The sequence below is a fragment of the Myotis yumanensis genome, unplaced genomic scaffold (assembly GCF_028538775.1).
Source record: "Myotis yumanensis isolate MYYU_CA2020_CCGP unplaced genomic scaffold, mMyoYum1.0.hap1 SCAF_15, whole genome shotgun sequence".
NCBI classification, from domain to species: Eukaryota; Metazoa; Chordata; class Mammalia; order Chiroptera; family Vespertilionidae; genus Myotis; species Myotis yumanensis.
The window spans coordinates 1,011,251-1,081,814 of NW_027223766.1; the positions used below are offsets into that span (position 1 = coordinate 1,011,251).

Here is a 70,564-nt window from a genome sequence, read left to right on the forward strand (position 1 = left end):
TGAGCCGCAGTTTGTCGAGCCACAGTTTGCCGACCACTGCCCTAGGAGCTGTATCATGAAGATATTGTTTCAGCATACGTCTGAGATTTTGCTGCCTGTGGATTCCTCTAAGATTTTTATGGTTTCCCATCTTACCTGTAAGTCCTTTAGCCATTTTGAGTTTACTTTTGTGTATGGTGTAAGTTGGTGGTCTAGTTTTGCATGTATCTGTCCAATTTTCCCATTTATTGAAGAGACTGTTTTGACTCCATTGCATGCTCTTCCCTCCTTTGTCAAATATTAATTGAGGGTAATGGCTTGGGTCTATTTCTGGGTTCTCTGTTCTGTTCCATTTATCTATGTCTGTTCTTGTGCCAGTATCAGGCAGTTTTGAGAACTGTGGCTTGGTAATAGAGCCTGATATCTGGCATTGAGATCCCACCTATTTTGTTCTCCTTTCTCAGGATTGCTCCAGCTATTCAGAGTCTTTTTTTTATTCCAGATGAATTTTTGGAGAGTTCATTCTAGGTCTGTGAAATATGCTGTTGGTATTTTAATGGGGAGTACATTGAATCTATAGATTGCTTTGGGTAGTATGGACATTTTAATGATGCTGATTCTACCAATCCATGAACATGCTATATTCATCCATCTGTTTATGTCTTCCTCTATATCTTTTTCAGTGTCCTATAGTTTTCTGAATACAGGTCTTTTACCTCCTTAGTTAAGTTTACTCCTAGGTACCTTAATTTTTTTTTGGTGCAATGGTAAATGGGATTGCTTTTTTAGTCTCTCTTTCTGTAAGTTCACTAGTGGTATATAGAAATGCCATAGATTTCTTTGCATTAATTTTGTATCCTGCTACATTGCTGAATTCATTTATTAAGTCAAATAATTTTTTGATGGAGTCTTTAGGATTTTCTATGTACAATATCATGTCATCTGTGAATAATGACAGTTGTACATCTTCTTTTCCAATTTGGATAGCTTTCATTTCTTCTTCTTCTTGTCTAATTGCTATGGCTAGCACTTCCAGTATTATGTCGAACAGGAGTGGTGAAAGTGGGCATCCCTGTCTTGCTCCTGTTCTTAGGTGAAATGGTTTTAGTTTTTTCCCATTGAGTATGATATTGGCTGTAGGTTTGTCATATAGGGCTTTTAAAATAAAAAGCTTCTGCACAGCAAAAGAAACCATCAACAAAACAACAAGAAAGCCCACTGCATGGGAGAACATATTTGCCAATGTTGTCTCCGATAAGGGTTTAATCTCCAACATTTACAGGGAACTCATACACCTTAACAAAAGGAAGATTAATAACCCAATAAAAAAATGGGCAAAGGACCTAAATAGTTACTTTTCAAAAGAGGACATACAGAAGGCCAAGAAAGATATAAAAACATGCTCAAAGTCACTAATCATCCGAGAGTTGCAAATCAAAATGACAATGAGGTACCATCTCACACCTGTCAGAATGGCTATCATCAACAAATCAACAAATGACAAGTGCTGGAGAGGATGTGGAGAAAAAGGAACACTCGTGCACTGCTAGTGGGAATGCAGACTGGTGCAACCACTGTGGAGAACAGTATAGAATTTCTTCAAAAAATTAAAACTGGAACTCCTATTTGACCCAGTAATCCCACTTCTAGAAATATATCCCAAGAAACTAGAAACACCAATCAGAAAAGATATATGCACCCCTATGTTCATAGCAGCACAATTTACAATAGCTAAGATTTGGAAACGCCTAAGTGCCCATCAGCAGATGAATGGATTAGAAAACTGTGGTACATCTACACAATGGAATACTATGCTGCTGTAAAAAGGAAGGAACTCCTACCATTCAAAACAGCATGGATGAAACTGGAGAGCATTATGCTAAACGAAATAAGTCAGTTGGAGAAAGATAAATATCACATGATCTCACTCATTTGTGGATTATAATGAACAACATGAACTGACAAACAAAAACAGATCCAGAGACAGAGAAGCATCGATCAGACCCTCAAACCTCAGAGGGAAGGCAGAGGAGGGTGAGGGGAAGGGGGAGAGATCAACCAAAGGACTTGTATGCATGGAGATAAGCATAACCAATGGACAGATACTAGGGGAGTAAGGCTATGAGTGGAGGGGGTGTTTGGGGGGGCAATGGGGTGATAAGGACACATACGTAATACTTTAATCAATAAAAAAATAAATAATTAAAAAAAAATAAAAATCAATAGAAACATACTTTAAAACAAGATGTCATCAGCTTGGCCAAGGGACCCAATGGTTGGAGCATTGTCCATGCACCAAAAGGTTTCGGGCTCAATTCCCGGTCAGGGTGCATACCTCGATTGAGGTTCGATCCTGGTCGGATGTGTAAGAGAGACAACCAATCAATATTTCTCTCTCACATGATGTTTCTCTCTCTCTCTCTCACCCTCCTTTCTCTCTAAAATCAATTAAAAACATACCCTAGGGCGAGGATGAAAAGATCGTGCTTGGAGCAGCCTAGGCGGAGCCCTGGAGCCGCCCTGCTCTCCTCCCATTAGCGGAAGCCCTGCTCCCAGGGCTCTGTGCTGGGAGCCGGAGGGCTGTGAAGAGGCCTATGCTTGACTTTCCCGTGGGCCCCCAGGGTGCAGAAGGTGCGACTTACTTCCCAGTGGCTTGGGGGTCCCCCAAAGCTCTTTCTATCAATTCACAAAGGCTTAAAGGAGACAAGCATTCACTCCATGGGACAGTCCAGGGCAGCCTTGCCTGGCCAGGTCTGCTCTCCCGGACATCTAGCAAAGACCTGTCTCACAGGAGACAAGAGAGGTGTTGCTCTGGAGGAAATGGACTCAAATACTTGAAGTGCTGGGCTGCTGCGTGGGTGTGGCACGCACTCCTCGCCTCAGGAGGAGGCTGATGTGCTGCGAGAGCAGAGGGTGTTGCTGATGCTGCTTTTTCAGGATCAGTTTCCAAAGGGCTGAGCTGACCACAAGCCTCTCCTTCGATTCCCATCGGCTCACAGCCGGATGGACCAGGCGTATGGGGCTGCCCTCTCCCTGAGTCAGGCAGGACGGCTGGCGGGCCCTCCAGCTCTCTCTCCGTGCCCTTGAGTGCCCACGCGGTCCCAGGCCTTTCCAGGGACCTGAAAGGGAGAGACTGCTCCAGCCCGAGGCTGATCAAGCCAACCGACTCAGGGACAAGGAGCCTTTTGTGTGTCCAGCTGCTGGCCAGGGCTTTGTGCTGGGGCTTGAAACCACATTCAAAACTAATGAAGTGCCCTTCCAGATTCCGCTTTGCAAGAACATGCCTGAGTATCAGGGCATCGTTACTTCCCTGAGGAAAGCCCAGGGACATCCATATCCAGGGACGCTCTGGCAAAACACCATTACATGGTGCCCCGATCTCACTCAAATTTCTAAACAAATGTGAGCACCAAAAAATGATTTAGAAGTAAAATCGATTGCAGGATTGATTTTACTGATATTATCAGTAATATCCTTCACAGTACAGAATTCAGAGCAATTAGATATTTCCAAACCAGCTCATAGGGCTCAACCAAATCTTGACAGTGAACTAAGATGCCCCCACGGAACGCACCCCACGCCACAGCCCCACTGCCCACAGCACTGCACCGGCCTCGCAAGTTTGGAGCTGGAGATCCAGTCAACATTGAGACAAGGGACATGAGTGCTGGTCCTGAGCCTGTGGAGTCCCGTCGTGCGGTGAGTGAGACATGCTAGGGCTCCAAAAGTGCTGCGGGTGCCCCGCCCACGGTTACAAGGGGTGCGATCTGTCTCCAGTGAGAGCGCCGTGTAAAACCTGACTTTTGTGCACCGAGTCTCCAAGATCTCCACCTCCTGGCTTCACATGCTGCTCCCGGCAGCCCTGGGAGGCAGGAGGGAGGCCACGCTGCTCTCAGCATCGGCAGTTTGCATGTAGAGTCTGAAAGTGCACAGTCACCTTGACAGTGATGTGAAATGAGGCAAACGCGCAATCTCTGTAACAGAGGCCCGCCCTACCGGCAGCGCAGTCGGCAAGCGCTGTCCTGATGGGCCCAAACTCTGTCGTTTACTCTTCTAACACATTTTCTCTATTTGTGACAAGTAATATGGATTGTTTTAAATTATAAGTTATTTTTCTTCTTTAAACCCCCCAAAAGTCAGTTAGATAGACACACCATTAGGCCACAGACAGGAGACTTTGGCTAAGCTCAGTGGCCTGGTGGGTCACTCCCCCTGGACAGCTGCCCTCCCACTGACAAAACGCCCAGACATCACCCAACCATGCACCGTTATCTCCTGTCGGACTGACAGTAACCGCTCAGAGTCGCTGAGAAGCGGGTCTACAGAACAACAGGGCGGCTGACAGTGTGCAAGTGAACCCATCAGGCCCTCTCAGGACACTCTCGCAAGCAGTCAGCAGAAAGCTAGACGCGACCGAGGACCTCCTGCGTCAAGTCACCAGGATGAGAGGGCGTACAGACCTCTCTGAGGCTCAGCCTCGCGGGAAACCTTATTCCAGCCAGAAATGTTTGCGTGCCCGACCCCTGCCGACCTCAAAGGACACCGTTGCATAAGTAGAGCTGAAATGTTTACATCCATGGAGGTGTTTTCCAATGTTATTTCTAAGCATAGTTGCACAATGAAGTTTTTCTTTAGTATTTGTCCACATTTGCCCTTATTTCTTATTTGATTGAACTATGTATCATATAATTACTTCAGCAAACATTATTTCAGCAGCAGGAACAGTTTTCTATTTGTCTGAGAAGACAAGTGTTTTTATAATTGAATGTTTCATGTTTTAAAAATACAGGGCAACTTTATTTTTTGTTCCTTTTTTTTTTTTTTTTGGCTGAAACTGAACACCTGAAAAGCAATACTACGGGTTTCATATTTCTCCTCTGATATATTTTATTTGAAAACATCCACATGAAAACTTGGCTAAAAGGATATTCACTCCAAGAAGCAAAATGGCTTTTACCCCAACAAAAATCTTAATCAGAGAGATTGGAAAACAGTAACACAGCGATTCTGTTGTTCCCATTACCTGAATGGTATTTGAAATAAAAAAAATTACTCCTGGCCACTTTGCTTTCATAGAACAGTGAACTTCATGTTATCCTTTCCAACAAGGTTACCAATTTATCAAACATTAATTTACCAAAAGCCAATACCACTGAGATAAGCTATTTATAGAATTTAGTGGCAAAAAAGGCAATTCATTAAAATGCCAAGTATCTACAAATATATACAAATACATTCCAAGTCTGTCCCCAATAAATTAATAACTACCATATGGCATTTTAAGATCATAGTAAACATCTAGGCACTTAAATAAAAATGTCATCACCTTTCTTTGTTTTTAAACTTAGATTAAAATTGAGTACACCAGTGATACCATTTGATTTTTCCCCATTGGGTCTATAGTTCTTCAACATTATCGCAAATATTTCTTAAAATGTATTTGGATTCAGTAAAAGTTAAAAAGTTGGTTTCTTCCTACCTGCTCTCCTCGTGTGCCGGGAGCCGGTCCATCCTTGCTGCTTGACACAGTCACTGCAGGAAAGAAACATCTGCACAGCATATGTTTCAAGGGACCTGGCATATATAGCATATTGTTCTTAATATGTTTGCTCTCTTTAGCGCCATGTGTTTTAACCAAGGTCACCTCTCCGAGAAAGGTTGTTTCCCCAGGTGGGGATCTTTCCCTGAGGTTAGGGAGGGGATACAACCCCTTAATTAAGTGCCAGGCGGGTAGTTAAGCTACATAATCTTTACTCCCTGGAATGGAGATAAGAAACGCCCTAACCTTTGTAATAGAAATTGACAGGATTAAAATCGGCTGGTATAAATATGGATGTAACAAGACAATAAACATCAGATCCTCATCAGTTCCTAACCAGAACTCCGACCAGAACTTTGGCTGGAGATCCTGGCTATAGGTCCTGACTAGGCTGCTGATCAACTGAAGGCTGTCTTCGTGTCATTCCTTCTTCGCCGACTCCGTCCACACCTTTGGGGACCCCTGGACCTGCTGGGATTGGACCCCAGCACTCGTGGGTTGGTGAGAATGAGGGCCCTTCGCAGACCTGCCTGTAGGCATCTCCAGGTGGAGCCGGGGAGGGAGTCCCTGGGTGCAGGCAGACCTGCCCGCCGTCCTCACGTCCTCACTGAGCTGGGTGACAGACCCTGACACTCTCCTCCCACCACTAATATTTGTGGATAAAGTCCTATTTAAAGTGCAAATAAATATCAACAGCAACTTAATTTTTATTATACAAAGTTGGAAAGGATAGGAAGCGCTAAGGAGATTTTAAAATCACTCATAAATCCAACTTCTACAGGAAAGCATCCTGGCGCATTTTCAGTGTCTGTCTCAGCAGTCAGTCCTTGTTCTGTGTGTCAAGATAACACTGCCCAGTATATGGGACTATCAGACAGGTTCACAGTGAGTAAAAGATTGTGAGTCAAAATAATTAAAAATCACAGACTAAACTACAGGGTGGGGGCAGGCGTGGGTCCGATTCCTCATCCCTGGGTCATAAGGACGCTGGGGACGGTAAGAAAGATGGCCTTTCCAACAGAAGAACCTGGGAAGTGTCTCAGGGTCCAAAAGGAAGTTCAGAGACTGCTGACCAATAGGTTCCATTGTTGCTGGTGAGCCTGTGACACCAAAAAGAAGCCATTCTTTAGCGAATTCTGCACTAACTAGGAACATAGGAGGGAGCTGGGGTTGCTCATACCGAGTCTGAATGCAGCCCAAGGAGTAAGGCTCAGTCATTCTATGTGATCACAGGACCCATTTTTGTTGTTTTAACCTGAGGAATGGCTCAGTAAAAATGTAATTTTGAAATAGATCCCCTACTTATGGATTTCCAAATATTTTATAAACTGGGATGTGAGGAGTAATTGTGAACAATTCTTTTTACTCCAAAAAAACTGTCTTTATTAAATAGTCTTTAAAAACTAATCCTAAATTGGTGATCTTCACTGGTTAGAGAGGAGTGTTATTTCATTTACATATAAGGTAATAAAAACACAAAAACAGGAGTCCAGGTTCATAATAATTTTAATTTCTATTCACATGTATTACATTTGAAAGAGTTAGGTCAAGATTTTTTGGTGTGTGCAGACCAAGGAAAAATATATAACCACTAGAGGCACGGTGCATGAAATTCGTGCACTTGGGGGGGATCCCTTAGCCTGGCCTGTGCCCTCTCACAGCCTGGGAGCCCTGGGGGGATGTCTGACTGATCACTTAATGGGCCTGAGCCGTCAGTCAGACATCCTTAGCATTGCCACGGAGGTGGGAGAGGCTCCCACCACTGCTGCTGTGCTCGCCAGCTGTGAGTCCAGCTTCAGGCTGAGCAGTGCTGCACACTGACCATCGGGGGCAGCTTCTGCATCGAGTGTCTGCCCCAGCGGAGAGGGCCCGGCAGTGGCGGAGTGCAGACCTGGGTGCCTCGGGCCGCTGAAGGGTGTTTGACTGCGTGCTATTGTTGTGGGCACCCCTGGTGGCGGTGACAGGGGAAGAGATCGGGAGTCGGAGGTGCGGGTTGCAGCTACCCTCGAGGCTGGATCTTCTCCCTGTCTGGTCAGCCTACCTGTCCCTTCAGGGGTGCGGGGGCTGGGGTAGGGTGTCCCCCTGTCCCCCTGGCGGTGCAGCGGCTAGGGTAGGGTGTCCGTCTGTCACCCTGGAGGTGCGGGGGCTGGGGTAGGGTTTCTGTCTGTGCCCCCGTTGGTGCGGGGGCTGAGGTAGGGTGTCTACCTGTCCCCTGGCAGTGCGGGGGCTGGGGTAGGGTATCCTTCCACCCCCCCTGGGAGTGTGGGGGCTGGGATAGGGTGTCTGTCTGTCTCCCTGGGGGTGCAGAGGCTGGGGTAGGGTGTCCATCTGTCCCCGCAGTGGTGCAGGGGCTGGGGTAGGGTTTCTGTCTATGCCCCCGTTGGTGTGGGGGCTGAGATAGGGTGTCTACCTGTCCCCCTGGCAGTGTGGGGGCTGGGGTAGGGTGTCTGTCTGTACCCCCGGTGGTGCGGGGGTTGGGGTAGGGTTTCTGTCTGTGCCCCCATTGGTTCGGGGGCTGAGGCAGGGTGTCTGGCTGTCCCCCTGGGGGTTTGGGGGCTGGGGTAGGGTGTCTGTCTGTCCCCCTGGCAGTGTGGGGGCTGGGTAGGGTGTCCGTCTGTTCCCCTGGGGGTTTGGGGGCTGGGGTAGGGTGTCTGTGTGTCCCCCTGGCAGTGTGGGGGCTGGGGTAGGGTGTCTGTCTGCCCCCTGGGGGTTTGGGGGCTGGGGTAGGGTGTCTGTCTGTCCCCCTGGCAGTGTGGGGGCTGGGGTAGGGTGTCTGTCTGTTCCCCTGGGGGTTTGGGGGCTGGGGTTGGGTGTCTGGCTGTCTCCCTGGGGGTGCGGGGGCTGGGGTAGGGTGTCTGTGCAGGGGAATTGGAAGAGCTCCCCATGGCCGCTTCCTCTTCCTTCTTTGCAGTCCGGGCTCCTGTCAGGCGCTCTCCTCAGACCTCCGGGAACTTGGCTCCTGCCGCCCACCTCCTGCTGGTCTGTCAATATGCAAATTGGTTGTTACTGGGACACCATAAGAGACAATTAGCATATTACCTCTTTATATGTACAGATAGTATTTCTTTTTAAATACTAAAGTAGTTTTGTTATAAACAGCAGTATTAATTCCTGTAATTATTGATATTTAAATAATTCAAGCCATATTCCCCTTTATTTTGCTAATTTTTATAGGAATGTTTTTCCAAAGAACACAAAGGAATGAGCAAAAATCACATTAAGAGTGTTCATATGATTCCCTGGTATTTTTAGTATAATAGATATTTCTAAAATATACATAAAATGTTTACCTCTTCAAGTCCTTTTCTCCTACACATTAAAATATTATTCCATTTTAATTGATCATTAGTGGTAATGTTTCCTAAGAATTCAGCTTTCAGCTTTTTTTCTTCCTGGCATATTTCTCAGATCATCAATTATTAACAAACATTTAACTAAATCAGTTGAATTTTATTTAAAGAAATTTTTTCATAAAGTGAGTTGCCTTAGAAATACAAGGAACCTTTTTTTTTTTTTAATATATTTTATTGGTTTTTTTACAGAGAGGAAGGGAGAGGGATAGAGAGTTAGAAACATCGATGAGAGAGAAACATCGATGAGCTGCCTCCTGCACACTCCCCACTGGGTATGTGCCTACAACCAAGGTACATGCCCTTGACCGGAATCGAACCCGGGACCCTTGAGTCCGCAGGCCAACGCTCTATCCACTGAGCCAAACCGGTCAGGGCAAGGAACCTTTTTTAATAACAGTTTTCACCATATTGCCCAGACAGAATTACCACAATGGGACAAATTATATACCTGATTTTCTTAGATGGTCAAATGTATTTGTCCCAACTCAGTGGGTGAATTTCTCATTGCCAAGTAGCCTATAATGCTGCAGCTTTTTAAATTTTAGTTCTTTATAAATGAGTCATGTGGTCTGTGTACATGGAGCCCTTCCCAGGAGACCGAGACGTCCTGAAGGCGGGCTGTGCCTAGTTTTCTCCGTGGCACCCACCGCAGCACGGGCACCGGGGTCTGAGGGGGGAGGCAAGGAGAGGTTTCCGTGAGCACTCTGTGCTCCTGTCAGCATTTCATACAAGACAAGAAACGATCCTTATTCTTCATGTCCAGCTTCTTTACCTTCATTATCCGATTTTGTCAGGCAGGTGCATTAGTTTCAGCTGCCATAGCCAATTGCCACAAACTGGGTGGCTTAAAAAATATAGAGGTTTCTTCTCAGACAGTTTTGGAGGCCAGAAGTCTGAACTCAGGATACAGGCTGGGCCATGCTCCCCGGGACTCCTGCCCAATCTCACAGTTCTCAAACTGTGGGTCGTGACCCCTTTGGGCGTCGAACGACCCTTTCAAAGGGGTCGCCCAAGACCATTGGAAAACACATATATAATTACATATTGTTTTTATGATTAATCACCATGCTTTAATTATGTTCAATTTGTAACAATGAAAATACATCCTGCATATCAGATATTTACATTACGATTCATAACAGTAGCAAAGTTACAGTTATGAAGTAGCAACGAAAATAATTTTATGGTTGGGGGTCCCCACAACATGAGGAGCTGTATGAAAGGGTCATGGCATTAGGAAGGTTGAGAATCACTGTCTTAGAGGAATAAATTATTTTTCTAATGTTTGGAAGTCACTGTTAAACACTGTTATTTTCTTCTATTGAAAACTCTATTATAAAACATATCCATCTGAGTGACTGATCCTCTGATTCCCATAAGTATTTGCCGTCCCTGCTTGTCCCCCATCCCCTACTCCTTTCCTCCTCCACATGGCAACAGAATAACCACGTGGCCAGGTGGGCGACCGCATGGCTGACCCTCCAGGCTCAAACCTCCCCTCTCGTGGGCTGTTGGGAGGGTGGGACAGCCAGCTTCTGACCCATCCCAAGCCCTTCTCCAGCAGCCCCATCAGGAAGGAAGTCGGACCTTCATCCTCCCACTCCTGTGTCTCCCTCAGCTGGTCAGGACTTAGGTGGTGAGGAGGAGGAGTTACTTAGTAACCGCCTCAGCGACCAAGTGTATTAGGAAGCTTTTATTTCCCACATGATTTGTGAGCATAAAACAGTGAATCGGAAAAGCTCCTAAAAGGCCGCAGCCAAAGATATGATCAATGTGTAGTTAAAGGAAAGGTAACACTCTGTCCCGGGGGGAGAGGGACTTATTTTTAGTTTAGACCCAAACTGCAAGTTACTCTTCTGGTCAAAAGGAGCAAAATACAATTAGGGACCTGACCCACCCCACGCCCTCCCTGCCCCCAGGGGCAGGACACACACCTGAGCTTTGTCATTCTGAAAAGCTACCCAGGCCTCCATGGCCTGTCAACTCCTCACGCACTTTAACTCCTCCTGGAAGGAGCAGGATATAAGTAAGTGCCTACTCACCTTCCAGCATCCAGCTCAAGTGTCGCCTTCGCTGCAGAACCGAGGGCGTCCCCGACTCCCAGACCTCGTCATGCCTTCCTCTGTGCCGTCGCGTGTAACACGCGTGCTGCGCAGTTTGCCTCTCACATGGGAAGACGGGCCCTCGGGGCAGGGTCTCGCCTCCAGTGTGTCCACTAAAATGCCAGTCCCAGATGCTCCTGTGAGTGTGGAGAAGTGAGGACCTGTCTCACTCGGCGGCTGAGCAGACACGCCTGCCTACTTCTGTGCTGCTCTTTTTTCACTCCTTTCTTTTAACTGGAGACGGAGCCTCCTCTTCTTCCTGTTCAGTGAGATCATGGGCTTGAGAGGGGGAAGCATGACGCTGTGAGGGGTGCCCAGCTGGATCCGCAGGCCCCAGTCAGCGGAGGATGCCTTTCTCCCTCACATGTACCCAAAGAACGAGTCTCGACAACAACCCAAATTTTAACAATGTTCTCTAATCACATATTTTCTTTCCGTCTTAATTTATGAGAAGAGTTGAAAAACTGAAAGTACTTGGTAATATTGAACATATGATTTTGTATATGGTACTTCAAAAAGAAGGGATTTTTTCTGTAGAAATAACATCAGTCCCTCATTGCAGTGGAATATTTGACTTTTTCTTTTTCTTACTTCATAAACAAACACATGAAGGGCACATTCAATCCTGGTTTTCTCCCTAATGTCCCAGATGGTGGTAACGTGGTGGGTAGTGAGCAGCTCTCCATTCACAGCACCTGTACGGTCACAGTGACAGAACTGCCAGGCATGGCGGGTCATCCGCTACCACTTTTCTAACTGAACCCCAAGGTTCTATTTTCTGTGAAATTGAAACTGGAAACAAATCTTTGGACAATTCTGACCTGGAAGTCCTGTCTGTAGGTCAGCCTCTAACTTTCCATAACCAGCTGAGCAAACAGCTGACACAGGGGTGCCCCTGACCTCTGGTCCTTCCCGTTAAGATCCACTTCTTCTGGTCAGAGATGCAAAGAGCAGCGAAGGCAGAGAGGAAGCCGGTGCAGGGAAGGGGTGGGACAGCGGCAGCAAGCAGTGAGGCAGACCAGGCTGGGCAGGTGAGCAATTCCCGCCATAGCTGACGCTGGAAGGAGCTGTGGAGAGTGGTCATGTTCGAAATTAGCAGGGGACTGAGAAGGACCGCAGGGCCGAGTGTCCAGTGCCACAGCCAGGAGCAGTGCTAGAGCTCCTGGATTCATCCCTCCCCGGTCCTGGCCATCCTCCTCTTGGCACCCTCGCACATGCCTTGTAGGGAGCTCATGTTCGCTCTTCACAAGGGACTGTAACTTCCTCTTGTGAAGTAGAACTTTCACAATTCTGTGAAAAATAAATTGTCCTGGGGCAAGGCTGAGGGCGTCCCATTAGGGTCCGTGTTGCCCTGCCCAGAGCTCCCAGTCCAGGGGAGGAGGTGGAGTTTGTGTGGGAATGGCCATTGGGTCAGGGGGAGCTCCTGGCACAAGAGGGAGCCAACCATAGGCTGGTGGGGAGCTAGACGGGGCGGGCTTAGAGCAAAAGGCTCTTGTAACTGGACTGTCTGTCCTCCTGCTAAATGTGGGTTAGACTTACCAGTCGGCAGCGAGAGAGCAGCCCACAAGAGGGAAAGAACAGAGACAAGATGGGGAGGGAATAGAATCGCTTGTTTTTGAGGGGCCCGGGTTCCTCACACGTCCACACACAGCCTCACCTTGCAATGAGGGGGCTCTGGCCTCTCCTTCTTGCATGTAAAATAGCCTGTCATTCACATCCCTCGGAAGTGACCCAGATCTGCTCTGGCGACAAATAAAACGCTCCGACCTCAGCTGCTTAAAACAGCTCAGGTTTCCTTCCCTTTAAATGCCCAGCGCGAGGCATCACCCACTCCAAGGTGCAGAAGCGAGGGCACGGGGGCCTTCTCGATGCCGCGGCAGAGAGCGTCCCGGGAGGTCGTGTGTAGCAACCTGAACAAGAACAGGGCACACGCGCACCCGGGCTTTCCCTGCTGCGCGCTCCCGCCCGGTGTCAAAGGCAATGATCGCGCGTGGAGTTGCGCGGACTCTCCAGTCTCAGGAACACGACTAAGTCTGCGTCTGCTCATCACCGCCCCAGCACTACCCCCGGAAGAAGCCCCGGTGTTACGGCTTTTTAATTGAATTTACTGGGGTGGCATTACAATTATGTAGGTTCAGGGGAACAATTCTATACACAGCGACTGTTTGTTGTACTGTGTCCTCCCCCCAAGTCAGCTCTCCTTCCGTCACCGTTTACCCCTTCACCCTCCCCCTTCCCTCGGCGACAGCCGCCTCGCTGTCCGAGTCCGAGCGCTGCTGCTGCTGCAGCCCCGCCTTCCCCGCCTCCCCCTTGGCCCCCAGCGGGGAATGTCTGACTCCTCGGCCGCCTCCCACGTCCAGTCTGGCGCCACCTGTAGACGCTCGTCTCTTGGCTCCGCCCGGACGGCCTCCGTCTCCCGTGGTCTCCCGCTCGGAGACCCCCATCGGCGGGGACCCTTATCACCCGCACCCAGTATTTTCGCCGACACCTGACCGCCCGTCCCCAGAGCGTCTGTCCCGCGCCGGCTGCCGGGAGGGGACAGGGGACCGGGGACAGGGCCCGGCCGCTGGTACGCGAGACCCAGCCGACTCCGCCCCCGGCCCGTGCGTCACGAGGGGCGGGCCGTACGTCCAGGGGGCGGAGCCAGAGGGCGGTTCGCGCAGACCACGCCCCGCGCCGTGGCCCCGCCCCCCGTACGGAAAGGGGCGGGCACACCGCTGAGGGCCCGAGTTTTTCACTCTTGGTGGGACCCGCCGCCCGCCGCCCGCCGCCCGCCGCCCGCCGCCCGCCGCCCGCCGCCCGCCGCCCGCCGCCCGCCGCCCGCCGCCCGCCGCCCGCCGCCCGCCGCCCGCCGCCCGCCGCCCGCCTCTGCGAGGCCTCCTGCCCCGAGCGGACGCGCCATGGAGGGCCGCCTGCCGGGCGCCGCGGCAGAGGGGCTGTCCGGCTGAGCTGCGGGCGACACCGAGCTGCCGGGCCCTGCGGCGGGCTGGCGGGCGGGCACGGGGACCCAGGTCTGGGCGCCCGGCCCCGCGGCCTCGGAGCTGCAGGCTGAGCGCGCGGCCCGGGGACGACCCGGGGGCGGCGTGGCCGCGGTGGGGCGCGCGCGCTGCGGCCGGGGCCTGGCGCTGGGCTGCGCGCTGGCGGCGCTGGGCCTGGCCTCGCTGGCGCTGGCCCGCCGCGCGCTGCGGCACCTGCTGCGCTGGGCCGAGGGCCTGCCGCCGCCGCTGGGCCCGCTGCTCTTCGCGCTGGGCTTCGTGGCCGTGTCCTTCCCCTGCGCCTGGGGCTACCTGGCGCTCAGCGTGGCCGCCGGCTACCTGTACGGCTTCGCGCCGGGCCTGGCGCTCGTGGCCGCGGGCGCGCTGCTCGGCACCGGCCTGGCGCACGGGGTCTGCCGGCGGCTGCTGGCGGCGCGCGTGGCGGCCCGTGTGCGAGGCAGCGAGCGGCTCAGCGCCGTCGTCCGCGTGGTGCAGGGCGCCGGCGGCCTCAAGGTGGTGGCGCTGGCCCGACTGACGCCCATCCCGTTCGGGCTGCAGAACGCGGTGTTCTCGGTGAGTGTCGGTCCCCGCGGGGAGGGCGCCCGTGTGGTCAGTGCCCGGGAGGTGACAGCGACAGGGGCCAGGACTCCCTGGGCGCTCGCGGTCAAGCCGATCGGCCAGGCCCCAGCGGGAGGTCTGGCGGAGCGGAATGCCCCCTTTTCGCATGTTTTGATCAAAACCGAACTTGCCGCTCTGAGTGCAGATAGAGGGAAATGTCCGTTTGCCACCTTACTTCTCTGGGAGCCAGGGCCGCACACAGCCTTCTCTGTCGCCTGCATCCTGACTCCAGGGTTCCATGACCCGCGAACAGGGGGCTGTAGCGGCAGACACACACTTTTAAGCTTCCTCACTGAATAGGCCTCCTGCGCCCGGTACTTGCTTTAATGCAGTGTGAAGAGGTAGGTCCTCCTGCCATCTTTCTTAGAAGGAACTTCACTCTGAAATCCCAGGTCCCCGTGCCCAGCGCGCACGTCCTTCTCGCGTCTCCAGACCTGCCCTGTGCGCTGCTGTCGGCTTCCAGCTGGTGGCGGGTGGGACTGCTGGCCCCTCTTCACGCTCCTGCTGAGTCGGGACACATTTCCAGCCACCTGCCCCTACTTCACCTTTGTGAGCGGAAGTGGTGGAACCAGTTCACAAGGCCCCAAATTAGGTGATTCGCAGAGTTTGCAGAGACTTTGGCACTCGGCCCTTCAGCCAGACTCAAACTGTGGCGGCAGAGAGACAGCGTTCGAAGCCACAGGAGGCCTGCGTGTTATAGTAGTGGTTCTGACACATGGTTTTGTTTAGAAAAGTCATTTTTAGTCTCTATAAACTTGTGTATTAAGAATAATTCTAAATAGCTTAACTTGGTGACAGAATTAATTTTTTCTTTTGAAATCCTTTTGCAAATCTTGTGTTTTCTCTAACAGCAGCATCAGTGGCTGTAGACGAGTTTTGGCGGAGGCCTGGTGTTGACCGTAGATGGTAGGGTCTCAGCCTCTACAGTATGAAGTGTGAACGCGAAGGCTCACCGCGCTCGGGCCACAGAGAGCGAAGGCTGGGACTAAGGAGCCGGGGTTCCATCGCTAGTTTGCCTAGTTCGCCGCTGTCCTGGTGAACTTTGCACCTTTTCTGTCCCTTGCAGTGCTTGCTATTCCGTTCCTTCTGTCTCTGGGTCAGATGCTCATTTGTAACACGGGGAACGCAGCGGTGCCTGTTCCATAGGATTGCTGGGAGGACCCATCAGTGAACGCATGCCGCAGAGCTGGCTTAGCAAGCCTGCGCCTCGGCCTGTGACCCTCCCTGCTGCTACTCAAGGTCACAGGTAGTAAATGAATGACAGAGTCAAACTTTGCACTGTAGTCTGCTGATAGGATTGCCACCATGGCTCTGCTTCTTCATGGTATCTTTAGTCCCTAGTGTAGTTCTGTGCCTGTAATAAGGAATAGGGGTCAGTTAATTTAAAAGGTATTTTTTAAATGTCTAACATATTAAATATGTGAGTAAGAAGTTGTACTTTGTACAGGGTTGCGTGGCCTCCCGCTGCTGCTCTCCTGTCCAGGCATATTTCTCGTTTTCTTCTTCCCTTCCTGTATTTTACTTATTGTTTGTTTGTTTTTTTAATCTTTTAAAAAAATATTATAATAAGTATTACAAAGCGTATTACATATGTGTCCTTCCCCCACCCCCCGCCCTTGACAATCCCCTGCCCTCCCTTACCCCCCAATGTCTTATGTCCATTAGTTATGCTTATATGCATGCATACAAGTTGGTTGATCTCTTACTCCCCTCCCTTCTGCCCCCCAACTCTCTCTGGCCTTCCCACTGCAGTTTGACAATCAGTTTGAGGCAGCTCTGCCTCTGTATCTATTATTGTTCAAAAGTTTGTAATGGTCTTTATTATCCATGAATGAGTGAGATCATGGGGTATTTTTCCTTCATTGACTGGCTTATTTCACTTAGCATAATGCTCTCCAGCTCGATCCATGCTGTTGCAAATGGTAAGAGTTCCTTCTTTTTTACAGCAGCATAGTATTCCATCGTGTAGATGTACCATAGTTTTCTAATCCATTCATCTACTGATGGGCACTTAGGCTGTTTCCAGATCTTAGCTATGGTGAATTGTGCTGCTATGAACATAGGGGTGTAAATATCCTTTCTGATTGGTGTTTCTGGTTTCTTGGGATATATTCCTAGAGTGGGATCACAGGGTCAAATGGGAGTTCCATTTCCAGCTTTTTGAGGAAACTCCATACTGTCTTCCATAGTGGCTGCACCACTCTGCATTCCCACCAGCAATGCACAACTATTCCTTTTCTCCACATCCTCTCCCGCACTTGTCATTTGTTGATTTGTTGATGATAGCCATTCTGACAGGTGTGAGATGATACCTCATTGTTGTTTTGATTTGCATCTCTCGGATGATTAGTGACTTTGAGCATGTTTTCATATGTCTCTTGGCTTTCTGAATGTCCTCTTTTGAAAGGTGTCTATTTAGATCCTTTGCCCATTTTTTGATTGGATTGTTTATCTTCTTTTTGTTAAGTTGTATGAGTTCCCTATAAATTTTGGAGATTAGGCCCTTATCAGATATGACGTTGGTAAATATGTTTTCCCACGCAGTGGGTTTTCTTGTTGTTTTGTTGATGGTTTCTTTTGCTGTGCAGAAGCTTTTTATTTTGATGTAGTCCCATTTGTTCATTTTCTCTTTAGTTTCAACTGCCCTAGGAGCTGTATCAGTGAAGAAATTGCTTTGGCATATGTCTGAGATTTTGTTGCCTTTGTATTCTTCTAGAATTTTTATGGTTTCCTGTCGTACATTTAAGTCCTTTATCCATTTTGAGTTTATTCTTGTGTATGGTGTAAGTTGGTGGTCTAGTTTCATTTTCTTGAATATATCTGTCCAATTTTCCCAACACCATTTATTGAAGAGACTATCTTGCCTCCATTGTTTGTTCTTGCCTCCTTTGTCAAATATTAATTGATCATATTGGTTCGGGCTAATTTCTGGACTCTCTATTCTATTCCACTGATCTATATGTCTGTTCTTGTGCCAGTACCAGGCAGTTTTGAGAACAGTGGCTTTGTAATACAGCTTGATATCTGGCATTGAGATCCCACCTACTTTGTTCTTTCTCAGGATCGCCACAGCTATTCGGGGTCTTTTTTTATTCCAGATGAATTTTTGGAGAGTTCGTTCTAGATCTTTGAAGTAGGCCATTGGTATTTTAATGGGAAGTGTGTTGAATTTATAGATTGCTTTGGGTAGTATGGACATTTTGATGATGTTGATTCTACCAATCCAAGAACATGGTATGTTCTTCCATTTCTTTATGTCTTCCTCTATCTCTTTTTTCAACGTCCTGTAGTTTTCTGAGTAGAGGTCTTTTACCTCTTTAGTTAAGTTTATTCCTAGGTATATTAATTTTTTTGGTGCGATGGTAAATGGGATTGTTTTTATAATCTCTCTTTCTGAAAGTTCACTATTGGTGTATAGAAATGCCTCAGATTTCTTGGGGTTAATTTTGTATCCTGCTACATTGCCAAATTCATGTATAAAGTCTAGTAGTTTTTTGATGGAGTCCCTAGGGTTTTGTATGTATAATATCATGTCGTCTGCAAATAAGGACAGTTTTACTTACTCTTTTCCAATTTGGATGCCTTTTATTTCTTCTTCTTGTCTAATTGCAATGGCTAATACTTCCAGGACTATGTTGAACAGGAGTGGTGAGAGTGGGCATCCCTGTCTTGTTCCTGTTCTTAGGAGAAATGGTGTTAGTTTTTGTCCATTGAGTATGATGTTGGCTGTGGGTTTGTCATATATGGCTTTTATTATGTTGAGGTATGATCCTTTTATTCCCGCCTTGCTGAGAGTTTTTATCAAAAATGGGTGTTGGATTTTGTTGAATGCTTTTTCTGCATCAATTGATATGACCATGTGGTTTTTTTCTTTCAATTTGTTTATGTGATGTATTACGTTTATTGATTTACGGATGTTGTACCATCCTTGCATTCCTGGGATAAATCCTACTTGGTCATGGTGTATGATTCTTCTGATGTACTGTTGGATCCAATTTGCTAAGATTTTGTTGAGGATTTTGGCATCTATGTTCATGAGGGATATTGGCCTGTAATTCTCTTTCATTGTGTTGTCTTTACCTGGTTTTGGTATTAGGATGATGCTGGCTTCATAGAATGAGCTTGGAAGTGTTCCTTCCTCTTGAATTTTTTGTAGTAGTCTGAGGAGGATAGGTTTTAGTTCTTCCTTGAATGTTTGGTAAAACTCCCCTGAGAAGCCATCTGGTCCTGGGCTTTTGTTTGCTGGGAGCTTTTTGATGACTGCTTCAACTTCTTCCATAGTTATTGGCCTATTGAGATTTTTAGATTCTTCCTGATTGAGTTTTGGAATGTTGTATTTTTCTAGGAATTTGTCCATTTCCTCCAGGTTGTCTAGTTTGTTGGAGTAGAGTTGTCCGTAGTATTGTTTAACAATCATTTGTATTTCTGTGGGGTCTGTTGTTATTTCACCTCTATCGTTTCTGATTTTGTTTATTTGGGACCTCTCTCTTTGCTTCTTGGTGAGCCTGACTAGAGGTTTGTCAATTTTGTTTTTCCTTTCAAAGAACCAGCTCTTGGTTTCATTGATTTTCTGTATTGTTTTTTTGGTCTCTATGTCATTTATTTCTGCTCTGATCTTTATTATCTCCTTCCTTCTGCTCACTCTGGGGTTTTCTTGTTGCTCTCTTTCTAATTCTTTGAGTTGAAGAGTTAGATGATTTACTACCATTTTTTCTTGTTTTTTGAGATAGGCCTGCAGAGCTATAAACTTCCCTCTCAGGACTGCTTTCATTGTGTCCCATAGGTTTTGGATTGTTGTGTTTTCATTGTCATTAATTTCCAGGATGTTTTTAATTTCTTCTTTGATGTCATTGGTAACCCAATCAATATTTAATAACATGCTATTCAGCTTCCAAGTGTTTGAGTATTTTGGGTTGTTTTTATTGTAGTTTATTTCTAACATTATGCCATCGTGGTCTGAGAAGAAGCTTTTTATGATTTCAATCTTCTTGAATTTGTGGAGACTTTGCTTGTGACCCAATATGTGGTCTATTTTTGAATATGTCCCATGAGCACCTGAGAGGAATGTATATTCCGCAGCTTTGGGGTGAAGTGTTCTGAAGATGTCAATTAAGTCCATTTGATCTAGTGAGTCATTTAGGATTGCTGTTTCTTTGCTGATTGTTTGTCTAGCGGATTTATCCAGTGATGTCAGTGGTGTATTAAAGTCCCCTACTATGATTATATTGTTGTCGATCTCTCCTTTGAGGAGTTTTTTTATGAATTTGGGTGCCCCTGCATTGGGTGCATATATGTTTACCAGGGTTATATCTTCTTGTTGTATTGATCCCTTTAGTATTATGAAGTGGCCTTCCTTATCTCTGGTTATAGCCTTCACTTTGAGATGTATTTTGTCCGATATAAGTATTGCTACCCAAGCTTTCTTTTCCTTTCCATTTGCGTGAAAGATATTTTTCCATCCCTTCACTTTCAGTCTGTGTGAGTCCCTTCTAATGAGGTGGGTCTCTTGTAGACAGCAGATGTATGGGTCATGTTTTTTTTATCCATTCAGCCACTCGACGTCTTTTGGTTGGAGCATTTAGTCCGTTTACATTTAAAGTTATTATTGAAAGGTACTTGTTTGTAGCCATTCCTTTTTTTGTGTGTGGCTGTTTTCTTTCTGAGCTTGTTATTTCTTCTTTTTACACCAGTCCCTTTAGTGTTTCTTGCATGGCTGGCTTGGTGCTGATAAACTCCCTTAGCCCTTTCTTGTCTGTGAAGCTTCTTATTTCCCCTTCAATTTTGAATGATAGCCTTGCTGGATAGAGTATTCTTGGATTCAGTCCTTTGCTTTGCATCACTTTGTAGATTTCCGTCCATTCTTTTCTGGCCTGATGTGTTTCTGTTGAGAAATCATTTGATAATCTAATGGGAGATCCCTTGTATGTAACTTTCCGTCTCTCTCTTGCAGCCTGTAAGAGTCTCTCTTTGTCCTGAACATTTGCCATGGTAATTATGATGTGTCTTGGTGTGGGTCTTTTTGGGTTCACCTTGTTTGGGACTCTCTGGGCTTGTGTGACTTTTTTCTTCCCCACCTCTGGGAAGTTTTCTGATATTATTTCTTCGAATAGGTTTTCTAATCCATGTTCATCTTTCTGTTGTTCTGGCACCCCTATTATTCGTATGTTGTTTCGTTTCATGTTGTCCCAAAGCTCCCTTAGGCTCTCCTCCTGTCTTTTAATTTTTTTCTCCATTTGCAGTACAGTTTGAGTGTGTTTTGCTTCCTTGTCTTCTAATTCACTAATTCGGTCCTCCGCTTCTCCCAGTCTACTGTTGATACTTTCAATGGTGTTTTTTATTGCAGCTATGTCACTCTTCATTTCTTCTTGAGACTTACTTAAGTTGTTGATTTTTTCATCTGTTTCTTCTAGCTTCTTGCATAAGTAGTTGATTTTTTCATCTGTTTCTTCTTGCTTCTTGCACATCCGGTGCATGTACTCTGGGACCCTTATTCTGAATTCTTTTTCCGTCATGTTGCATATCTCTGTCTCACTTAGTTGCTTTTCTGGCGAGTCCTCCTTTTCTTCCCTTTGGGGGTTTCTTTGTCTACCCATGTTTGATCTCACTGACATATCTAGTTGTTGAGTCGTTCAGTGGCTGCTCCCTGGATGGCAGTGGCTGCTCCCTGGGTGGCAGTGGCTCCTCGGGCTGTGGTTACTCCTTGGGCGGTTGTGGTAGCAGCGGCTCCTCCGTTGATAGCAGGGCCTCTGGTGGGTGCTGTTCACAGTTGTGGTGGCTCTTCTGGCTGGTGGAGGGAGGCTTCACACACAGCAACTGTTCCCCAGACAGAGCGTGTGGTAATCAGGAGGCCGCTGTTGCTTGAATCTGCTTTCCGTGGAGGGAAGCAGGTCTCCTCTGAGTTCATGTAGTCACGCTGCTTGAGAGCCGTTGCCTCTGGGTTAGTAGCCGATCTCTGGATGTGGATAACAGCTACTCAAGATGGCGCGGTCTCGCCTCGCCGCTGAGCTGGCGCCCAGGGGGAGGTTTCAGCCTCAATCTCTAACCATCCCCATTTTCTAGGAGTTCTCTGTCTTTCCTGGCTGCAGACTGTCTCTCAGCTGAATCTCCTCTGCTTGTTCGGGCTGTATGTTACCCATTTCAGCTGCTCGCCCTTATCTGCTCCGGGACAAAGCACCAACACGTCCGTCTAAGCCTCCGCCATTTTTCTTCTGTCTACTTATTGTTTATTATATATGTTTTTATTGATTGATTTTAGAGAGGAGTTATGTATAGTTGTTCTTCTGAGCTGTACTTTCTGTTGTAACGTGTGTAACATCTGCGGCATAGCTGTGATAAAATGTGGTTTGCTTATTATTTACTATTTCCTTCTCTCCATCCCATGCATTTCAAAATGAGAACATTGATACCTAGAGTTTTTTTTTAATTTAATAGCTATTTACAGTGCGCTTACTAAGTGAAGGCTCCGTTCTTCCACCCGGCACCTTATTTAATGCTCACATCAACCCTAACCCCCAACAACTAAAGCACAGGAGGCGGAGTGGGAAGTGACCCGCCCAGCATACGCCAGTGCATGGAGAGGCGTGGGCTCACCAGTCTGCTGGTCCGAGAAGAGCTGCGTTTCCCAGGAACCTGGTTCCTGGGCTTGCAGCTCACAAATCTCTCTCTCTAGCCTGTTGTGTCATAGTAACATGCACATGCATGTCTTATTATCTTTCCTCGATTAAAAAAACCTTTAAAAGCAGGCACCTTTTTAAAATTTATTTTAACAGGTTTTTGTTCTGTCTACAAAATAAGTTCATTGTAAAAACTTTGAAAAGTACAAATTATCTTTACTTGAAGAAGAAAACAATCATTAACATTTTAGTATGTTTTTCTAGTCACTGCATGTGGTAATGCACTGCTTTTCTTCTGTAACATGGTGAGTGAATGTTATAGATGGTTTTAGTGACCTTTTCCTGAACGTAATGGGCACTTGTTAAAGAAACTACAAAGTGACTCCCAGTGACCACCGGGCCGCTATGGTTTCCCATCTTTATATCTTTATCTCTGCTTAGGGTGGGGCCTCATGTGTAGAAGGCATTTGATAAATTTTTGTTGAATGAGTAAAAATTATAAACCTATACTTTGCCATACTCTATAAAGAAGATCTTTTTAACTATTCAGAGAAACTTCATTATATTTAGACTCTGGACTGATTCTTCGCATTCTGATATTTTATAACTTAAATATTTATTTTAGAGATAACTTCCAAAACATACAATGTTTTATTACTAGCTGCAATGTAAGATCATTTTGTCATATTTACTTATGTACTTGACAAGTTTATTCTAAAGAAAGTTCTCTTTTCCAGTGATTGCTCCAAACTAACAGGAACCTTCCTCAAATTGGGCCCCATTCACGTCATTCCTTAACTAGACCCCCAGTGTCCCCCCAGGGCCCTGCTGTGTCACCTAGTGTCCTGTCATGCTTCCCAGGGTCCCCAGCATGTGCCTGGACACACCCCCTGCTTTCCTGCCAGTGTCCTGTTCATTCTCTTCCTAGAGACGCCCACCTGCCTCCTCCCACCTGCCCCTTCCCACCTCTCACCTGCCCCTTCCCACCTCCCACCTGCCCCTTCCCACCTCCCACCTGCCTCCTCCCACCTGCCCCTTCTCGCCTCCCACCTGCCTCCTCCCACCTGCCCCTTCCTGCCTCCCACCTGCCTCCTCCCACCTGCCCCTTCCCACCTCCCACCTGCCTCCACCTGCCCCTTCCCACCTCTCACCTGCCCCTTCCCACCTTTCACCTGCCCCTTCCCACCTCCCACCTGCCCCCTCTCACCTGCCTGCCAGCCCAGATGCAGCTTGCAGAGTTGTCCCTGTGCCTCCTCCTCGGGCCACCCTTGCCCTGTCTCTGCAGCTGGTTGGTCCCGCTCACTCTAATGCTCTGCACTGGTGTTGCCTCTGCTTGGCCTCTGGGGCTGGCTGTGTTGTTCTGGTTCCTGGCAGGTAGCTGTGTCTACCTTGCTGTCTGTGGGCGCCACCAAGACCTTGGGGTGCAGATGTGAGTCTGTCGTTAAGGGAGTTGTGAGTGACCTTCCAAACCAGCAGAGCGGCCTCTAGTGGATCATCTGTGAACAGATGGACGCGGCTTAACCCAAAGCAGGAGTGGGTGAAGGGGAGCTCTAGGTTACACTGTTGGTACCAGGTCTCACTGTCATACCGAGGTGGGGACATGGAACAGTTATTCTCAGAATTAATGGCAGTAGCAGCAACATGAAGTACTTAGAAATAAGTGAATAACATGCATGATGTACATAAATAAAACTACTAAACGTTAATAAGGTGTAAAAATTCTGAGAAATTACAGAAACATTTTGGATAAGTGCTAAATATTCTGGAGGTTTCAGCTCTATCCAGTTTAATTTATAAATATACCTTAATCATATATATAATTGACTAATTTTTTTGAATGACATAGTAGTCCTCAAATTTATCTGTAAGACTAGTTATGGCAGTTTTTCAAAGGAGAGAAATGAAAGGGTTTACAATCCAAGATTTAGGGTGTCAGTGGGCCACATTAGAGCCCCAAATGGCTCCTTTCACATACAGTTACTTCATTTCTAATAAAGTCAGCATCACAAGTCACTGCAGAAGTTAATTCCACAAGTAATGCTGGGAAGATTGGCTCTGGGGGAAGGGCAGGGATAGGCTATTCCCTCTCCTTTATATTCTTACATTTAAGCCAAATAAATTTTAGAAGGAATAAGTGGTAAATGCTACAAAGGAAGACAATTACAAAAAAAATACGGGTAAAAACTAACATGGGGATCTGAAGAGTTTCTAAAGCTGAAAGCAATGGAGAAATCAGAGGGAAAGATAGGTAATACTTGATCACACACAGATGTAGAAACAATTATATGTCAAAACATAAGGGATACTATAGAGGAAAATATTTGCCACATATAGTAGTTAAAAGGTTCCCCTTACTACATAAACAGCTCTAATGAATACATAAGAAAAATACGTAGTGTTCCAATTAACAAATGGGCAAATGTGAACAAATAAAGCCATACTTTAAAACTAATATCAATTGTATTAAATAGTGCTGATGAGACATCATTTTACCCCTGTCAAACTCAGGAGGATTGAAACGTTATTGAGGTTGCTGTGATGGGAAGGACACGAATGCATTGCTTACTGACAGGCATACAGTCACTGGACTTTTTTGGGAAAGGTTTTTATAATTCGATCCAATGGGTCCACTCCTAGTGATTTATCCTAGAAAAATGGAAATACATTTATTGTGTAACAGATCATTCCAAAACTGAGCGGCTTAATAAGCATCGCCTCACAGTTCTGTGGTTGGGGGTCCCTGTGTAGGAGGCTGGCCTGGGGTGCAGCTCTCTCCACACCTGCAGTCAACTCCAAGCCTGACTGTGGAGAATTTGCCTCCAGGCAGGCCTCCCCAGGGAGCTACTTGCCTGCTGGAGGGAGAGCTGGAAGTCTGTTGGCAGAAGTGCCAGGAGCAGCCGTGCCCGGCACAGGCCGCACAGGGCACGAGCACTGAGGTTTGGCGGAGTAGTTTAGACTCTGCCTCCTATACTGGTTAGTGTGCAAACAACTGTCCCTTACAGCTGGATTTTCATCTGTAGTGGCAGAAAAAGAAGCACATGACCACATGTCCACAGTGAAACACACAAAGTGATGCCTGCAGCCGCAGACACAGCGGTAGCATGGCTGCCCGCGATCATGTCTGCCTTTGCTGCGTGCCAGTTGTGAGCTGGGCATTTGCTAGATATTGTTCACACCTTTCTGATCCTAACAATAGCCATGCAGGGAGGTGGTTTTACCCTCATTTCCCAGATGAAGAGGCTGATTGATGCTCAGAGACGGTAGCTGGTGGCGTGCTCATCCCCGGAAGGCCGCTGGGGTCTGTGGCTCCAGAGCCGGGACAGTGCTGCTCATGTGCTTGTGAAGGGGTGACAGGAGGAGGCTTGACAGAGCGACTGTGTGCACATTTCTTGTTCATGGAAGAAGAGAGAGTCACACATGTTACCTTTCAGTGGTAGAAAAATAGAATGTTAAAACATTTTAAACTTCATTTTATTCTAAATCTCCATACTGCATGTATTCCTTTTATAATCATTTTTAAAACTCTGATCCTTGTAAAGTATTTCAGCTCCCTCTGCTTCCAGGGGGAATCCACTCGCCAGACTTGTGCACAGTTCTGTGTGAGGTGAAGGCGTTCCTGATGAGTCACCCTTCCCTTTCCCTTGGACTTGCAGATGACCGAGCTTCCCTTACCCAGCTACCTGCTGGCGTCCTCGGCGGGGCTGCTGCCCACCCAGCTCCTGAACTCATACCTGGGCACCACTCTGCGGACCATGGAAGATGTTATTGCGGAGCAGACTGTTAGTGGATATGTTGTTTTTTGTTTACAGGTGAGTTTAAGGCCAAGCGTTGCCTTTTTTTCCTTCTTGTAAAACATTGCTGATTAAACCTAACAGATTTTATTGAAAATAATTTAAGATTTTTGCTTTTTGTGTATTTTCTTGTTCTTTCAATCATACGTAATATTTTGACAACATTTACATTTTAATTGTGTGGCTATAAGGAAGTGTATAGAACTGAATTGAAGATGATCTTAAAAAGGAATGACAACAACCGGGTTCTTTCTTCGGTGATTATTTTCACAGTCACCACTAAACCAAATACTCTATTTCGAGTTAGTGTGAAGTGTTAATACTCTGTTTCTGAAAGTCATTTTAGTGAGATTTGGTGGGGTTGGCTTTATCTTAGTTACTTTATCTTCAAATTATTGAACATCTTCTATTTCTTAGAATATTGTATTGGTTATATATTTCTTTTCTGGTGTAATTTGATGTAGAGCAAACCTTTTTTAGAAAGTATTGCTTTCTAAAGAGTAAAGATTTCTGCTACAAATCTAAATAAGATTTGTATAATGGATTATTATCATGCAAACTGTAATATAGTTTGGGGAACATGTGATACCATATACTAGATGTACCAGGTAATATGGATTTTTTTCAATAGATGGAGTTACACATGTGTTGATATATATGCAATTTGATATGTATGCTAGTTTGTTGTATTGACAGCAAGCTTCAAAATTTCATATGTCAAATTTGCTGAAGGTGTTAACATCATAGATATTTTTACACTTAAAAATGTCGAATTTTGTGCCAAATAAAGAGCGTTTGCGGGAAGTTTTAATTCATTACTTTCTTTTGAAGAAAAAGTTATCGTATACTTTGGAAAGCTTATGGTGAACATGCTCCATCTCAAGATACTTGTGAACGCTGGTTTAAACACTTCAAAAGTGATGATTTTGATGTGAAAGACAAAGAGCGTCCAGGTCAACCGAAAAAGTTTGAAGACCAACAATTACAAGCATTATTGGATGAAGATGCGTTTCAAACTCTAAAACAACTGCCGAAACCGGTTTGGCTCAGTGGATAGAGCGTCGGCCTGCGGACTGAAAGGTCCCAGGTTCGATTCCGGTCAAGGGCATGTACCTGGGTTGCGGGCACATCCCCAGTAGATGTGCAGGAGGCAGCTGATCGATGTTTCTCTCTCATCGATGTTTCTAACTCTCTATCCCTCTCCCTTCCTCTCTGTAAGAAATCAATAAAATATATATTTTTTTTAAAAAAAGAACAAACTCTAAAACAACTTGCAGAAAGATTAAACGTTGCTCAGCAAACAATTTCTGATCGTTTACAAGCAATGGGAAAGATTTTAAAGGAAGGAAAATGGGTGCCACATCAACTGAATGAAAGACAAATGGAAAACGGAAAAGACATCAGTAAAGTGTTGCTTCAATGGCACGAAAGAAAGTCTTTTTTGCATCGAATTGTGACTGGCAATGAAAAAGTGGATTTATTTTGAGAATCCCAAAAGCGCAAAATCATGGGTTGATCCAGGTCAACCATCAACATCAACTGCAAGGCCAAATCCCTTCGGAAAGAAGACAATGCTCTGTGTTTGGTGGGATCAGGAAGGTGGGGAGTATTATGAGCTTCTAAAACCAGGTGAAACCGTTAATGCTGATTGCTACCAACAACAAATAATCAGTTTGAACCACACTTTGATCATGAAACGATCAGAATGTCCCAAAAGATACGGCAAAGTAATTTTGCTTCATGATAACGCACCATCACACACTTCAACACCAGTTAAAGACATGTTAAAAGATCTTGCCTGAGAAGTATGAACCCACCCACTATATTCACCAGACCTTGCTCCTTCAGATTACCACTTGTTCCGATTGATGGCACACGCACTTTCTGAGCAGCACTTTAAAACGTATGAAGAAGTGGGAAATTGGGTCTCTGAATGGTTTGCCTCAAAACAAGAAAAGTTCTATTAGGACGGTATCCACAAATTACCTGAAAGATGGGGGAAATGTGTAGCTAGCGATGGACATTACTTTGAATAAAGCATCTTTGATGTTTCTCTTAAAATTATCATGTTTTCTTTGATTACAAAATCCGCCATTATTAACCGATACACCTAATAAGAGGTTGATAAAAGAGAAAAGTTCTGTATGTAGGCTCATTTATTTAGTGCATTTAAATTGCATACAGGAAGAGTTAATTTATTTCTTTAGTTATGATACATTTTATTCCTGAGATTTACCAAAATAGAAAATCATCATAAACTTTGACGATCTAGTAAGATGATGAAGGACAGCTAGCCTTTATTGAGTGCTTTACTTGCCATATAGTTGAGCTCATTTAATTCCCACCAAAACCCTAGGAAGTTTGTATTTTTATTATTTCCAGCCCACCTTGGACATAATCCTTCGCAGCGCTACCCTCAGTGATGCCACATGCCTGGCGTGAAACTAATCATGGCAGAAATATTTACACCACGGGAATGGCAGGTGCTCCAAATCAAGATTCCCACCTCCGGTCCTTGCGCACTAGTGTGTCAGCACACCAGCAGCTGGCATCTGTCTGCGGTGGCAGCTGCAGGCAGACGCGGAGCTGAGGGTGTTGTAGGGGCCGGCCACACTCGTGACCAGGGACAGTGGTCAGCTGACAGGTAGTGCTAGCAAGATGGTGACCCACTTGTTTTGATTCATGCTGTTATTGACATGTGGTGTCAGGTCACAGATGTTCTGTCAGTGGCGCTGTTCTCAGGTCTTGAGGTGCCATGTACTGTAGGGACAACGCACCTGTGCACACGAGCAGTGAGCAGTCGGCCTGTGAGCTCCACAGGAGGCGTGTCAGCGGAAGGACTCGGCAAGAAAACTTGGCAATGATTTTGCTGTTCGGGGGGGTCAGGTATTTTTATTTTATGCTTTGCCTTCAGAGCTATATATATTTTTTAGGTAACCTGAATCTAGGTTTAGAGTTATTATAGTTGGTTTATTTTTATGACTGCAAGTCACATGAAGCTTTCTATGCCTTCTGTCTGTGGAGTCATTTGTTTGAGGCCTATAAGATTCTGGTGTACTCTGCATTCTCAATATTTTTTCAGTATAAATTTAAGCACATTTTGCTTCTCCAGTTTCCTGAAAACGAGTAATCCATTCAAAACCTCTTTTCCTCTACGTTACGTGTGAGTAGTTAGAACTCCTCGTCCACAGGTCTTTCCCAAGACTCTCGGTGTTGCGTGCAGTCCTACGCCAGGACGGGACAGCGCGGAGTGGTCAGTGGAGCGTCTGAACGTGCAGGATCTTTTCCCACCATGTCTCACCCCCACGGGAGCTGGCAAACTTACCTCAGGATACAAATGGGGGGGAAGCAAATCTTTCTCAACTCGGCATTTCTGAAAAATCACCACCACAGCAAAAAGGGAAGGCGCCTCGCTCGGAGCCTGTTCCTGGAAGGACTGGCTCAGGCTGCAGATGTGGGATGTGAGAGGGGAGCAGCCGTCATCGGAAGGGCCCGCCGGAGGAGGAGAGGGGTGGCTCCGGCTAGGCCGCGTGGGGCCGGGACCTTCCTGGGCTGCTAGAAACGGCGCAGATCCGCCTCAGTTCTGGAGCTGCCGGCAGGGTCCGCGTGGCCGCAGAACTGAGCCGTGGCAGGTGGTGCTCGGAGCAGGCCGGCTAGTCCATGTCCTGAAACAGGCTGGGACCCGCGGCCTCATCCAGTCCCTCGTGTGTCTCCCCATGTTGGTGTGGCCACAGCCAGAGCCCCCTGGGGAGCCCGAGTCTCATCTTCACACCTGCACCTCCAGGGGTCGTGGGCCAGGCAGACGGGCCCTGGTGTCAGTGCGGCGTCAGCGGCTCCTCGGCACCTGACCGCCTCCCTCCTCCCGTCGACCACCCTCTCCCTCCCCCGTCTCCACCGCTCTTCCCGACTCAGGAGCATCAGGTCCTCAAACGGAAACCCGTTGCCATCTGCGAAGGCGCTGGCCTCCGGGCTTGCTGGTGCCTCCCCGGTGATGGTGAGTGTCCTCTTCTGGGCAAGAGTCCTTTCCCCGGTGCTTGGGCTTCTGTTTGATGGGAAGCCTTTTAAAACACGCGTGTGTCCTCACACGCCACGGGCTGAGCAGAGCGGGAGTCAGTACAAACCACAGGTCCTGGGTCCGCAAGGACATCTGAGGAGAAGCCCACGGGGACGGAGCCAGAGGTTTGCCTCTGGGCCTGAGCCTCTGTCCTGTGGCTTGTCACAGGCTCCCCAAAGCCACACACCACCTCGTCTCCATCGCGTGCAGACAGGGCACTGCCCCCCAAGCACCTCGGTTTCCTCGGTTTCCTCACGGCTTTTCCGCTGGCCTGGCCCAGGCCCTGCGATGTTTTCCTCCCAACCCCTAAGTCAGCGTTTCTCAAGACGGCAGCTGAGGTTCCTCGTCTCCCTCAGAAAAGTGTTCTTCTGGGCACATCTGTTGCTGGGAGGGGGCGGCTGCTGTACGGGTGATGGTGTGAGGACCCTGGTCCATTGTTGGGGGGCTGCTGTATGGGTGATGGTGTGAGGACCCTGGTCCATTGTTGGGGGGCTGCTGTACGGGTGATGGTGTGAGGACCCTGGTCTATTGTTGGGGGGCTGCTGTACGGGTGATGGTGTGAGGACCCTGGTCTATTGTAGGGGGGCTGCTGTACGGGTGATGGTGTGAGGACCCTGGTCTATTGTTGGGGGGCTGCTGTATGGGTGATGGTGTGACGACCCTGGTCCATTGTTGGGGGGGCTGCTGTACGGGTGATGGTATGAGGACCCTGGTCTATTGTTGGGGGGCTGCTGTACGGGTGATGGTGTGAGGACCCTGGTCTATTGTAGGGGGGCTGCTGTACGGGTGATGGTGTGAGGACCCTGGTCTATTGTTGGGGGGCTGCTGTACGGGTGATGGTGTGAGGACCCTGGTCTATTGTTGGGGGGGGCGGCTGCTGTACGGGTGATGGTGTGAGGACCCTGGTCCATTGTTGGGGGGGCGGCTGCTGTACGGGTGATGGTGTGAGGACCCTGGTCTATTGTTGGGGGGGCTGCTGTACGGGTGATGGTGTGAGGACCCTGGTCTATTGTTGGGGGGCTGCTGTACGGGTGATGGTGTGAGGACCCTGGTCCATTGTTGGGGGCTGCTGTACGGGTGATGGTGTGAGGACCCTGGTCCATTGTTGGGGGGCTGCTGTACGGGTGATGGTGTGAGGACCCTGGTCCATTGTTGGGGGGCTGCTGTACGGGTGATGGTGTGAGGACCCTGGTCCATTGTTGGGGGGCTGCTGTACGGGTGATGGTGTGAGGACTAGTCATGTTGGGTTCAGCCTCCGTTCCACATCTCAGACTGTTCGCTGCCCCTCCAGCCTGTCTCACATGGGACTGGGCACCTTGTCCCCACTCAGCCTCTCCCTTTCGCTCTAATGGTGTTTCCATCTCCGCATGTGTCACTTTGCACTGCTCAGTATCAAAGTTGGGGTTTTCAATCAGTGTCTTGTCTTTTTAAGAACTAAGATGTTAGAGAACAAACATAGACGCAAAAGCCCACCTTTAAAATCTGACTTGCTTAGAATTGCACTGAGTGATGGTCCTCACTTCATGGGGCCCCTGACTGAGTCCCAAGCCCTGCCCCCCCCCCCCCCCGTGCCCGCTGCCCCCCCCCTCCCACCCCCTCACGCTTGGAGTTGGGACATGCCCATGAGCTGCTAACATGACGGGGAGGCCTCACGTGCAGGGCTAAGCTCAGGGTCACCTCGGGCTCGGCAGCCTCTGGACACGTGTGGGCCATCACACAGCACCTGCTCCACCTCGCTTCTCTGAGGGCTGCTCCGAGAACCATGGACAGACGGCCTTTGAGTGCCGCATGCAGAAGAGGCGGCTGCGAGACGTTCTGTGGCCAAGCACAGGAACCACGCGCCCTGGTGGTGGGGTCTGAAGACCCGGCCTGGGCTGGCATCACCACCCCAGCAGCGGCCGGGCCTGGCCTGGCTGTTCGTGACGCCTCCTCTAGACTCCCTTTGACCAGCATTTCTACCATCATCATGGTTTCCTTTGGTTTTGTTCCTAAGGACACATGTTTTCGCATTCATGTCGTGTGTTAATCTTTGAAGCTTATTGGCATTTCATTTCTCAAGTGGTTGTTCATGGTTCCAAGTGTGGCCACACCAGGTATTTCGTTTGCAAGTGGTGGTGCTGCTCAGAGGCCCGGGCGCCTGTGGGCAGGGCCAGGTGTGCAGAGACGGGCCAGTCAGGCAAGTTACGAGCTCAGCCCGCATTCCCTCTGCTGCACACATTTCAATCCTTGGGGAAGCTTTTTAGTTAAAGGGACGGGCTTGACATGATGTCGTGTGTGGGCTGGTGGGGCGCTTTCCTGCGTGACCGAGTCCTGGTCACCTGTAGCTGTCGGCCCCACCCCAGCAGACGGCTGAGGGGAGAGTAGATGACAGACGTGTGAACGGCTGAAAGTCCTCCCTGCGCGTGTTTGAGAAGCGTCCTGTTGGAAACATTCCTAAGCCAAGTCTCAATGGGCGCTCTCTCCCCTTCCTTCCAGGGTGAGATGCTCACTGGCTCTGTTTGATTCGCAGGTTATCATCAGCATCGGCCTCATGGTCTATGTGGTCCATCGAGCGCAAGTGGAGCTGAAGGCGGCTCTTGTCACCTGTGAATTGGAACTGGAAGCCCCGCTGGTGAGCGGCGGGCAGCCAGACAGCGGCATCGACATCGTGTGACCCCCTACGCGGGAACCCCTGAGCGCATGCTTGTGGGCAGCCTGGTGCTGTCCGGGTGTCGTCCCCCCGATGTTCTGTGGCACAAATAGGACTGGTTTAAACGGCTCTGCTTTTCTGAGGCGAGAACTGCTGTCTGTGGGCAAGTGCCTGGGTTTGGGCTGCACGGTGACCCGGTCACCCCGCAGAGGCCTTCGGTCTGCACTGCTGTGGTGTCTTCTCTCTGGGGACTTGTGAGCAGAGCAATCACCCAAGGTGTGCTGGTCAGTCCTATTACAGAGTCTGGGAGCCGCCTGCATCCGTCCTGCTCACAAAGTGTGTGCCCTTTGCCCGGCCGCTTTCCAGAAGGGTGAGCAGAGGGGTTCGGTTGGTTGCTTCCCTGTTTATTCCCGGTTAGAAGCAGACGCTGACTTTGGGCTGACCGTGGCCTGCCAGCAGGCGTCGTGGCATGTGTGCCGGTCACGCCCAGGGTCCCCGTCGAGGCTGAAGTGCTCTTACCACCCTTCCTCCCCGGGCAGTGGCGCCGGAGCCACGAGGCTGACAGGTCAGCACAGACCTCGGGCCGCTGTGCGCTCACTGCTCCTCCTCAAAGGCCGTTGCACGCAGTTTACCCAGTCATTTCATTAAACACTTTCTTTTTATAGTCATCGTTAGGTTTTGAAATAAAAATGTTTTCCCTTTAAAATGGTGGGCTTGCTGTCATTGAAGGTGTCACTCAGGTGGCCTTATTGGATCCAAACACCCTTTTTTAAAAACAAGCTTTAAAATCATGTTTGTGATTCCACTGAAGTTCTTATGTCCTCTTCCCCATTGTCTGCAGCTTTAAACTGTAAATATGATGTGAGCCTCGTGCTCGCCGTGTGTCAGTGACCTGCTGTGGAGCAGGCTCGCTGTTTGCTTCCCAGTTGCTTTTCTCTGATAAGACTCAGGACCCTGAACTGTGAGCGGTGCTGGGAGCCCTCGTGGGGGTGCACGGGGACTCACCTGGGCTCAGAGGGCATGTGCACTCACGCACCACCTGACATCTGTGAATTTAAAGATTGTGAATTTAAAGATTCGGTGGGTTTTTTTTGTTTTTTTTTTACAACTAAGATTATAGATGGGATCCAGGTTTTCTGGTTCATATCTCAGTTTGGCAAGAAGATTCCAACCTAGAGACTCCCACTTGCCTGGCCATTGGTGGAGCCTTTGCCTGGTTCGCTCCCAGGGGAAGCGCCATCAGAAGCAGCGTCATCCTGTCCTGCGCTGAGCGTGCTCAGTGGGTAAGTTCTCTGTGCCAGGGCAAGCGCAGTGTTCTCCCTTGCAGCACACCGCGCTCTCGCCTGCCAGGAACCGGGGCTCGGCCAGCATCTGCCCAGGGCCTCAGCGCAGGCAGTAGGCCTGCAGCACGCGGGCAGCCTCCACATTGTCTTTATTGATAGAAAAACGCATAGATTGGAATATTCTTATTCTTTTTTGAATCCTAATTACTTCTTTAGTTCCTTGTTTCATTTGTTTTTTAATGATTTTATAATGAGCAATACATTTGGTCCATGTCTAACTTGACTTTTCTTGTGCTCTTCGTTGGTTAGTTTATTGAAGGAATCATTCATCTAAGGTTATTACTCTCAAACTTGTGTGCACTTTATGTATTTGAAGTGCATTTATTTACTTAGCATTTCATAACTTGAATAATTTCCCCAAACATAAACCTTTTGGTAGTTCATAACCTGCTCTTCCAACTGTTGCCTGGCACTTCAAATAAACATGTCAAGGTGAACGAGAAGTGATTGTTCTGTATGCTGCCAATCATTTTATATAATAAATCACCCATTTTTATTTAAGATCGTGTGGATGTGCTGTTTCTAAGACATTAGCGTGAAGCCACCCTCCCTTTCTCTCCAGCCCCGAGTGGACAGTGCCACGCCTGGTGCCCTGGGCGCGGGCCACTCTGCTCCCCATCGGGCAGCACCACGCTGCCACAGGATTTCTCATGTTGATCAAATCCTGCCTCCAGTCATTGAGAATCCTGTGTAATAAAGAACTAATATGCAAATGGTCATCACACCATCACACTGTAAGGGCTCAGACACTCAACACTGGGGAGAGAGGAATGGGGACCAGCCAGGCACAAATGAACTCGCGAGAGAGGAATGGAGACCAGCCAGGCTGCGGCCCGGGAGAGGGACAAGCCACCTACCTTATGGTCCCAGGCGCCTGTAGCTGCAGCCCAGGCAAAGCCGCCCGCCCACGGTCCCCTGCGGCTGCGGCCAGCCCAGGCGAAGCTGGCCCAGCTCCTGGGTGCCTGCATCTGGCCAGGGGGAGGGAAGCCCGGGTCTTGGGTGCCTGCAACTGGCTGGTGGAGGGAATCCAGGTGTGGGGCGAGGCAGAGGCAGCTAGGGGCGATCAGGCCAGTAGGGGAGCAGTTAGGGGCAATCAGACAGGCAGAGGTGGTTAGGGATGATCAGGCAGGCAGGCTAGCAGTTAAGGGTGATCAGGCAGGTGAGCAGTTAGGAGCCAGTGGTCCCAGATTGTGAGAGGCAGTCGGACATGCCCTGAGGGGTCCCGGATTAGAAAGGGTGCAGGCCTGGCTGAGGGGACCCTCCCCATGTGCATGAATTTTGTGCACTGGGCCTCTAGTATATTTATAAAATAAAATGTTTTAGACTTCTCACCTGTTTAAGTGCAGTTAAAAGTTGCTTTATGAATATTTTTAAAAGCATACAATATACCTAGTTTCTAATTCTGATAACCAATAAGTTCTAATTTTAATTCTCTGGGCCTTCTCATGAGTTTTCCACACATTCTGGTTTATTATCACTCATTTTGTTTTGGTTTTTGAAAATAGCAGAGCTAGTCTCTGTCATTGGATGTGGTTTGAGTTTGTGTTCAGAGGTGACGGGGTTCTCAGAGCTGTCCCCCCTGTCCTGCCTGTGTGACCGCCTATACCTCTCTCTGCAATGACCATCCCCTGAGGGTCCGTGTGGCCTTGGGTCACTCGCTCCATCAGAGATGCCACTGTATCACTGTTGCTGCTTTAGTTAGACGTTGTTGATTTCCGTAAACCATTTAGGACATACTTTTTTTCCATAAATATATTTTTATTGATTTCAGAGAGGGAGAGGGAGATAGAAACATCAATGATGAGAGAGAATCATTGATTGCTGCCTCCTGTATGCCCCCTACTGGGAATCGAGCCCGCAACCTGGGCATGTACCCTGACCAAAATTGAACCTGGGCCCCTTCAGTCCGCAGGCCAACACTCTATCAAGGCAAGGACCATCCATCAGCAGAAAGATCGGGACTCACTGAAGGCTATGGTCAGCATTATTTAGCAATAAAGTATTTTTAAATTGAGGCATGTACATTGTTTATTAGACATAACACTATTGTGCACTTCATACCTGTAGCACAGCAGGAACTTGACTTCTGTGCCCTGGGAAGACATTTGTGTGACTCACCTGATTGCAGCAGGCACTTCGTTGTGGGGGCCTGGACCAAGCCCGCAATCTCGGAGGCCTGTTTCCCACTGCGATTACCCCTGGGAAACAGTAACCACAATCCAGTTCATGGGGGCTCTCCCAGGAGCAGAGCGGGAGGTTTCCATGGTAACAGTGGCAAGGTCTCCAGGGCGCACTTCTGTCTCCTGGGGCTCCTTCTCCCATGTCCTCTCACCTGAGCAGCCCCGTGTCAGGCAGGCCTAGCAAACCTGCGGGGTAGCATTTACCAACAGAGTGCGGACTGGAGCGGGCATGGTCAGTGCTGAGCGAGGAGCAGGCCTGATACCGCCTTCCTGCCCTCCTGCCCTCCTGCCCTCCTGCCCTCCTGCCCTCCTGCCTTCCTGCCTTCCTGCCCTCCTGCCTTCCTGCCCTCCTGCCCTCCTGCCCTCCTGCCTTCCTGCCTTCCTGCCCTCCTGCCTTCCTGCCCTCCTGCCCTCCTGCCCTCCTGCCTTCCTGCCCTCCTGCCCTCCTGCCTTCCTTCCCTCCTGCCCTCCTGCCTTCTGGTCGCAAGGATGCTCAACCTCCCTTCCCCCCCTCCCCCACCTAGGTCTCTCTCTGTTCGGGCACCTCCTGTAAGGGGAAGACTACGTGTGTTACATGGATCTTGCTAAGATGTTTTTTAATCGCAAAAGCTAAGTCCAGTTTCTAGTCACTGATTCCTGGGGTTCCTCCTACCTGAACCCATCAGGAGCTTAGGAGCTCCCCCCCATCTTTTTGGTAGAAGCTGCTAATTCCAGGCAGCACCTCGGGGGGCATCCACCCCCCACGGCCCTGAGCCGCAGACATGGGGGCGGGGGCGGGGCGGAGATGGGGACACGTTCTGCAAGTGGTCGGGGTTGAGGTTGTCACCCCACAGCCGCCCTGAAGGGAGCAGATGAGGAGGAGGCAGGTGTGCAGGGCGGGCAGAAGCGGGTACTGCCGTGAGTAGGAGACAGTATTTCCCGTACCGTTTATGATATTATTGTGTTCATTATTATTTACCTACTTTTCCGCCCTGTAATTGCCGTTAGAAACCCCAAAGGCCTTGCGTCAGGAAAGGCTCCGTTTTTAACTTTTCTCTCACAGGTGTGTCCTGAGGGGCCGGACAGGAAGCAGGAATCGGACGCTGTGGCCATCCACGCCAAGATGCGTTTCTGCAGCAACAGATCACCCTCAGTCCCTCAACAAATTAAAAGTAGAGCTGCCGCAGGACCCAGCAGTTCACTTCTGGGACTATATCCCAAGAACCCCAAACACAGACCCAAAGCAGTGTCTGTACCCGGCTCACAGGTGCCCGCGGCAGGAGAGGTGCGGGCGCAGCCTGGGTGCCCACAGCAGGCGCTGGATGGAGCTGCAGGGCGTGGACCCAGCGGAATGCGGCTCAGCGGGAGGGGACGGAGCCCTCCCCACTCACGCAGAGGGCGGGCCTGACGGTGTTCGCTGAGCGATGAGCCAGTCAGAGAGAGCGAGCACCTCTGGTCTCACTCACATGTGGAATCTAATGAACAAAATGAACTGGCAGAAGAGGAAGGAAGCTCATGGGTACGGGAAACAGGCTGCTGGCTGCCAGACGGGAGGGTGAGCGGGTGGTGGGAACAGTGTGAGTAACACGCCTGCGCCTGGAACAGAAGGGACAGCAGCCACCGAGGGTGGTGCCTGGCCAGCGCCGCCTCATCTGCAAACAGGCAGCTGGGGGCGTGGGAACGCGCAGGGGAGAAGCAGGGAGGCAGCTGCAGGCTGCCACTTCCTGCCGCCTCTCCCTGTGGACGGTTCCTGTTTCTCCAGCGTCAGTGTTTGAGGACGGAATGTCCAGCTCGAGGCCCCTCTGGGAGCAGGACTCTGGCAGGCACAGCTGCAGCTGGAGACCTTGCCCTTGGCCAGGCCCCCCTCCTCTCGGGCCCGGTGCCCCCTCTTCCCGGGCCTGGCCCCCCCTCCTCCCAGGCCCGGCCCTCCTGCTTCCCGGGCCCGGCCCTGCTGTGCCACAGCCCGTCTGCCTGTGCCCTGAGGACAGGCACTGATTCACACTCACAGCGGGAAGGACCCTGTTACCACGAGAGCCGAGAGCCGGGAATTCTGTCAGGACAAAAGCCAGGCGTGTTGCCATCGATGTTACTAGGTGTGCACGCCTGTTCTCTGAGTAGCCTGGCTGGTGTGTGCTGGGTTCTGGGGCACTCACCCCCACGAGTCCTGTCAGTGGGTCTGCTGGCAACCCCAGCAGGAAGGTGCCCACACACACAGCGGCACACGCAGCGGCACACACAGTGGCACACGCAGCAGCACACGCAGGGGCACACGCAGGGGTACACACAGCGGTTCACGCAGCGGCACACGCAGTGGCACACACAGCGCCACACACAGCAGTTCATACAGGGACACACGCAGCGGCACACACAGTGCCACACACAGCAGTTCATACAGGGACACACGCAGCAGCACACACAGCGCCACACACAGCAGTTCATACAGCAACACACGCAGCGGCACACACAGAAGTTCATGCAGCGGCACATGCAGGTGCACACGCAGCGGTTCACACAGCGGCACATGCAGGTGCACACGCAGCGAAACAACCAGGGACACACAGCGGTTCACGCAGCGGCACACACAGCAGCACACACAGCGGTTCACGCAGGGGCACATGCAGCGGTTCATGCAGCGGCACATGCAGGGGCACACGCAGCGGCACAACCAGGGGCACACACAGCGGTTCACGCAGCAGCACACACAGCGGCACACACAGCGGTTCACGCAGGGGCACATGCAGCGGTTCACGCAGCGGCACACACAGGGGCACACGCAGCGGCACATGCAGCGGCACACACAGTGGTTCACGCAGCGGCACATGCAAGGGCACACGCAGCGGCACACGCAGGGGCACATACAGCGGTTCACGCAGGGGCACATGCAGCGGTTCACGCAGCGGCACACGCAGGGGCACATGCAGCGGTTCACACAGGGGCACATGCAGGTGCACACGCAGCGGCACAACCAGGGGCACACACAGAGGTTCACGCAGCGACACACACAGCAGCACACACAGCGGTTCACGCAGGGGCACATGCAGCGGTTCACGCAGCGGCACACGCAGGGGCACACGCAGCGGCACAACCAGAGGCACACACAGAGGTTCACGCAGCGGCACACACAACGGCACACACAGGGGCACACACAGCGGCACATGCAGCGGCACACACAGTGGTTCACGCAGCGGCACACGCAGGGGCACACGCAGCGGCACACGCAGGGGCACATACAGCGGCACACGCAGGGGCACATACAGCGGTTCATGCAGGGGCACATGCAGCAGTTCACGCAGCGGCACACGCAGGGGCACACGCAGCGGTTCACGCAGCGGCACACGCAGGGGCACACACAGTGGTTCACGCAGCAGCACATGCAGGGGCACACACAGCGGCACATGCAGCGGCACACACAGCGGTTCACACAGCGGCACACGCAGGGGCACACACAGCGGTTCACGCAGCGGCACACGCAGGGGCACACGCAGTGGTTCACGCAGCGGCACATGCAGGTGCACACGCAGTGGCACTCACAGCAGCACACATAGTGGTTCACGCAGCAGCACATGCAGGGGCACACACAGCGGCACACACAGTGGTTCACGCAGCGGCACACACAGGGGCACACACAGCGGTTCACGCAGCAGCACATGCAGGGGCACACACAGCGGCACACACAGTGGTTCACGCAGCGGCACACACAGCGGTTCATGCAGCGGCACACACAGTGGTTCATGCACCGGCACACACAGCGGCACACACAGCGGTTCACACAGGGGCACACGCAGCAGCACACGCAGCGGCACATGCAGCGGTACACGCAGCAGCACACGCAGGGCACACACAGCGGTTCACGCAGCGGCACACACAGTGGTTCACACAGGGGCACATGCAGCGGCACACACAGCGGTTCACGCAGGGGCACATGCAGTGGCACACACAGCAGTTCACGCAACGGCACACACAGCGGTTCACGCAGGGGCACACGCAGCGGCACACACAGCGGTTCACGCAGCAGCACACACAGCGGTTCATGCAGCGGCACATGCAGCGGCACACGCAGTGGTTCATGCATTGGCACATGCAGCGGTTCACGCAGGGGCACACGCAGGGGCACACAACACGCAGGCGGGAAAGGCAGCCACGGGCGTTCAGGGCTGTGTCCAGGACAGACCGCCGTTCTGCCATCAGAGCCCTCTGAACGCCGCACCCTCTTTATTGTTCTTGAATTGAAGTCCTTGAGTTTAACCTTTTAACACTAGCATCCACCTGTTCTGTGGCCCTGGCAGGAAGAGAGGTGAGGCTCAGGGCGGCCACACAGCCGTGCAGGTGACCCCAGCCGGGACACAGCGATGGGGCAGGTGCGGCCGTTCAGGAGGGAGCGGCCACCCCGTGCCGCTGGGGCTGGGGTTACTTTCATAATCAAAATAGTGAGGACATGTGATCGCTTTTCTCTGCCTGGAAGTTGGAAATCAGAAATGCTCCCTGCAAAATGCTTTCCCTGTAGCCCCAGTGGGGGTGTTGATTCCATGAAAAGAATGGATGAGGGCCTGTTGCTAGTCAGGCCAGGCCTCGAGTCAGGCTGGGCTCCCGCCTCCCCAGGTTCTCTTCTCGCCAGGACCATCTGGCCTGTGGGGGAGCGAGTGATAATGTTCCATGTAAGCACATTGCAAATCTGGTGCAGTAACATAGGCTGTACCTACATACACATGTCTATGCCATGTATTCCCCTATTGGATTTAGATATTTCATCACAGGATACTTATTTTTCTAAGTGATGGGGGTAGGAACCTACCTGTTTTCTCTCAGATGGTTCAGTTGTTCAGATAAATAAACTGGACCACAGTTGTGTGTCTCCTTTGCTGCATGTGACTTCGTTAGTCTGGCCTCTGTTCTTGCTCCTGACATTTTTCCGCTCCCGCCCCAGATGCTGCAGGCGTCCCAGATGCATCTCAGCCAGTGGGAAGCTCCTCCCTGTTCTCTTTATTGATTGTAGGGGGAGGGAGCGGGGGAGAGAGGTGAAGCATCAATGATGAGAAGGAATCATCTCACGTCCCCTCCTGGAGATGGAGCCCGCAACTGGGGCCTGTGTCCTGATCGGGAATGAACTGTCCTCCTGGCTCATAGGTCGACGCTCAGCCACTGAGCCACCCCGGCCAGTTACTCCTTTTCTTATTATTTTTCACAACATCTTGACTATTCTGGACTATTTAATCTCTAGCTAAACTTTTAAATCACTTTGATACCATTGGACATAGTAAGTTTTCTGTTTCAGTAATATAGTATATATCACTGTTAATCCAAGATTTCTACAATGTTACTTGAAAAAATTGTAGAATTTATTCCTAGATGTTTATAACGGAGCTAGCTGGTGAGTGAGATGTTGGTGGCAACTCATTTTGTTACCTGGGTAGGGCTATCACATGGGGGCTTTGTTATTGCAGCATCTCGGAGGCTGTTTCCCGATGCGATTTCCCACAGGCAGCACCTGTCCTGGGGGCACAGCGCCTGCCCGGCCCCATGTGGCCTGGGGGTGCAGTGCCCAGCCTGGGGCATGGGGCTTCCTTCCTGCTGGGGGAGTGAGTATATGTGGAAAGACTCCTGGCCAGGCAGTTGGATAACATCCACTTTAAAGCAAAGTAGCCACTAATTGAAAATAAATTAGGACGTTGGCATTGCATCCCCACAGGGGCGGCGCTCACGCGAGGTTCTGAGAAAACGGTTTCCCGGGGTCCCGAGAGGCGCTGGCGGAGCTGTCCCTGTGGCTCGCACCCGGCGAGGTGGGTCTTATGAACCCAGGTGACACCAATGCGAGTGGTACACGCGGTGTCTCCTCCCTGTGGGGGCGCGGGAGTGAGGCGTCCAGCTCATCCGTGGGGGGTGGTAACCATGCTCCTTGTCGCCACAGTAAGTAGCTGTGAAGTCTTCGAAGGCTCACATTGTTCTTTCCTGTGTGAGGCCATTTCATCTCATAAACCCTGTGAGATGGGGAGGTGCTGGGCGGCCCTCCCTTCGGTGAGGACACTGAGGTCACCGAGGTCAGGTGCGACGCAGAGGTCAGGGCCCGGCCGGTCCCCGAGGCTGTCCACTGTGCACGTGCCCCAAGCCCAGGGCCCCCTCCTGCGAGGGGACATCCCGCCCCCCACGCCTCTGGGGCCTCCCCTGCTGGGCGTGGGCATGGCTGGCGCCTCTCATGCCTGAGGCTGCAACCCCAGGCCCGGGCAGAAGTCACCCGTCCTCTCAGCGTGCCTGCCCACGCCAGCCAGGACTGTCCGGTGTCAGAACCAAGAGCTTTTAAAAACTTATGCTCTACATTCGGCATCGCACATACTACAGGAATACCTTACAATCCTCAAGGCCAAGCAATAGTAGAAAGGGCTCACCAAACTTTAAAAACACAAATTAAAAAATTACAAGAAAATGAGTTTAAATATTCCTCTCCTCATCATGTTCTACAACATACTCTATTTGTAATTAATATACTAAATGTAGATTCTGAGGGAAATTCCCCGATGTACAGGCATTGGAACCCTGATCTAACTAAACCTAAAGTCCTCGTCAAATGGAGAGACTTGCTTACAGGAGCCTGGAAGGGACCTGATGTACTTTTAACCCGGGGGAGAGGATATGCTTGTATATTTCCACAGGACGCAGACTCACCTGTGTGGATTCCAGACCGTCTAGTCCGACCTTATGTCTCACCGCCCTCTGTTTCCACCTCACCCTAGCACACCTGACCAGTGCCCGTCTGCAGCAGATGTGCAGCCCTGAGCTGGAACAATCTGTCCATTGGGAGGATCACATGTGCCTCCATATGTCCCAGCTTTGCCCCACATCTTCTTTCCTTTTTCCTTTTTTTTTTTTTTTTTAAATCTAACTACTTGTTTGCTGGTTTTTTGGCCTTTCTCCTTCTCTCCTGAACACAGCCTTTTCTAGAATCTCCCTACTCTACTGTTCCAGGAAGGACACCTCCCTTTTATGCCGTGACTAGGGGTGTCTGGTATATGTCCCATACATGGAGTTGTCTTGTGCCAAGAGCCTGACATCCTGGGCTGAGAAAGCCCTGTCCCGGGACTCTCCTTTGTCCTGTATTGGCCCCTCTTACCCTCATGTCAAGAGGGACCCTCTTCTTACAATCCAATTGACTATAGCTATTGCCTGAGCTCTCTGTTCATGCTGAGGTTGAAGCCTCATGGTGGCTGGTACCATGGATCTGTCTCTAGCCCAATGGCGTGAGCTGGGCCCTCCCTGGAGAAGAAACCTGGGTTCCCCAAGATATGTGATTAATGTCAGGGCCCCGCCAGCAGGTGAGGGGATCCCAAGGCAGTTGCGGGGCATGGAGGCCACGGGGGCGTAGGCTACCAAGGAGACAGAACTGAACCTCACATCACCCTGCTTGGCCCCGGAGGATGGCTGGTTAGTCAAAGACGGGTAAGATTCCTCAGGGAGGAACAACCTAAGACAAGCACAGTCGCAGAGGGGCTGGCAGGAGAGAACTTGGGGGTCAACAAAGGTGGGGCACAGATCCTCACCCCCCCAACTATGCAAGGGCTTGAACACTCGCCCCTTCTGAGGGAGGTCTCCTGCCCCCATGGCTACTTCCCGCTTCCCACGCCCAGCTCAGATCAGGACCCAGGTAAAGACAGAGACTGGCTGACAGCAGCTGCCCTCTCACTGCAACAGGACTTGTTTCCCATTTCTACCTTGGACCACAGGGAAAGGGGCAGCTGAAGGAAAGGGCTGTGTCAGGATGCTGCCTTCTTCCCTTTCTTCTCCTTCTTTTTTCTAAACACTTCCATGCCTTGTAGTTCTTTTGCTTTCTTTTCTTTTTCTCTCTACTACCCTCCATCCTCCATAACAGCTGACCCAGAGGACACAGCTTACTCCTCCTTGGACATTGACACCACCATCAATCACGGCCCTGATGGACCCTTTGATGCAGCCCTTCAACTCGCTGACACGTCGGGAAGCCCGTCGCCAGTGATGCCGCCCGCTAGCCAGACCAACAAGGACAACCAAACCAACAACTTGAGGACAGCTGAAATCTCTTGACTGAAGAGGCCGGCAACCTCCTAAGGAACGGGGCTCCTTGTGCGCTCCATCCACTATGTTTATAGCTATGCTTGTTGTCATTGCTTGCCAGTCTTCTTCCGAGTCTTAAACAGCCCAATCTGAGAGGTGGCCACTGATTTGCATGCGCTATCATTTAAAAAATAAAAAAGGGGGAATTTGCCGGAAGCCGGTCCATCCTTGCTGCTTGACACAGTCGCTGCAGGAAAGAAACATCTGCACAGCATATGTTTCAATGGACCTGGCATATATAGCATATTGTTCTTAATATGTTTGCTCCCTTTAGCGCCATGTGTTTTATCCAAGGTCACCTCTCCGAGAAAGGTTGTTTCCCCAGGTGGGGATCTTTCCCTGAGGTTAGGGAGGGGATACAACCCCTTAACTAATTGCCAGGCAGGTAGTTAAGCTACATAATCTTTACTCCCTGGAATGGAGATAAGAAACACTTTAACCTTTATAATAGAAATTGACAGGATTAAAATCGGCTGGTATAAATACGGATGTAACAAGACAATAAACATCAGATCCTCATCAGTTCCTCATCAGTTCCTAACCAGAACTCCGACCAGAACTTTGGCTGGAGATCCTGGCTAGGCTGCTGATCAACTGATTGCTGCCTTCATGTCATTCCTTCTTCGCCGACTCCGTCCACACCTATGGGGAACCCCTGGACCTGCTGGGGCTGGACCCCAGCAGAAAGGGGGTTTGGTGTGTGCAACCAAAGCTCTTGCTCCCTGCTCTGTCGCTGTGACTACTGGATGCTCATAAAAATGTGCCCTTTTGTGTGAGTTTTAGGAAACTTTCCATAACAATCATATTTTTAATTGTGAGAACTCCTTGGATATTGTTTTCTTTCCCAAACACCCTTTTCTGCTGGCGAGGACAGGACCAGGGGCGGAGAAGGGACATCATTGCGGATATTAATGGACTACCTGGACCTAAAACAGTCTGGGGTTTGTTGTTGTTTTGATTTTTAAAGAATTCCATTGGATGTCCTATGATGTCAGGCCCAAAGAAATCAATATTTTTCTTCTAAATTCTTAAAATTAAACCCTCCTGAGTAGAACAGTTCAGTCTTTTCCTGTATGTGTTTATTCATTTAGTTATGTACTGAGTATTTCAGACTTTTTTGAGATCTTGTTCTAAAATCCTCATCCCCTCTCTTCTTTTCCACTCTTATCCTGACCCAACCTTGTCACGTGACTACTTATTCCCAAATTCATCATCAGGTCCATATCCAACCCATGCAGTCTAAGCCACTCCACATGGCAAGGCCCTGGGGTCAGGCCCAAGGAGTGCGTTCCTAGTTGAGGAATGAAAGCGAGGAGGAGGAGGATGGCTAGGAGGAGGATGGTGAGGAGGAGGACAGTGAGGAGGAGGAGGATGGTGAGGAGGAGGAGGATGGCGAGGAGGAGGAGGATGGCGAGGAGGAGGAGGATGGTGAGGAGGAGGAGGATGGCGAGGAGGAGGACAGTGAGGAGGAGGATGGTGGGGAGGAGGAGGAGGATGGTGAGGAGGAGGTGGATGGCGAGGAGGAGGACAGCGAGGAGGAGGACGGCGAGGAGGAGGAGGACGGCGAGGAGGAGGAGGAGGAGGAGGACGGTGAGGAGGAGGATGGCGAGGAGGAAGACGGTGAGGAGGAGGACGGGGAGGAGGAGGACGGGGAGGAGGAGGATGGCGAGGAGGAGGACGGCGAGGAGGAGGATGGCGAGGAGATGGACGGGGAGGAGGAGGACGGGGAGGAGGAGGATGACAAGGATGGGGCCTCCTCTTGGGGTTAATGAGGCTCTGATAAACTGTACTTGGAATAAAGAGAACGTCTGACCTAAATATCAGCGATCAAAGTGATGTGAGAAAATGCCTTTTCTGTGAAATCCCCGAAGTCCTCGTTAGACAAGGAGAAGCACCAGGTCCCACACCCACTTGTCCCTTTTCTCGGACCAAGTGCCAGGGTTTAACACAGCACCTTGTGCATCCAAACTGTCGCTGGATGGGACCCGGGATGGGACAATGTCACGTGAAAATGTTTCTGCGTCTCCCATCAAAGCCACTCTCTGAGCACTCACAGCGCCCGGGTCAGGACACGCCTCAAAGCCTGGAAGGCCTTCCTGACCAGCTTCCACATGCGCCTTTGGAGTTCAGCACAGGCAGGACTGCCCTCTTCTCCTTAATTGTCAAATAAAAAACGACAGCAGCTGCCCAGCCAGCATGGCTCAGAGGGTGAGCGTCGACCTATGAACCAGATCTTGGTTCGATTCCCAGTCAGGGCACAGGCCCGGGTCATGGGCTCGATCCCCAGGTGGGGCATGTAGGAGGCAGCTGGTCAATGATTCTCTCTCATCATTGATGTTTCTCTCTCTCCCTCTCTCTTCCTCTCTGAAATCAATAAAAATGTGTTTTTAAAAATTGCAGCAGCCAAAAGAACAATAGCCATCTGGTGTGAATGAATCAAAATCATACCTTTTTTTTTTAGGTCAGAATGGTGAAAACTATGATGTCTTTTTGGTGTCACAGAATTTCAGTAACTAGTCTGTGCGCCGTGGGATGGGAGAGGTTGACCGTCTGCCCCATGTGAGGAGCTGCCCACATGGAACACGGTCCAGCCCTCTGTGCCACGTTCACTTCTGTGTCCTTTTCCCACGGATTTCTGAGTTGCTGTGTATTTGGTTACAGAGTAAGATCTTATCATGAATCAGAACCGCATATTCCCTCGTCCCCGGTGGAATCCGGTTCCCTAGGGTCACTGTTGCCTGGTGACTCAGCTAGGACCTGGCCCGTGCTGGATGTGTGAGATGCTGGAAATGCAAATGCTTCATTCGGCTTTAATTCTGATGGGAACATGCACCCCTGTATCTCTCCACCAGTAAAACGTGGCAAAGAGACAATCAGCACAGAGTTACGAAGCTTTTCTTTATTTTAGGAAAGAGAAACACGTGCAAAACAGCCATTTCTGAACCAGAGTGGCATTTGCTGCGTAGAGGGATATTCATCGTCAAGGTCCAGCACTGACAATGGGAGGGGCTTAGCTCAGAGCCGGGAGGTTCCGCCAGGCACGCCGCTGCGGAGCGAAGGCAACGCGGCTCCCTGCGTGTCTTCTTCCAAAGGTTTTTTTCTAATCCTCACCTGAGGGTTTTTCCACTGATTTTCAGAGAGAGTGGGAGGGCAGGGGAGAGGGTAAGAGAGACACATCGATTGGTTGCCCCTGGAACACACCCTGACAGTGCCCGGGGAGCAAAACTGCAACCGAGGTACGCACCCTTGACCAGGAATCAAACCCGGACCCTTCAGTCCGTGGGCAGACACTCTATCCGCTGAGCCAAGCTGGCAAGGGCTACAGTTTGTCTTAGTATATACACGCGTCCACCTCAAAGCGTCCTAGTGCGTTCCTTTTCCTTACTGCAGCCAGAGTTAGAACCCAAGTGCATCGCTCAGAATCTGGGCTCTACCTGACAACCTGCTGCTTGGTTCCTGTAGGTGGTCTTGTTGTGTCTTCATTGTCCCATCTTGATTGAATACGCCTCCACTCAGCTGTAGCAGTTACATCAAGGAACCACATGGCCCCTCCCAGGGGCAGCCCAGCCCGAGTCACATCCACGGTGTCCCTCCCTCAGCCTTGGAACGTGAGTGACACCTGAGATGGCAAAAGGGACGTGGCACTTGTGGTTAAATTGGGATTCTGTGGTGGGAGATGATCCTGGGTCGTTGGGTGGGGCTGGGGTGTCATTGAGGTGTCCGTGGGTGAGGGTGTAGGGCTGATCGTTGGGTGGGGCTGGGGTGTCATTGAGGTGTCCGTGGGTGAGGGTGTAGGGCTGATCGTTGGGTGGTGCTGGGGTGTCATTGAGGTGTCCGTGGGTGAGGGTGTAGGGCTGATCGTTGGGTGGGGCTGGGGTGTCATTGAGGTGTCCGTGGGTGAGGGCATAGGGCTGATCGTTGGGTGGGGCTGGGGTGTCGTTGAGGTGTCCGTGGGTGAGGGTGTAGGGCTGATCGTTGGGTGGGGCTGGGGTGTCGTTGAGGTGTCTGTGGGTGAGGGCGTAGGGCTGATCGTTGGGTGGGGCTGGGGTGTCGTTGCGGTGTCTATGGGTGAGGGCGTAGGGCTGATCGTTGGGTGGGGCTGGGGTGTCGTTGCGGTGTCCGTGGGTGAGGGCAGAGGGCTGTGGAGGGAGAGTGATGTGAAGAGAGTCCGATCTGTGCCTGTGCTGTGGGCCACGGGCAGCCAGACATGCTCCAGGTGGGCCCGTGCCCCATCACACCTGGACTTGAGCCCTGGCTGCTGACCTGGGAGTGGAAACAGCAAAGGTTGCTCTGAGCACCAAGTTTCCGTTCATTGGTCACAGCTGCCATGGGACGCAGGCGCTGATATGAACTTTAAATACAATGGGCCCCAAATATTTGGAATGCCACCATTTTTTTTCTTTTTTAAAAATCAAGAGCCTTTTAGAAAATAACAAAAATATTGCTCCTTCAGAGTGTCCCACCAGTTTCCTAGCAAAGGGCTGGGAGCCGTCAGGGAACTGAAAGAGTGTTCGTCACGTGGTCGGAAAGCAGCCTCTCAGGGCTCTGCCGTCCTCTGCCATCAGCCCGTGGAGCTCGGCGCCTGCAGGGATGGTGGCGAGAGGGCTGTCCGCCCCCTCTCAGGGCGCCTGGCTGGTCCTCTGGGCCCCGCCTGTGCCGACGGCCCGTCTGGTGTTGGGCCTGCAGAGGGGCCGGCCAGTGCCCACAGGTGAGGCCACCAAGGACACGGCAGTGGCACACTTCCTGCGGCCATTTCTGTGCGCCCCGTGGGGCTGTCAGAACAAACTCCCTGCACTGCCCGGGGCTCATGGCGGTTTGTACTCAACATGCCCATTCCACTCGCTCAGCTCGTCCCTTCCCGAGTCCATGGAGAGCGGGGCTGACAGCGGAGGTCCTGACCCACCTCCGCGGCTGCTGGGACCCCCAGTGCTGCCAGGGGTGCGGCCAAAGCCCCTCAACGTCACTTCCCACTCCCTGGGGCAACTTTGGGGCTCAGGGCGCTGGTTCATCTCAGGAAGTCTGGTCCCTGGCTCAGGACTAGACTCAGAAAAAGGACAGGTGAGCTGCTTTACTTAAATGACTAGAGCAAGACACTACTTTGCTATTATTGTTCCTTTAATACGCTTTTCCTTTAATACTGTGCACTGTGCAAGGCCGGGCATCAGCCTTAACTGTTCCTTTCACCGGTTTGTTTTCTGACAGACGGACATTCTCCTGCTCAGAGGGCCAAAGGCAGGAGGAGCTGGCAGGCCTGGCCAGTCCCGTTGGAACCTGGTGCTTCCGAGAAGCAGGTCCAGGCGAGTGCAGGGCCCAAGCAGAGGACTAGACCCAGGCAGAGGACACGGGGCCCAGGCAGAGGACACGGGGCCCAGGCAGAGGACACGACCTAAGCAGCAGCACCGCAGGGGATACGGAGGGCGGGGGGCAAGGCAGCCGGTACTCCCACACCGGCCATGTGAGCCAGCCTGGCCGCAGGAGCCGCTGCCTGAGCAGCCGTCTATCTATCAGCATGACATGCAGTTTCAGCATTCCGGCTCCTGGTGACGCTTAGACAGTCAGGAGCGCAGTGTTTTACTTTTCGAGGAAAAGCCACAAGGAGCATTCTCTGTGATCAGCCTGTGAGCACCTGCTGATACGCATGGTGGGTGGCTCAGCCCCCCGACTTTCACTGCCCCTTTTGGGGTGGCCCTCAGGGCTTCAGGGAAAGAGAAGCGATGGAGGCATATGCTCCACCTCACGGTCCCGCCTGTGTCCTCTTGCAGCTCACGCCACATAAATGTCCCCTTGTCCTCGGAGGATCTGACTGTGAACTAACGTTCAGATGCAGACCTGGCGCCGTGTGCAGCGAGTGAGGGGGGCAAGGCATCCCTCCCCTGTGCTTGCCTTCACGGCTCCAAGGCCACCCCATGCCAGGGCCCTCTAACAGGGAAGGGGAGAGCTTGAGAGGAAGGCATTTCAATATTTATACTCAAAGAAAGAGTTTTATATGATGGCACGTGAGGCCGCTATTGGACAAGAAGAGCAGACACGGATGCGAGGGCTCTGACTCATGTCTTGAGGTTCACCGCCTGGTGTGAGTCCCGTGTTCATGCAGAGCCAGAGCCTGTGCACCAGGGCTTGGTCACTGTCGCAGTCATCTAACGGCAGCGGGCTCTGGACGCGCGGCCAACCTGCCTCGGCACTGTGTGTGAGTGTGTGTGTGTGTGTGTAAGAGTGTGTGTGTGAGTGTGTGTGTGTGTGAGTGTGAGTGTGAGTGTGAGTGTGTGTGTGTGAGTGTGTGTGTGAGTGTGTGTGTGTGTGTGTGTAAGAGTGTGTGTGTGAGTGTGTGAGTGAGAGTGTGTGTGAGTGTGAGTGTGTGTGTGAGTGTGTGTGTGAGTGTGTGTGTGAGTGTGTGAGTGTGTGTGTGAGTGTGTGAGAGTGTATGTGAGTGTGTGTGAGTGTGTGTGTGTGTGTGAGTGTGTGTGTGTGTGAGTGTGTGTGTGTGTGAGTGTGTGTGTGTGAGTGTGTGTGAGTGTGTGAGTGTGTGAGTGTGTGTGTGAGTGTGTGAGTGTGAGTGTGTGTGTGTGAATGTGTGAGTGTGTGTGTGAGTGTGTGTGAGTATGTGTGTGTGTGTGTGAGTGTGTGTGTGAGTGTGTGTGTGTGTGTGAGAGTGTGTGTGTGTGTGTAAGTGTGTGAGTGTGTGTGTGTATGTGTGTGAGTATGTGTGTGAGAGTGTGTGTGTGAGAGTGTGTGTGTGTGAGTGTGTGTGTGTGAGAGTGTGTGTGTGTGTGTGTGTGAGTGTGTGAGTGTGTGTGTGAGTGTGTGAGTGTGTGAGTGTATGTGAGTGTGTGTGTGTGTGAATGTGTGTGTGTGTGAGTGTGTGTGAGTGTGTGTGTGTGTGTGTGAGAGTGTGTGTGTGTGAGTGTGTGTGTGTGTGAGTATGAGTGTGTGTGAGTATGTGTGTGTGTGTGTGAGAGTGTATGTGAGTGTGAGAGAGTGTGAGAGTGTATGTGAGTGTGTGTGAGTGAGAGTGTATGAGTGTGTGTGTGAGTGTGTGAATGTGTGTGAGTGTGTGAGAGTCTAAGTGAGTGTGTGAGAGTGTGTGTGAGTGTGTGTGAGTGTATGAGGGGTGAACACATGGTGTTGAAGTAAGAGCGGGCAGGAAGAAAGGATAGAAAGAGGTCAGTGCTATTCTTAGACTATTAAACACATAATTTTGCTGCTTGATCTAACAAGATGTTTCTATTTATTAAAATGGAGAGTAATCAGCTTAGTAAGATGTTGCCCTGTCACTTAGAATCCAGTAATTGTTGAAGGAGCTATCCAAAAACTAAAAAATAGAACAGTGTATGTATAAGGACAACATTGTGTTTCGGGCCTAACTTGACCGGACGTTTTATTTGGGATGCGGTGAGTTTGTGAATTCTTTAGACCAGTGGTTCTCAACCTTCCTAGTGCCACGACCCTTTCATACAGCTCCTCATGTTGTGGTGACCCCCAACCATAAAATTATTTTCGTTGCTACTTCATAACTGTAATTTTGCTACTGTTATGAATCATAATGTAAATATCTGATATGCAGGATGTATTTTCATTGTTACAAATTGAACATAATTAAAGCACAGTGATTAATCACAAAAACAATATGTAATTATATATGTGTTTTCCGATGGTCTTAGGCGACCCCTGTGAAAGGGTCGTTTGACCACCAAAGGGGTCGCGACCCACAGGTAGGCGACCCACAGATTGAGAACCGCTGCTTTAGAGGCTGCCATGTATCCCGAGTCCTTTGAAAGCTCTTTCACTCTTGATCCTGGGACCCTCCTGTGCAAATTCCCAAGATGAAGCTGCAGTACTGCTCTTCACCACCGGGTGGCAGCAGGCTGATGCTTCTGAACCCTGCCTTCTCCCTTCTGTTGGCACATGGGTGGGGTGCTTAGCAGATTCTCTCTCCCCTCCCTCACCCCTCTCCCTCTCTCCCTCCCTCTGTACATATATATAATTTTACTTCTATACTATATATATATATATATATATATATATATATATATATATAACCCTAAGTGACTGGCTGATGGGGGGATGGGGGGGCAGTCTCTTGACTACCAGGGGGTAGACACTCAACGCACAGGTATGGAAACATGGAACAGACTGATGAATCTCAGAAGGAAGGGGGGAGGGGGAGGGCAGGAAGATATTAACCAAAGGTCTTATATGCATACTATGTGGGGTTCCTCGGCCTGGCCTGTGCCCTTTCGCAATCAGGGACCCCTCAGGGGATGTCAGAGAGCCAGTTTTAGCCCGATCCCTGCAGACCAGGCCGAAGCACCCCACTGGTGCTCAAATTCATGCATCAGGCCTCTAGTAATTGGATAAGTGTAATGTCAATAAAATATTTCATTTGCAGGAATACATTCTTAACAGGCAACGCAAATAATGATAACTGTTAATATATATTATAGTATTAATAATATTAATTCTATTAATAAAAATAGTAATTGTTATTTTAATACAAGATTTATGCAGGTCTGGACCTAACAGACTCTTACCCTAAACCCTAAGGCCTGGCACACTGCAAATCCTGTGTGAGAGAATGTGTGTGAGTGTGTGAGAGTGTAGTATGTGGGTGTGGGTTATGAGTGTGTGTGTGTGTGCGTGAGTATATGTGTGTGTGAGTGTAGTGTGTGTGTGTGAGCATATGTGTGTGAGTATGAGTGTAGTGTGTGTGGGTGTATGTGTGTGTGTGAGTGTATGAGTGTAGTGTGTCTGAGTGTGTGTGTGAGTAAGAGCGTGTGTAAGTGTGTCAGTTAATTAGTGGTGGGTGTGGTTGCGTCCCTCAGTTCAGGTAGGAGAAGTGATAAACCTGTTTGCTGATTGCAAATCTTAGTGCTGCTGCAAGGAAGAGAGTGAGACTGTGCACAGGTTCTGTCCACTGAGTTGATGGAGACTCAGAAAGTGAGGCATTTGAAAATCAAGAAGCATCTCAAATGGTCTTTCCAAAGCTCAGGATGTGATCTGAGAGACATTTTAATTTAAGGAGGTACCTTGGAAACCCTGGCTTAATGGGGCGCCAAATTTACCTCTCTCTTCAGATTGCAACTCCTCTATTTCAGGTTGGAGTTTTTGCATTTTTCTTGATTTTTATACTTAGCACCAATGAAGTACAGTGGGTCCTTGACTTACGAGTTTAATTCGTTCTGTGATGGAGCTCGTAACTCAAATTACTCATATGTCAAATCAAAAAGTGAACGAGTGAGACACGTGATGGTGGGCTGATGTTGTGGTGTTCACTGTGACGTTCACTGTGCCAACTAGTGGTGAGGTATCTGAAGCTGGCTCGTAACCCGAATTTTAGCTCGCAACTCAAAGCAAAAAATCAGCCGAGAGATGGCTCATATCTTGAAAAACTTGTTAGTCGGGACACTTGTAAGTCAAGGCCCCACTGTAATCACCAATTATGATTAAACTAGAGGCCCGGTGCACAAAAATTTGTGCACTCAGGGGTGGGGGGTTCCTCAGCCCGGCCTGTGCCCTCTCGCAGTCTGGAACCCCTCGGGGGATGACCACCTGCTAGCTTAGGCCTGCTCCCTGGGGGATTGGGCCTAAGCTGGCAATCAGACATCCCTCTGGCAGCCCAGCAGTCCTCGGGGGATGTCCACTTGCCAGCCGGGAGCAGACCTAAACTACAGTCGGATATCCTTAGCACTGCTGAGGAGGCAGGAGAGGCTCCCACCACCACCGCTGTACTGGCAGCCATCAGCCTGGCTTGTGGCTGAGCAGAGCTCCCCCTGTGGGAGCGCACTGACCACCAGAGGGCAGCTCCTGCATTGAGTGTCTGCCTGCTGGTGGTCAGTGTGTGTCATAGTGACCAGTCATTCCCAGTCGTTCTGCTGTTAGGATCAGTTTGCATATTTCCCTTTTACTATATAGGATAGAGGCCTGGTGCATGGGTGGGGGCTGGCTGGTTTTCCCTGAAGCGTGTCCCAGATCAGGGTGGGGGTCCCACTTGGGTGCCTGGCCAGCCTGGGTGAGGGGCTGATGGCTGTTTGCAGCTGGCCACACCCCCTTTAGGGTGGAGGTCCCCACTGGGGTGCCTGGCCAGTCTGGGTGAGGGGCTGAAGGCCGTTTTCAGGCTGGCAGGCGACCGAAGCTCCCAGCCTCTCCTTTTTTTCTTTTCTTTTTTATTCTGGGATTTATTTACCTTCTATAATTGAAACATTGTTGCCGTCACTGGCACTCCCAGCTCTGAGGCCACTGCCGGCTGAAAGCAGATATCTGGGGTTTGTTTAGCTTCTATAATTGAAACATTGTTGCTTTCAGGCTCAGAGCCAGGCTGCGGCAGGCGGGGAACCTTGGCTTCCTCCATCACTGGAGCAAGCAAGCCTCCTGCTCGCTTCAGCTGCGTGGCTGCCGGCCGCCATCTTGGTTGGCAGTTAATTTGCATATCGCCCTGATTAGCCAATGGGAAGTGTAGCAGAGATACAGTTAATTACCCTTTTTGTCTTTTATTAGATAGGATGCCTGAAAAGGAAAGCTCAGTTTAGAAAAAAACATTTGAATGAAATAATAAAGTATGAAACCTAAATTACGTAGATTTTATTGTTGTTATTGGATTTTCCTAATATGATACTTTGAAGTTTTATTTTGAATCTGATTGTTTCTATCTAGTGATCTTCAAGTACGAAATAAATGTCATTTTCAAAGATTTAAATAATTTGTTTTCTCTCTGAAAGCCACACATACACAAAACTAACATGTAAATAGTTTCTTTATTTGTAGGCTAAGTCGTTCTAGTCTGGAAGCGCCCACACAGGCCACGCAGGCCTCCAGGCAAGACTCCTCCCTCCCTCACCAGCTCCATGTTCCAGTCCTCGGGCCCTGACTGCACCCAGCTCCTCACTGTTCAGTCCTGAACACGCCTGATCAATCTCCCCCCATTCTGGTCAGTTCCCCTTTTTAACCGCCCACAGCCATCTGACAAACATCCACTTCAAGGCATTCATACCTGGATTCCTGGATTCCACTGGAGGTGTCACCCTCCATCTGAAAGGTGAGCTGGGGTCCGAGCTGTGACCAGGGCTGGGCGGGGGAGCGGGGGGAGGAGATGCTGGGGCCACAGAGCCAGCGGCTCAGCGGGTCCATTGACCCAAAACTTCTGATGAACAGACATGCCGTCCCTTCCTGCACCGGCAGGTCCACAGGAGCTTGTCCACGCAGAGGAAGCTTTTGTGAACTATGGGAACATCATGTTTTAAAGTTCCCTGGTGTCTTGGTTCCCTCACCACAGAAAATTCTTCAAAACATTTTAGAAAAAAGGTGAGTTATCAGTGAAGAAAGAATTTAAAAATGAAAGAACTACAAGGAAACCAGGTTTGAGGGCTGAGAGAAATGGGGAGATTTAACCTGGAAGCAAAGCGAGGAGCAGATGCGAACAGCAGGGAAAGGTGCGGACACGCTGAGGGCCTCGTGGAGCTGGAGCAAGCTCAAGCCGGATGCTGTGGAAGGATGCAGAGGAGAGGAGCTAGAAAAGTCTTCAGGGGAAAATCAACGTAATATGAACCTGTACATTTTCTGGATTTTTACTTTGTTTAAATTTTATTTTTTAAGATGTATGATGTCATCCTTGAGCTGTCACTGGACTTGCTGCATCATTTAAAATTTCTGTTGAAAATTCAAGCCAGTCCCCAATTCAGAAACTCTTCATGGAGAGAAAGCAGCCAGGAGAGACAGGAAGGAAGACAGAAAACAGGCAAGAAGGAGAGGAAAAGGACGCGACCCCCCACCTAGAGGCCGGCCCAGCGGAGGGAGCGCGAGGCAGCCCATGCTGTCGCTATTCGATGTGCATGTAAACCCATCGAGAGCCCAGTGGCCGGTTGTCGTCAAGCATCTGGTTCGATGTCAGCCCTTGGTGCCCAGAGCAGTGCCTGACTCACAAAGGGATGAACCAGTGTCTGCTGAGTGAGTGACAAGACGCCCGCAGGGTGACAGTTCTTAGTGGATGTGGCCTCAGAGAGGAGCAGGTCATCCGTGACCGACAGGCCTGAATTGGAAGGGGACGGTGCTGGGTTGTGTGGGATTCCCTGACAGGGGCCCACCTTTCACATGCTGCTGACACGAATCTAAGACCCAAAGTTGATGGCCTACCAGGTAGCTCAGTGGTTAGAGCATTGTCCTGGGCACCAAAGGGTCATAGGTTCTATTCCGGGTCAAGGGCGCATACCTGGGTTGCAGGTTCAATCCTCAGCCCCAGTTGGGGTGTGTGTGGGAGGCAACCAATCAATGTGTCTCTGGCACATAATGCTTTTCTCTCTCTCTTTCTGCCTCTTCCACTCCCTCCTCTCCTCCCTTCCACTCTCTATAAAAGAATACCTTCAGGTGAGGATTAACAGCAAGTAAATAAAAATAAGATTCTGATATCAGGGAGCCATCCCAGGCCCTGCCCTCCCATAAAGAAACACTGGATAAAATGCTACTATTAAATACTATATCAGATCAGCTGGAAAGACAGGAACTAGTCAGGAGTTGACACAAGAAGAAGTCACGTGGTCTTTGCCGGGTCCTTGGGCTGTTCTCTCAACTACGCAGGGTGGCGTGGGTGCTGGGTGCCTGCGGGAATCCCAGCAGACTGCCCCGTCCGCCAGCAGGGGTATGTGGGAATGGATGGACATGGGGGCATGGTGGGCATGGGGGCATGGGTGGGCATGGGGTCTCAGCATTGGCTGTAACAGCAGATACCACAATGAGCACAGCCACTGGGTCTGAAGCAGGGTAAGCCTGCCCGCTGCCTCAGGCAGAGGCTGTGGCCCTGTGTGAACAGGAATGGGACCAGTGGAACGTGGCTGCCACAGGAATGGAGAGGAGTGAGCGTGACTCACAGGCCGACAGGGCAGGGCCCATGGGAAACAGGGCAGACACGGCAGCCTGAGCAGCCTAATCACAGGAACCAACCAGACAGGGACCACAGAATGATTTCAGACTCAGAGCAGGAGGCCTGGGACCCGAGGGAGGGCCTGCAGCACCAAGGTGAACGGACGGACGCACAGGAGCAGGGAAGTTCAGGTCCGTTGCTGGGCAAGAACAATGAGGGGATCAATCAGGTGATGACACCGTAGACATAGAGTCGGCTTGCAGCACAGGTACAGCCCTAGACTACAAGGCTTCACCGGCAACCCATTATTGGGCCCCGTGCAGGGAGTCTGAATCTGCTTATAATAAACTAGAGGCCTGGTGCATGGCTTTGTGCACCAGTGGGGTCCCTCAGCCTGACCTGCAGGATCAGGCCGAAACTGGCTCTCTGGCATCCCCCAAAGGGTCCTGGATTGCGAGAGGGTGCAGGCCAGGCCGAGGGACCCCACCGGTGCATGATTGGAGCCAGGGAGGGATGCAGGAGGTTGGCCATCTGGGGAGGGACCTCGGGAGGGCTCTAGGGCATGTCCGGCCCATCTTGCCCAGTCCCGATCTGGCTGGACCCCAGCAGCAAGCTAGCCTACTGATCGAAGGGCCTGTCCCCTGGTGGTCAGTGCACATCATAGTGACTGGTTGAGGCTTTTATTATATAGGATGTTCCTCACCTTTGCTTAAATTTCTGGTCCACAGAGCTCATTCTTCAGCATCACGAGACCCCAGGGAAAACCTTTGGCTCATTGCTTCGGTTGTCAGAATGACCCGTCAAATATAGACCACAAGAAGCCTCGCCCACTAGGGCTCAGGGCTGCTGGCAGCTCAGAGCAGCAGCGACAGTAGGCACTGCCTCAGGGCAGGGGTTTCTGCCCCGTGCCACTATGGCCAGCCCAGGATCTGCCCATGGCGCTGCGGACCAGATGCTGTTATTTGGCAACAGCTGCATGTCCACCTCCTCCTGGGACTGAGCTGTGTCTGCTTAAAACTTACATTTTCCACCCCAGAGACTGCCTCTCAGCCATGGCCACTGAGATAAATGCTGATGCACAACTTTAGATTTACTTTTCTTTAAAACAATAACAATGTGGTGAAGTTATAAAGATCATGAGGAAATGTTGGGAAGGAACTTCAGAACCTGACCAGCCTGTTTCTCCTTGAAAATTCATTTTCACAGACGTCGTGACACATTCGGGCAGCGGGCTCTTCACACGTGTCCATCCCTCGATCCTCCCCGAGTCCCTGCGGAGACCCAGGGCCAAGGCCAGGGGCCCTGAGGATGTGGCGGCCACTGCAGGGAAAGGAGGTGAAGGAGACGAGGGAGCCTGGACCAGCCCGAGACTGGGACTAGAACCGTCCTCCAGGCTGCATTAGGCCCAGCACAGAAATTGGACATTATTTTATCATCCAATAAGGGTGGCACCCAAGGGGTAAACTGTTATAGACACGAAGGCAGGAATGAATCACTTGGTGTAAAATTCACCCTTATAGAGTGCAGAGACCCAGAGGGTCACGAGTTCACTGCATGGCTGGGGCAGCCTGAGCCGGAGTGAGCCTGTGGCCTGAGCCTGTGGCCTGGACCAGCCTTCAGCCACATCTGGGGCCACGTCCAGGCCTCCACTCAAGGAGCTCACTGGCTGTGCTCCCTGCACCAGCCCCTTCACTAGCCTCCCGCCCCCTGCCCCTCAGTCCTCCCAGAAAAACCCTCAGAGGACCCCTACAGGTGGCCGCCCTATTCTCCGCCCTCAGGGACACCCTCACTGGGCAGCTGGGCTGCCAGCTGTCTGTTCCCTCATCCTCCAAAATCTAGTGGCACAGGCCCAGCCCCTCGCTGACCAGTCCCAGGAGGCAGGTGTGCTCTGTGCCGGGCTGCGGTGAGTGTGAGCAACTGTGACCAGGTCAGCCTGCAGCTGGGCCTGGGAAGGAGGAGGGACGCCCGCTGCTGTGTGTGGCAGCCGCTGTTGGATCCCGTGGGGAATGCGCCAAGTCGCAGCTGGTGTTTCTTAGCTTCTGTGCTAACATTTCATGTGCGGTGACTGTTCGTTGCCTGTTCCTCCTTATTTATGCAAATCACACTGTTATTTATAAGTAAACTAGTGGCCCAGTGCACAGATTCATGCACATTGAAAGAAAATTAATTAGAAGGTGGCCGGCAGGGTGAGATGGGCTGGACACACCCTGGAGCCAACCTCCCGCGGCCCCTCCCTGCCCGGCTGCACCTGGGCAGTGCATGGGCTTAAAGGGTGTCTGCAGAGTGAGCAGTGTCCCTCCCGCAGGTGGGGGTCCCTCGGCCTGGCCTGTGGGGATTGGGCCGAAACCAGCAGTTGGACATCCCCCAAGGGGTCCCAGAGTGCGAGAGGGCACTCTGCAAAGTTGCTGTTGCTCGGCAGCTCCTACGTTGAGCATCTGCCCCCTCGTGGTCAGTGTGCATCATAGCTACCAGCCAGTCAGCCAGTCAGCTGGTTGCTTACCTTTTATATAGAGAGATAATCACTTCAAAGACATCTGCTCCCGGGTCTGACAGCAGGCACCTGGTCTGTGTCCTCCAGGTGGAGGCCGCACTGGCTGGAGTCGGACGGCAGTTCGAACCGCATTCCAACCACGTGGGCATTGATGGGTCAGGACCATACGTGGGACTGTATTTATTGGTGATTGGCTTTAGATGTGCCTTTTCTTTGTAGACATTTTTAGATTCCTCAAATATAAAAATTGATGGAGTAAGAATGAAGAAAGAGAGAGAAAGAGAAAGAAGAAAGAAAGAAAAAAAAAAAGTAAACTCAACGCTCACCAAGGACTGGCTGTAACACATGAGGGCTTCCTAGTCCCTCTCCTGTGTCTTGAGTGGGTCACAGCACCTCCTGTGGGGCATCAGGAGAAGCACCTGAGCATCATGTCCTGTAGGGTGCTTCCTGCCCTGCACGCCCTCCCCAAACGAAACTGCCTCCCTCAGTCACCAAATGTCAGTCAGGTGCACAGTGGCGAGGACATGGGAGGGAGGACAGAGGAGGGAGGACAGAGGAGGGAGGACACAGGAGGGAGGACACAGGAGGGAGGACAGAGGAGGGAGGAAAGAGGAGGGAGGACAGAGGAGGGAGGAAAGAGGAGGGAGGAAAGAGGAGGGAGGACACAGGAGGGAGGACAGGAGGGAGGACACAGGAGGGAGGACACAGGAGGGAGGACAGAGGAGGGAGGACAGGAGGGAGGACACAGGAGGGAGGACAGAGGAGGGAGGAAAGAGGAGGGAGGACACAGGAGGGAGGACACAGGAGGGAGGAAAGAGGAGGGAGGACACAGGAGGGAGGACACAGGAGGGAGGACACAGGAGGGAGGAAAGAGGAGGGCGGACAGAGGAGGGAGGACACAGGAGGGAGGACACAGGAGGGAGGACACAGGAGGGAGGAAAGAGGAGGGAGGACACAGGAGGGAGGAAAGAGGAGGGAGGACACAGGAGGGAGGAAAGAGGAGGGAGGACACAGGAGGGAGGAAAGAGGAGGGCGGACAGAGGAGGGAGGACACAGGAGGGAGGACACAGGAGGGAGGACACAGGGGGAGGACACGGGGGAGGACACGGGGTGGGCGGAGGTTCCACACGTTTCCTGGGATGACTGCATCTAAGTGTTGCCTGTGTTCTGCCCTCTCCGGGCACCTCCGCGGCACAGTGGCCATTCCTCATGGCAACGACAGGGACGCCAGAGCAGTAAGCCAGTCTGAATGCAGAATTGACGCTGTGACCATGCAGGGAACAAAGGATGACTATCCAAGCCGGCATCACCGGCGAGCACGTCGAGCTCCCGTCACCCTGTTGACCTTCTCCCCCCTGAGGTCCGGCCTCAGCCGGGGAGGGGTTGCGGGGTGGAGGGGTGGCCACTGGGCCTGCAGGGTTGATGACCCATTCCCACGCCGCTGTCCTCACGCACTGCCTTCCCCAGTCCCGTGTCAGGGCTTCCGCCTCTCCAGCTGCAGGGTCGGATTCCAGGAAGAACATGCGGACCAAGTGCTCACTGACGATGCCTGCTCCTCCTCCCAGGCGCCGTGGCCTCGCTTCCCCCTCCCCCTCCCCAAGGGCTCTGCTCCCCCGACCCATGCTGTGGCCCCCGCTCCCCGATCTGGGCCGTAGCCCCGCTCCCCCACCCGCACCAGGGCCCCCCTCACCCCTCCCTTGTCTGTGGCCCCACTCTCATTTCTGTTTGGAGACGTGGTTTGTGGCAGAGAAAGTAGCAGGAGGTACAGGGTTTATGACACATCTTGGTGAGATCAGGGAGCGCCCAGACCTCCCCTGGTTCAGGGCCCAGGGAGGTGAGGCTGCAGCCGCCAGGATGGAGAGAGGTGCGGGGGAGGGCAGACGGAGGGCGTGGAGGCGGGAGGCGGGAGGCGAGGGGCGGGGCGGGGGCCTGGAGGAGCGGGCAGGGAGCCCCGCCATGTGGAAGGGTTTGCAAGGTCCCCGCCCCTCCTCCCCCCCCCCCCCCCCCCCCCCCCCCGTGAGGATGCGGGGGCGCGGGGCAGGGAGCAGGGAGGGAGGAGCGGCAGTGGCCACGTGCCCGGCCTGCCACCCGCAGACTCGCCTCGGCCAGGCCCGGACCCCAGGCTCCCACCAAGGTCACAGCCCAGACCCCAAGCGTCTGCAGCAGACCCCGCGCAGACCATGCGCCTAGGATGACACTGGTCGGACCTCTGCGCCCCGCACGCACCCAGCCTGACCCACAGGCCCGATGGGTCCGGCCTGCACTCTGTGCCACCACTCGCACCTGGCCTGCCGAGGACTCACCCACCGCTGAGCTGCCACTGCGGCCCTAGAGCCCAGCTGCTGGCTCCACCGCCGGCTCCGGTGCAGGACCCGCGCTGAAGGCCCAGGTGGGTATGGTCTCCCCTGCCCTGGACCTACTAGAACCCAGGACCTGAGGAGACTGAAGAGGCTGCGGATCTGTGGTGAGAGGGGAGGCCTGGGACTGAGAGGAGGCCCCAGGGCACTGGCTGTGGAGTCGGAGTGGGTGCAGCAGGGAAGCCTGCGCTGAGTCCCTGGGCAGAGCAGCGCCAGCTCCCCCATCACGCAGCCTGGGAAGCTCCTCTGACCAGTGGGAGGGGCCACGCAGTGGAGCTCAGGCCCAGCCTCAATGGAGGGGCCTGGAGGACACACCCAGCATTGGCTCTGGGGGCCTCTATTTCTAGGAGCAGAAAGGGGGCTGGACAGTAGCTCCAGGAAGGAGAGGTCCTGCCCACCTGGAACGCGGGGAGGTGCCCTCTTTCCTGGTAAACAGCTGCTTCTGAGCCGACCTGCAGCGACCTGGGCAAGGGAGCAGCCCGGGCAGGTGGCAGAGAGGAGGTGCCAGCAAACCAGGCGGAGCTGAGGCGCTGGGAGGAGAGGAAGGGTCCGGCCCCCTCCTACAAGCTACTGGCACCGCCCCCAACAGGATTCTGACCAAACCATCCAGGCCAAGACCAGGACTCCCGCAGAGCCCAGCTCCCTGGGGGAAGGGGGTGCCGCTCAGAACAGGGACGCTCGAGTCCGAGACTCCAGGCAGCCCCCGCCTCTGGGCTACATAGTCCCTGCCTGCAAGACTAGAGGGCCTTCAACCTCTCGGACCTCAACCAGGCGGCCCAGGGCCAGAGGGGACAGTGATCACATTGGCCTGCACCAGAGAAGCTCCGGGAGGCCCAGGATGGACACGCCAAGGACCAATTCAACATCAGAGCAAAATCTGCGAGCCCCACAAGTAGCAGACCCAAAGGCTTTTGAGTGTGTGAGTGTGTGTGTGTGTATGATTTTTGTTTGTTTGTTTCCCTCCCTTTTCTTCTTTCTTCTCTTGTTTCTTGCACATCTCTAATTTCTCACTTTCCTTTGATTCTGTTCTCCTTTTCTCTCTTCTTCTTATTATTAATTTTTATTCTCCTCTTCTTTTCTCATTTTTCCCATTTTACCTTTCCTATCTATGTCTTAATATATCCATTATTACTATGTTTAAAATTCGTTATTATTATTTCATTCATTTTTTCCATTTTTTCTCTACTAGTTTTTTAGCTTCCTCCTTGCTTCCACATAGTCATTTTTCTTCTTTTTCTTTCTCCCTTTTTCTCTATATACTCTCTAAATTTTTGGCTGCAAATCTTTTAGTATTCTTTTTATTTTTTCTTTGCTTTGCTTTCTGTTCTTTTTCCTTCTTAGTCCTTCCTGTGTTGCATTGCGTAGCTTGATTTTTATAGTGGTTTTGGTTTGGTCCTGTTGTGTCTTATTCTGTTCTTTTGGCACCTGTATAACAGCTGGCACAACGTTGGGGTTGATCCTCACTGGCAGCAAGTCTGAGGGGAGGTCCCTCCCACGAATTGGACATCAACAATCAAGTCCCAAATACAACAGGAGAGCCCAAATAACGCACACAAGGGGCATTCCTAGAGCATCCAGCTCAGGTGAACAAATAGATGCACCACTGGACCCCTCAAGACACTGTCTACGGAAGGCCACCCCACAAAGATAGGGAGGCGTAGTAGTTCTAATACATAGAAGCAAATACAAAGAGCCAGCTAAAATGGTGAGACAAAGAAAAAAAACAAATGAAAGAAAAGGAGGAATCTACAGAAAAAAAAACAAAAAGAAACTAAAAGAAATGGAGGCAAGCAACTTATCAGACATAGAGTTCAAAGCAATGGTTATAAAAATGCTTAAGGAACTTAGTGAAAATTTCAAGGAACTCAGTAGGAACTACAACAGCAGGAAAAAGGAAATAAAAAATATGAACCATGCTGAAACTGGTTTGGCTCAGTGGATAGAGCATCAGCCTGCGGACTGAAAGGTCCCAGGTTCGATTCCGGTCAAGGGCACGTACCTGGGTTGCGGGCACATCCCCAGTGGGGGATGTGCAGGAGGCAGCTGATCGATGTTTCTCTCTCATCGATGTTTCTAACTCTCTATCTCTCTCCCTTCCTCTCTGTAAAAAATCAATAAAACATATTAAAAAAAATATGAACCAGAACCAGACAGAAACAAAGAATAAAATATCTGACATAGAAAACCACACTATGGAAGGAATTAAAAGTAGATTGGATGAAGCAGAGGACTGAATCAACAATTTGGAAGACAAGGTAGAAATAAATACCCAATTCGATCAGCAAATAGAAAGAATTTAAAAGTAGGAAGATAGCTTAAGGGAGCTCTAGGACAACATGAAACATAACACCTGCATTATTGGAATACCAGAAGGGAAAGAACGTGAGCAAGGAACAGAAAGCCTGATGAAATAATGACAGAAAGCTTCCCCAACCTGGTGAAGAAAATGTCACACAAGTTCAGGAGTCACAGAGCATTCCAATTAATATGAACCCAAAGAGAACCACACCTAGACACATCATAATTAAAATGGCAAATATTAAAGACAAAGAATGAATCTTAAAAGCTAGGGAGAGAGAGAGAGAGAGAGAGAGAGAGAGAGAGAGAGAGAATGAGAATGAATTACCTACAAAAGAGTTCCCATTAGACTGTCACCTGACTTTTCAATAGAAACACTCAGGCCAGAAGGGAGTAGCATGAAGTATTCAAAGTAATAAAAAGCACGAGCCTAGATCTAAGACTACTGTATCCAGGAAGGCTATTATTTAAAAGTGAAATAAAAAGTTTTCCAGACAAAAAGAAAAGTTAAAAGAGTACATTACCACCAAACCAGCAATGCAAGAAATGTTAAAGGGACTGCTTTAAGAAAGAGAAAAGCAGATAGAGAGGATCATAAGCATAAAGAAAATGAAAATGGCAATAAATATCTATCAATAATAACCTTAAGTATAAAGGGATTAAATCTTCTACTCAGAAGATGTAGGGTGACTGAAAGGATAAGAAAATATAACCCATATATGCTGTCAACAAGAAACCCACCTCAGAACAAAAGATAGAGTGAAGGGATGGAAAAAAATATTCCATGCAAATGGAAAGGGGAAAAAAAGCTTGGGTAACAGACAAAATAGACTTCAAAACAAAGGCCATAAGAAAAGACAAAGAAGACCACTGTATAATATTAAAGGAAATGATTCAACAAGAAGATACAGCCCTTAAAAACATAGGCACTCAATATAGGAGCACCCAAATACATATAAAAACTCTTGATGGACTTTAAGGGAAAGACTGACAGCAATACAGTCATAGTAAGGAAATGTAACTCCCCACTGACTTCACTGGATAGATCTTCCAGACAAAAAAATCAACCAGGGAACAGAGGCCTAAAGTGACACACTAGATCAGATGGATCTAACTGATATTTACAGACCATTTCACCCCAAAGCTGCAGAATATACATTCTGCTCAAGTGTACATGGAACATTCTCAAAGATAGACCATAGCTTATGACAAAAAAAAAACCAATACAAATCCAAAAATATTGATATCATATTAAGCATCTTCTCAGATAACAGTGGCATGAAGTTAGAAATCAACTACAATAAAAAACAAAAACACTCAAATACATGGAGGTTAAATAACATGTTATTAAACAATGAATGGGTTACCAATGAGATCAAGCAAGAAATTAAAAACTTGCTGGTAACAAATGAAAATGAACACACAACCACCCAAAACCTATGGGACACAGTGAAAGCAGTCCTCACAGGGAACTTCATAGCATTACAGGCCTACCTCAAGAAACAAGAACAGCAAGAAAAGCCAGAGGAAGTAGGAGGAAGGAAATAATAAAAATGAGAGCAAAAATAAATGACATAGAAACTAAAAAAAAAAGGAAAAAAATTTCAAAAATATTAATGAAGCCAAGAGCTGGTTCTTTGAAAAGGTAAACAAGATTGATGAACCCTTAGCCAGACTCATCAAGAAACAAAGAGAGAGGACCAAAATAAACAGAATCAGAAATAAAAGAGGCAATATAACAATGGACACCACAGAAATACAAAGGATTGTAAGCAAATACTATGAACAACTATATGCCAACAAGCTGGATATGTGATGAAATGGACAAATTTCTAGAAACATACAATCTTCCAAAACTCAATCAGGAAGAATCAGAAAACCTGAATAGGCCAATAACAGCTAATGAAATTGAAGCAGTAATTTAAAAATTCCAGGCAAACCAAAGTTCTGGACCTGATGGATTTATAGAAGAATTTTACCAAACACTCAAATAACTGACACCTATCCTTCTCAAATTATGCCACAAAATTCAAGAGGAAGGAACACTTCCAAACTCTCTTTACGAAGCCAGCATTATCCTAATTCCAAAATCAGATAAAGACATTACAAAGAAATAAAATTACAAGCCAATATCCCTGATGAACACAGATGCTAAAATCCTCAACAAAATATTAGCAATTAAGACCCAACAATATATTAAAAAGATCATACAGCATGATCAAGTAGGATTCATTCCCAGGATGCAAGTCTGGTACAATGTTTGCAAATTAATAAATGTGATACATCACATAAACAAAATGAAATATAAAAATCCTATGATCGTATCAACAGATGCAGAAAAAGCATTTGAGCCTGACCAACATGGCTCAGTGGTTGAGCATCAACCGATGAAGCTGGAGGTCACAGTTTGAGTCCTGGTCAGGGGACAGGCCTGGGTTGCAGGCTCAGTCCCCAATATGGGGGGCATGCAGGAGGCAGCTGACCAATGATTCTCTTTCATCACTGATGTTTCTATCTCTTTCTTCCTCTCCCTTCCTCTCTGAAATCAATTTTAAAAAAAGAAAGGAAGGAAAGGAAGAAAGGAAGAAAGGAAGGAAGGGAGGAAGGAAGAAAGAAAGAAAGAAAGAAAGGAAGGAAGGAAGGAAGGAAGGAAGGAAGGAAGGAAGGAAGGAAGGAAGGAAGGAAGAAAAGAAAGGTAGAGGCATTTGACAAAATCCAGCACACTTTTTTGATAAAAACTCAGTAAAGTAGGAATAGAGGGATCATACCTCAACATAATAAAAACCACATATGACAAACCTATAGCCAATATCTGACTCAATGGGCAAAAACGAAAAGCATTTCCCTTAAGAACAGAAAGAAGACAGGGATGTCCGCTTTCACCACTGTCATTCAAAGTAGCACTGGAAGTCCTAGCCACAGCGATCAGACAGGAAGAAAATATAAACAGCATCCAAATTGGAAAGGAGTAAGTAAAACTCTCATTGTTTGCAGATGAAAAAGTATTCCACCTAAAAACCCAAAAGAATCTACCAAAAAACTATTAGATTTAATAAATGAATTTGTCAAGGTAGCAGAATACAAAATCAACATCCAGGAATTGATGGCATTTTTATATACCAAAAATGAACTCTCAGAAAGAGAAACTAAAAAACAATCCCATTTACCATTGCAATAATAATAATAATAATAATAATAATAATAATAGATACCTAGGAGGTAAAAGACCTGTACTTGGAAAACTATAGGACATTGAAAAAAGAAATAGAGGAAGATACGAATGGAAATGCATACCATATTCATGAATTGGAAGAATTAACATCATTAAAATGTCTGTGTGAGAACAAATAAGTCATCTTTTCTGTCATAGAACAATTTAGACAGCCACCATTTTGGACTGTGTGACTTGGCAGCCACCATGTTGGCCGAATGGCTTGCAGCTCCCCTGGGGGCTGCCATCTTGAAACTACAAAGGCCAACCCCTCCCTTTGAATTAGCCAATCACAAAAGACTGTGTGCCTGAGCTACAATCAAGAGTGAGGGACAGGTCATGTGCGTCAGGAATTATAAAGCCAAACAGAATGCCTGCTGGTGTGTGTGTGCTTCCAGACCATGTGCACACCCTTCTACGAAGAGGTAAAGATGTTTGCCTGCTGCCTGGTTCCCGAGTATGTTTTGTGTTCTACCAGGATCCCACAATTTGGGGGCTCACCTTATTTCTTACGTCCATACTACCCAAATAAATCTATAGATTTAATGCAATTCCTATTAAAATACCAATGGCATACTTCACAGAACTAGAACAAATACTCCAAAAATGTACATGGAACCATAAAAGAACCCAAATAGCCACAGCAATCTGAGAAAGAAGGAAAAAGTTGGAGGGATCACAATAGTGAATGCCAAACTATGTTACAAAGCCATTATAATAAAAACAGCCTGGTACTGGCACAAAAACAGGCATATAGACCAATGGATCAGAACAGAGAACCCAGAAATTGACCCACACCAATATCATCAATTATTATTTGACAAAGGAGACAAGAACATACAATGGAGTAAAGACAGTCTCCTCAATAAATGGTGTTGGGAAAATTGGACAGACACATGCAAAAAGATGAAACTAGACCACCAACTTACACCATAGACAAAAATAAACTCAAAATGGATAACAGACTTAAATGTAAGGCATGAAACTATAAAAATCTTAGAAAACATAGGCAGTAAAATCTCAGACATCTCATGTAGCAGAATTTTTGCCAATACATCTCCTAGGACAAGGGAAACTAAGGATAAAAATAAGCAAACGGGATAACATTAAAATATAAAGCTTCTGCACAGCAAAAGAAGCCACCATTAAAATGTAAAGGGAACCTTCTATATGGGAGAACATATTTGCCAATGATATACCTGACAAGGGGTTAATATTGAAAAATTATAAAGCACTCATATAACTTAACAAAAGAAAGATAAACAATCCAATTAAAAAATGGACAGAGGACCTGGATAGATATTTCTCCAAAGTGGACATACAAATGGCCAAGAGACATATGAAAACATGCTCAAAGTCATTAATCATCAGAGAAATGCAAATTTATACCACAATGAGATATCACCTCCCACTTGTCAGAATGGCTGTCATTGAAAAATCAACAAACAAGTGCTGGCAGGGATGTGGAGAAAAGGGAACAACTGCTGGTGGGAATGCAGACTGGTGCAGCCATTATGAAAAACAGTATGGAGTTTCCTCAAAAAATTAAAAATGGAAATTGCCTTTGAACCAGTAATCCCACTCCTAGGAATATATCCTAAAAACCTTGAAATACCAACCAGAAAGAATATATACACCCCTATGTTCATAGCAGCACAATTTACAATAGCTAAGATCTGGAAACAGCCCAAGTGCCCATCCGTAGATGAGTGGATAAAAAAGCTGTGGGACATTTACACCATGGAATACTCTGAAGCTATAAAAAAGAGGGATCTCTTACCCTTTGGGACAGCATGGAGGGACTTGTAGACTATCATGCTAAGTGAAATAAGCTAATCTGAGAAAGACAAGTGTCACATGGTCTCACTTATTTGTGGAATCTAATGAACAAAATGAATTGACCAACAAAATAAGAACTGAAGCAGGGAGGCATGGAACAGGTAGACATACTTCAATGTGGTGGTGGGGGTATGAGGAAAAATAAACCAAAGAACTTATGTACTTACTAGAGGCCTGGTGCACAAAAATTTGTGCACTCGCGGGGGGGGGGGGGGGTCCCCCAGCCCAGTCTGTGCTCTCTCACAGTCTGGGACCCCTCGGGAGATAATGACCTGCTGGCTTAGGCCTGCTCCCCGGTGGCAGAGGGCAGGCCCAATCCCTAGGAGCAGCCCCTGGTCAGGCTCAGAGCAGGGCCGATTGGGGAGTTGGGGCGCCGCCCCGTCATGCACAGAGCAGGGCAGATCGGGAGGTTGCAATGCCACCCTCAGTCATGCTCAGGGTAGACTGATTGGGGGGTTGGGGCACCGCCCCCTGTTACACTCAAGGCAGGGTCAATGGGGAGGTTTCGGCGCCACCCCCTGTCACGCACAGAGCAGGGCCAATCAGGGGGTTGGGGCACTGCCCCCTGTCACTAACAGAGCAGGGTCCATCAGGGGGGTTGGGGCGCTGCCCCCTGTCACTCACAGAGCAGGGCCCATCAGGGGGTTGAGGAGCTTCCCCCTGTCACTCACAGAGTAGGGCCAATTGGGGGGTTGGGGCACCGCCCCCTGTCACACACAGAGCAGGGCCGATCAGGGGGTTGGGGTGTTGCTCCCTGTCACTCACAGAGCAGGGCCGATCAGGGGGTTGGGGCGCTGCACCCTGTCACACTCAGGGCAGGGCCGATGGGGAGGTTATGGCTCTACCCTGTCACACACAGGGCAAGGCCCGTGGAGGGGGGTTGGGGCGCCACCCTCTATCACCCACAGAGCAGGGCCGATCAGGGGGTTGGGGCACCGCCACTGTCACACTCAGGGCAGGGCCGATGGAGAGGTTATGGTTCTACTCTGTCACACACAGAGCAGGGCCAATCAGGGGGTTGGTGAGCTGCACCCTGTCACAGGGCAATCGGGGGATTGGGGAGCTCCCCCCCTATCAGGCACAGAGCAGGGCTGATCAGGGGGTTTGGGCGCTGCCCCTTGTCACGCTGATCCTGGTGCCGGGAGGCCTCGCTGCTCCGCTGATCCCGGTGCCGGGAGGCATATTACCCTTTTACTATACAGAATAGAGGCCTGGTGCACGGGTGGGGGCCGGCTGGTTTGCCCTGAAGGGTGTCCTGGATCAGGGTGGGGGTCCCCACTGGGGTGC

At 50.1% G+C, this 70,564-nt stretch overlaps 2 protein-coding genes and 2 long non-coding RNA genes across 4 annotated transcripts; 1 reads left to right on the top strand and 3 right to left on the bottom strand.

Moving 5' to 3' along the window:
• Positions 1 to 7,006: 7,006 nt before the first annotated feature.
• LOC138992886 (uncharacterized) lies at positions 7,007 to 13,551 on the bottom strand. Its single transcript, XR_011468196.1, has 3 exons — positions 13,443 to 13,551; positions 10,914 to 12,040; positions 7,007 to 8,499 (listed from the first exon to the last, which is right to left on the bottom strand). It is a non-coding gene; the product is annotated as an uncharacterized lncRNA (long non-coding RNA).
• Positions 13,552 to 13,873: 322 nt separating this feature from the next.
• Positions 13,874 to 34,497, top strand: TMEM64 (transmembrane protein 64). Its single transcript, XM_070392709.1, has 4 exons — positions 13,874 to 13,900; positions 13,985 to 14,521; positions 25,833 to 25,988; positions 32,534 to 34,497. The coding sequence occupies exons 1-4, from the start codon at positions 13,874 to 13,876 to the stop codon at positions 32,675 to 32,677; spliced, it is 864 nt and encodes a 287-aa protein (XP_070248810.1). The 3' UTR covers positions 32,678 to 34,497.
• Positions 34,498 to 34,978: 481 nt separating this feature from the next.
• On the bottom strand, positions 34,979 to 37,175 carry LOC138993099 (uncharacterized). Its single transcript, XR_011468226.1, has 3 exons — positions 37,139 to 37,175; positions 36,058 to 36,089; positions 34,979 to 35,009 (listed from the first exon to the last, which is right to left on the bottom strand). It is a non-coding gene; the product is annotated as an uncharacterized lncRNA (long non-coding RNA).
• Positions 37,176 to 38,322: 1,147 nt separating this feature from the next.
• On the bottom strand, positions 38,323 to 39,720 carry LOC138993459 (keratin-associated protein 10-4-like). The gene has a single exon (XM_070392711.1). The coding sequence runs from the start codon at positions 39,718 to 39,720 to the stop codon at positions 38,323 to 38,325; it is 1,398 nt and encodes a 465-aa protein (XP_070248812.1).
• Between the last annotated feature and the right edge of the window lie 30,844 nt (positions 39,721 to 70,564).

What these genes read in the sequence shown, in the direction of transcription:
- TMEM64 (XM_070392709.1), top strand. Translation starts at nt 13,874, where the DNA reads ATGGAGGGCCGCCTGCCGGGCGCCGCG. An exon ending in GCCGCCTGCCGGGCGCCGCG is followed by an intron (nt 13,901 to 13,984) that starts GCAGAGGGGCTG and finishes ACGGGGACCCAG; the next exon opens with GTCTGGGCGCCCGGCCCCGC. An exon ending in TGCAGAACGCGGTGTTCTCG is followed by an intron (nt 14,522 to 25,832) that starts GTGAGTGTCGGT and finishes TTGGACTTGCAG; the next exon opens with ATGACCGAGCTTCCCTTACC.
- LOC138993459 (XM_070392711.1), bottom strand. Translation starts at nt 39,720, where the DNA reads ATGTGCTGCTGCGTGAACCACTATGTGTGCTGCTGTGAGTGCCACTGC.